This window comes from Olea europaea, chromosome 18 (assembly GCF_002742605.1).
Source record: "Olea europaea var. sylvestris chromosome 18, O_europaea_v1, whole genome shotgun sequence".
Lineage (NCBI taxonomy): Eukaryota > Viridiplantae > Streptophyta > Magnoliopsida > Lamiales > Oleaceae > Olea > Olea europaea.
The window spans coordinates 29055345-29127433 of NC_036254.1; positions in this window are offsets into that span (position 1 = coordinate 29055345).

Below are 72089 nucleotides of genomic sequence, written 5' to 3' on the forward strand. Positions count from 1 at the left end.
GATGTCAAGTGTTAATTGGATGGTAAAACTATTTGAAATTTATATTGTCCAACAAGTTAATGTCACGTGCCAAAGTGTAAACTAAGGTGTACACCATAGTATACATGTAACAAGGTCCTTACCGATTGAACTTTGCTATTTGTAAACTGATTTTTGACATACTATTTGACACTCACATTGATGTCAAGTGTTAATTGGATGGTAAAACTATTTGAAATTTATATTGTCCAACAAGTTAATGTCACGTGCCAAAGTGTAAACTAAGGTGTGTACACCATAGTGTACATGTAGCAAGGTTCTTACCGATTGAACATTCCTATTTATACATTGATTTTTGACACGTTGTTTGACACTTGCATTGTTGTCAAGTGTGAATTGGATGGGAAAACTATTTGAAATTTAAACGGTCCAGCAAGGTAATGTCACGTGGTAAAGTGTGAACTGAAGTGTGTACGGCATAGAGTACATGTCGCAAGGTTCTTACCGATTGAACTTAGCAATTTGTACGTTGATTTTCGACAAGTTGTTTGATACTTGAATTATTGACAAGTGTCAATTGGATGGAAAAATTGTTCGAAATTTAAACGGTCCAGCAGGGTGATGTCATGTGGTAAAGTGTAAATTGAAGTGTGTACAGTATAGTGTTCATGTGGCAAGTTTCTTACCGAATGAACTTTGCTATTTGTACATTGATCTTGGACACATTGTTTGACACTTGCATCATTTCAAGTGTCAATTGGATAGGAAAACTATTTAAAATTTAAACTGTCCACCAGGGTAATGTCACGTGGCAAAGTGTAAACTAAAGCATGTACACCATTGTGTACATGTAGCAAGGTTCTTACCGATTGAACGTTGCTATTTATACACTAATTTTCGACACGTTGTTTGACACTTGCATTGTTGTCAAGTGTCAATTGGATGGAAAAACGGTTTGAAATTTAAATTGTCCAACAGGGTAATGTCACGTGGTAAAGTGTAAACTAAAGCGTACATGTTGCAAGGTTTATACCGATTAAACTTTGCTATATGTACACTGATTTTCGAAACGTTTGACACTTGCATTATTGTCAAGTATCAACTGGATAGGAAAACTATTTAAAATTTATACTATCCAATAGGATAATGTCACGAGGCAAAGTGTAAACTAAAGTGTGTACATCATAGTGCACATGTAGCTAGGTTCTTACCGATTGAACTTTGCTATTTGTACACTGATTTTTGACACGTTGTTTCACACTCGAATTGTTGTTAAGTGTCAATTCGATGGGAAAATTGTTTGAAATTTATACTATCCAATAGGGTAATGTCACGTGACAAATTGTAAACTAAAGTGTATACACCATAGTGTACATGTAGCAAGGTTTTTACCAATTGAACTTTGCTATTTGTACACTGATTTTTGACATAATGTTTGACACTTGCATTGTTGTCAAGTATCAATTGGATGAGAAAACTGTTTGAAATTTAAACAGTCCATCAGGGTAATGTCACATGGCAAAGTGTAAACTAAAGTGTGTGCACCATATTGTACATGTCGCAAGGTTCTTACCAATTAAACTTTGCTATTTGTACAACGATTTTGGACACGTTGTTTGACACTTGCATCATTATCAAGTGTCAATTGGATGGGAAAACTATTTGAAATTTATACTCTCCATCTGGTAATATCACATGGTAGAGTGTAAACTAAACTGTACACCATAGTGTACATGTTGCAAGGTTCTTACCGATTGAACTTTGCTATTTGTACACGAATTCTTGACACATTGTTTGACACTCACATTGTGGTTAAGTGTCAATTGGATGGGAAACGATTTGAAATTTATACTGTCCAATAGGGTAATGTCACATGGCAAAGTGTAAACTAAAGTGTGTACACCAAAGTGTACATGTCGCAAGGTTTTTACCAATTGAACATTGCTGTTGGTACACCGATTTTGGACACGTTGTTTGACACTTGCATTGTTGTCAAGTGTCAATTGGATGGAAAAACTATTTAAAATTTAAATTGTCCGTCAGGATAATGTCACGTGGAAAAGTGTAAACTAAAGTGTACATGTTACGAGGTTCATGCCGATTGAACATTGCTATTTGCACACTAATTTTTGACACGTTGTTTGACACTTGCATTGTTGTCCAGTATCAATTGGATTGGAAAACTGTTTGAAATTTATACTGTCCAATAGGGTAATGTCACGTGGTAAAGTGTAAACTAAAATGTACACCATAGTGTACATGTAGCAAGGTTCTTACCGATTGAACATTTCTATTTGTACACTGATTTTGAACACGTTGATTGACACTTCAGCTATTGTTAAGTGTCAATTGGTTGGGAAAACTGTTTAAAATTTATACTATCCAATAGAGTAATGTCACATGGCAAAGTGTAAACTAACATGTGTACATTATAGTGTACATGTAGCGAGGTTCTTACAGATTGAACTTTGCTATTTGTACACTGATTTTTGACACATTGTTTGATACTTGCATTATTGTCAAGTGTCAATTAGGTGGGAGAACTATTTGAAATATAAATTGTTCAATAGGGTAATGACACGTGCCAAAGTGTAAAATAAAGTGTACACCATAGTGTACATGTTGCAAGGTTCTTACCAATTAAACTTTGCTATTTGTACGCTGATTTTTAATATGTTGTTCGACACTTACATTGTTGTCAAGCGTCAATTGGACGAAAAAATTGCTTGAAATTTAAACTCTCCAACAGGGTAATGTCATGTGGCAAAGAGTAAACTAAATTGTACACCATAGTGTACACGTAGCAAGGTTCTTACCAACTGAAATTTGCTGTCTGTACACTGATTTTTGACACGTTGTTTGACACTTGCATTGTTGTCAAGTATCAATTGGATTGGAAAACTGTTTGAAATTTATACTATCTAATAGGGTGATGTCACGTGGCAAAGTGTAAACTAAAGTGTACACCATAGTATACATGTAGCAAGGTTCTTACCGATTGAAATTTTCTATCTGTACACTGATTTTGAACACGTTGTTTGACACTTCAGCTGTTGTCAAGTGTCAATTGGTTGGGAAAATTGTTTAAAAGTTATGCTGTCCAATAGGGTAATGTCACATGGCAAAATGTAAACTAATGCGTGTACACCATAGTGTACATGTAGCGAGGTTCTTACAGGTTGAACTTTGCTATTTGTACACTGATTTTTGACACGTTGTTTGTACTTGTATTATTGTCAAGTGTCAATTGGGTGGGAGAACTATTTGAAATTTAAATTGTCCAATAGGGTAATGACAGGTGCCAAAGTGTAAACTAAAGTGTACATCATAGTGTACATGTTGCAAGGTTCTTACCGATTGAACTTTGCTGTTTGTACGCTGATTTTTTACACGTTGCTTGACACTTACATTGTTGTCAAATGTCAATTGGATGAAAAAACTGTTTGGAATTTAAACTTTTCAACAGGGTAATGTCACGTGAAAAAGAGTAAACTAAATTGTACACCATAGTGTACATGCAGCAAGGTTCTTACCGACTGAAATTTACTGTCTGTACACTGATTTTTGGCATGCTGGTTGACAGTTCAATTATTGTCAAGTGTCATTGGATGGGAAAACTATTTGAAATTTAAACTGTCCAACAGGATAATGTCACGTGGCAAAGAGGAAACTAAGGTATACACCATAGTATACATGTAGCAAGGTCCTTATCGATTGAACTTTGCTATTTGTAAACTGATTTTTGACACGCTATTTGACACTCGCATTGATGTCAAGTGTTAATTGGATGGCAAAACTATTTGAGTTTTATACTGTCCGACAGGGTAATGTCACATGCCAAAGTGTAAACTAAAGTTTGTACACCATAGTGTACTTGTAGCAAGGTTCTTATCGATTAAACTTTGCTATTTGTACGTTGATTTTTGACACGTTGTTTGACACTTGCATTGTTGTCAAGTGTTAATTGGATTGGAAAAATTTTTGAAATTTAAACGGTCCAGCAGGGTAATGTCACGTGGTAAAGTGTAAACTGAAGTGTGTACAGCATAGTGTACAAGTTGCAAGGTTCTTACCGATTGAACTTTGCTATTTGTAAACCGATTTTGGACACGCTGTTTGACACTTGCATTGTTGTCAAGTGTCAATTGGATGGAAAAATTGTTTCAAATTTAAACTTTATAACAGGCTAATGTCACGTGGTAAAGAGTAAACTAAGGTGTACACCATAGTGTACATGTAGCTAGATCCTTACCGATTGAACTTTGCTATTTGTAAACTAATTTTTAACACGTTGTTTGACACTCGTATTGTTGTCAAGTGTCAATTGGATGGCAAAACTATTTGAAATTTATACTTTCCAACACGGTAATGTAACGTGCCAAAGTGTAAACTAAAGTGTGTAGACCATAGTGTACATGTAGCAAGGTTCTTACCGATTGAACTTTGCTATTTGTACGCTGATTTTTGACACGTTATTTGACACTTGTATTGTTGTCAAGTGTCAATTGGATAGGTAAACTATTTGAAATTTAAACGGCCCAGCAGGGTGATGTCACATAGTAAAGTGTAAACTGAAGTGTGTATAGCATAGTGTTCAGGTCGCAAGTTTCTTACCGAATGAACTTTGCTATTTGTACACTGATTTTTGACACATTGTTTGACACTTGCATTGTTGTCAAGTGTCAATTGGATGGAAAAATTGTTTGAAATTTAAACTGTCCAACAGGGTAATGTCACATGGTAAAGAGTAAATTAAGGTGTACACCATCGTGTACATGTAGCAAGGTCCTTACCGATTGAACTTTGCCATTTGTAAACTGATTTTTTGACACATTGTTCGACACTCGTAGTGTTGTCAAGTGTCAATTAGATGGTAAAACTATTTGAAATTTATACTGTCCAACGGGGTAATGTCACGTGCCAAAGTGGAAACTAAATTGTGTACACCATAATGTACATGTAGCAAGGTTCTTGCTGATTGAACGTTGCTATTTGTATGCTGATTCTTGAAATGTTGTTTAACACTTGCTTTGTTGTCAAGTGTCAATTGGATGGGAAAACTGTTTGAAATTTAAACGGTCCAGCAGGGTAATGTCACGTGGTAAAGTGTAAACTGAAATGCGTACAACATAGTGTACATTTCCCAAGCTTTTTATCGATTGAACTTTGCTACTTGTACACCGATTTTGGACAAGCTATTGGCACTTGCATTGTTGTTAAGTGTCAATTGGATGGGAAAGCTGTTTGAAATTTAAACTGTCCATCAGGCTAATGTCACGTGAAAAAGTGTAAACAAAAGTGTACATGTAGCGAGGTTCACACCGATTGAACATCGCTATTTGTACACTGATTTTTGACACGTTATTTGACACTTGAATTGTTGTCAAGTATCAATTGAATGGAAAAACTGTTTGAAATTTATATTGTCCAACAGGGTAATACCACGTGGCAAAGTATGTACCATAGTGTACATGTGGCACAGTTCTTACCGATTGAACTTTGCTATTTGCACATCAATTTTTGACACGTTGTTTAACACATTTATTGTTATCAAGTGTCAATTGGACGAAAAAATTGTTTGAAATTTAAACTGTCCCGCAGGGTAATGTCACCTGGCAAAGTGTAAGCCATAGTTTACATGTAGCAAGGTTCTTACCTATTGAACGTTGTTGTTTGTACACTAATTTTTGACACGGTGTTTGACACTTGCATTGTTGTCAACTGTCAATTGGAGGGTAAAACTATTTGAAATTTAAACTATCCAAAAAGCTAATGTCTCGTGGTAAAATGTAAACAAATGTGTACACCATAGTGTACATGTAGCAAGGTTCTTACCGATTGAACTTTGCTATTTGTAAACTGATTTTTGACACGTTGTTTGACACTCGCATTGTTGTCAAGTGTCAATTGGATGGAAATCTGTTTGAAATTTATACTGTCCAATAGAGTAATATCACGTGGCCAAGTGTAAATTAAAGTGTGCACAACATAGTGTACATGCAGCAAGGTTCTTACCGATTGAACTTTGCTATTTATACGAAGATTTTGGACACGTTGTTTGACACTAGCATTGTTGTGAAGTGTAAATTGGATGGGAAAATTGTTTGAAGTTTATACTGTCCAATAGGGTAATGTACGTGGCAAAGTGTAAACTAAAGTGTACACCATAATGTACATATAGTAAGGTCCTTACAGATTGAACTTTGCTATTTCTGCACTGATTTTTGACACGTTGTTTGAAACTTACATTGTTGTCATGTGTCAATTGTATCAGGAAATTGTTTGAAATTTAAACTGTCCAACAGGGTAATGTCACGTGGCAAAGTGTAAACTAAAGTGTACACCATAGTGTACAAGTAGCAAGGTCCTTACCGAATGAACTTTGCTATTTGTAAACTGATTTTTGACACATTGTTGGTCACTCGTATGGTTGTCAAGTGCCAATTGGGTGAGAAAACTATTTGAAAGTTATACTGTCCAGCAAGGTAGTATCACGTGGTAAATTGTAAACTAAAGTGTCTACACCATAATGTACATGTAGCAATATTTTTACCGATTGAACTTTGCTATTTGTACACTAATTTTTGACACGTTGTTGGACACTTGCATTATTGTCAAGTGTCAATTGGATGGCAAAACTGTTTGAAATTTAAATTGTCCAGCAAGGTAATGTCTCGTGGCAAAGTTTAAACTAAAATGTGTACACCATTGTGTACATGTAGCATGGTTCTTATCGATTGAACTTTGCTATTTGTACACTAATTTTCGACACGATGCTTAACACTTGCATTGTTGTCAAGTGTCAATTGGATGGGAAAACTATTTGAAATTTAAATTGTCCAATAGGGGAATGGCACGTGACCAAGTGTAAACAAAAGTATACACTATAATGTACATGTAGCTAGGTTTTTACTGATTGAACTTTGCTATTTATACGCAAATTCTGGGCACGTTGTTTGACACTCGCATTGTTGTGAAGGGTAAATTGGATGGAAAAACTATTTGAAATTTATACTGTCCAATAGGGTAATGTCACGTGACAAAGTGTAAACTAAAGTGTACACCATAATGTACATATAGCAAGGTTCTTACAGATTGAACTTTGCTATTTGTATACTGATTTTTGACATATTGTTTGAAACTTCCATTGTTGTCAAGTGTCAATTGTGTGAAAAAATTGTTTGAAATTTAAACTGTTCAACAGAGTAATGTCACGTGGTAAAGTATAAATTAAAGTGCACACCATAGTGTATATGTAGCAAGGTCCTTACAGATTGAACTTTGCTATTTGTAAACTGATTTTTGACACGTTGTTTGACTCTCATATTGCTGTCAACTACCAATTGGATGAGAAAACTATTTGAAATTTGTACTGTCCAACAGGGTAATGTCACTTGGCAAAGTGTAAACTAAAGTGTTTACACCACAGTGTACATGTAGCAAGGTTCTTACTGATTGAACTTTGTTATTTGTACACTGATTTTTAACACAGTGTTTGACACTTGACAATAGACATTTGTACTATTGTCAAGTGTCAATTGGATGGGAAAACTATTTAAAATTTAAATTGTCTGTCGGGGTAATGTCTCGTGGCAAAGTTTAAACTAAAGTGTGTACATCATTGTGTACATGTAGCAAGGTTCTTACCGATTGAAATTTACTAATTGTACACTGATTTTCGACACGCTGTTTGACACTTGCATTATTGTCAAGTGTCAATTGGATGGGAAAATTGTTTGAAATTTAAACTGTCCAACTGGGTAATGTCATGTGGCAAAGCGTAAATTAAACTGTGTGCACCATTGTGTACATGGAGCAAGTTTCATACCGTTTGAACTTTGCTATTTGTACACTGATTTTTGACACATTGTTTGATACTTGCATTGTTGTCAAGTATTATTAGATGGTAAAACTGTTTGAAATTTATATTGTCCAATAGGGTAATGTCACGTGGCAGAGTGTACACCAAAGTGTGTAAACCATAATATACATGTGGCAAGATTCTTACCGATATAACTTTGCTATTTGTACACTGATTTTTGACACGTTGTTTGACAATCGCATTGTTGTCAAGTGTCAATTGGATGGGAACACTATTTGAAATTTAAACTGTCCAGCAGGGTAATATCACGTGGCGAAGTGTAAACTAAAGTGTCTACACCATTGTGTACATGTAGCAAAGTTCTTACCGATTGAACTTTGCTAATTGTACACTGATTTTCGACACGTTGTTTGACACTTGTATTGTTGTCAAGTGTCAATTGGATGGGAAAATTGTTTGAAATTTAAACTGTCCAACAGGATAATGCCACGTGGCAAGGTGTAAATTAAACTGTGTACACCATTGTGTACATGTAGCAAGTTTCATACCGTTTGAACTTTGCTAGTTGTACACTGATTTTTGACACATTGTTTGATATTTGCATTGTTGTCAAGTATTAATTAGATGGTAAAACTGTTTGAAATTTATATTGTCCAAAAGGGTAATGTCACGTGGCAGAGTGTACAGCAAAGTGTGTAAACCATAATATACATGTGGCAAGATTCTTACCGATAGAACTTTGCTATTTGTACACTGATTTTTGACATGTTGTTTGACACTCGCATTGTTGTCAAATGTCAATTGGATGGGAACACTATTTGAAATTTACACTGTCTAGCAGGGTAATGTCACGTGGCGAAGTGTAAACCAAAGTGTCTACACCATTGTGTACATGTAACAAGGTTCTTACCGATTGAATTTTGTTATTTGTACACTGATTTTTGACACGTTGTTTGACACTTGCATTGTTGTGAAGTGTAAATTGGATGGAAAAATTGTTTAAAATTTATACTGTCCAACAGGATAATGTCACCTGGCAAAGTGTAAACTAAAGTGTACACCATAATGCACATATACCAAGGTCCTTACAGATTGAATTTTGCTATTTGTACACTGATTTTTGACACGTTGTTTGAAACTTTCATTGTTGTCAAGTGTCAATCAGATGGTAAAACTGTTTGAAATTTAAACTGTCAAACGGGGCAATGTCATGTGGCAAAGTGTAAACTAAAGTGTACACCGTAGTGTACATGTAGCAAGGGTTTTACCATTTGAACTTTGCTATTTGTACACTGATCTTGGCACGTTGTTTGACGCTTGCATTGTTGTGAAGTGTCAATTAGATGGGAAAACTATTTGAAATTTAAATTGTGTGATAGGGTATTGTCACGTGGCAAAGTATAAACTAAAGTGTACACCAAAGTGTACATGTGGCAAGATCCTTACTGATTGAACTTTGCTATTTGTACACTAATTTTCAACACAATGTTTAACACTTGCATTTTTGTTAAGTGTCAATTGGATGGGAAAACTGTTTGAAATTTAAACTGTCCAATAGGGGAATGGCACGTGACCAAATGTAGACAAAAGTGTACACCATAATGTACAAGTGGCAAGGTTCTTACCGATTGAACTTTGCTATTTATACGCAAATTTTGGACACGTTGTTTGACACTCGCATTGTTGTGAAGGGTAAATTGGATGGGAAAACTGTTTGAAATTTATATTGTCCAACAGTGTAATATCACATAGCAAAGTGTAAACTAAAGTGTACACCATAATTTACATATAGCAAGGTCCTTATAGATTGAAATTTGCTATTTGTACACTAATTTTTGACACGTTGCTTGAAACTTCCATTGTTGTCATGTGTCAATTAATGGGGAAACTGTTTGAAATTTAAACTGTTCAATGGGGTAATGTCACGTGGTAAAGTGTAAACTAAAGTGTACATGTAGTAAGGTCCTTACCGATTGAACTTTGCCATTTGTAAACTGATTTTTGGGACATTGTCTGACACTTTTATTATTGTCAAGTGCCAATTGGATGAGAAAACTGTTTGAAATTTATACTGTCCAATAGGGTAATGTCACGTGGCAAACTATAAACTAAAGTGTGTACACCATAGTTTACATATAGCAAGGTTCTTACCGATTGAACTTAGCTATTTATACACTGATTTTTAACATATTTGACACTTGCATTATTGTCAAGTGTCAATTGAATGGGAAAACTGTTCAAAATTTAAATTGTCCACTAGGGTAATGTCTCGTGGCAAAGTTTAACCTAAAGTGTGTACACCATTGTGTACATGCAGCAAGGTTCTTACCGATTGAACTTTGCTATTTGTACACCGATTTTTGACTCGTTGTTTGATATTTGCATTTTTGTCAAGTGTCAATTGGATGGGAAAACTATTCGAAATTTAAATTGTCCAGTAGGGTAATGTCTCGTGGCAAAGTTTAAACTAAAGTGTGTACACCATTGTGTACATGCAACAAGGTTCTTACCGATTGAACTTTGTTATTTGTACATCGACTTTTGACTCGTTGTTTGACACTTGCATTATTGTCAAGTGTCAATTAAATAGGAAAAATGTTTGAAATTTAAACTGTCCAGAAGGTTAACATCATGTGGCAAAGTGTAAACTAAAGTGTACACCATAGTGTAAATGTTGCAAGGTTCTTACCGATTGAACTTTGCTATTTGTACACTGATTTTTGACACCTGCGTTGTTGTCAAGTGTCAATTGAACGAAAATACTATTTGAAATTTAAACTATCCCACAGGGTAATGTCATGTGGCAAAGTGTAAACTAAAGTGCACGCCATAGTTTACATGTAGCAAGGTTCTTATCTATTGAACTTTGCTATTTGTACACTGATTTTTGACACGTTGTTTGACACTTGCATTATTGTCAAGTGTCAATTGGATGGGAAAACTGTTTAAAATTTAAATTGTCCAGTAGGGTAATGTCTCGTGGCAAAGTTTAAACTAAAGTGTGTACACCATTGTGTACATGCAACAAGGTTCTTACAGATTGAACTTTGTTATTTGTAAACCAACTTTTAACTCATTGTTTGATACTTGCATTGTTGTCAAGTGTCAATTGGATAGGAAAACTGTTTGAAATTTAAATTGTCCAAAAGGTTAATAGCACGTGGCAAAGTATAAACTAAAGTGTACACCATAGTGTACATGTGGCAAGGTTTTTACCGATTGAACTTTGCTATTTGTACCTTGATTTTTGACACTTGCATTGTTGTCAAGTGTCAATTGAACGAAAATACTATTTGAAATTTAAACTATCCCACAGGGTAATGTCATGTGGTAAAGTGTAAACTAAAGTGCACGCCATAGTTTACATGTAGCAAGGTTCTTATCTATTGAACTTTGCTATTTGTACATTGATTTTTGACAGGCTGTTTGACTCTTGCATTGTTCTCAAGTGTCAACTGGATGGGAAAACTATTTGAAATTTAAACTGTCCAACACGGTAATGTCGTATGGTAAAGTGTGAAGTAATGTGTACACCATAGTGTACATGCAGCAAGGTCCTTACCGATTGAACTTTGCTATTTGTAAATGATTTTTGGCACGTTGTATGACTCTCACGTTGTTGTCAAGTGTCAATTGGTTGGGAAAATTGTTTGAAATTTATACTGTCCAACAGGGTAATGTCACATGGCAAAGTGTAAACTAAAGTACGCACTGCATTGTGTACATGTAGCAAGGTTTTTATCGATTGAACTTTGCTATGTATACGCTGATTTTTGACACGTTGTTTGACACTTGCATTGTTGTGAAGTGTAAATTGGATGGGAAAGCAATTTGAAATTTATACTGTCCAACAGGGTAACGTCACGTGACAAAGTGTAAACTAAAGTGTACATATAGCAGGGTTCTTACAGATTGAACTTTGCTATTTGTACACTGATTTTTAATACGTTGTTTGAAATTTCCATTGTTGTCAACTGTCAATTGTGTGGGAAAACTGTTTGAAATTTAAACTGTTAAACAGGGTAATGTCATGTGGCAAAGTATAAACTAAAGTGTAAACCATAGTGTACATGTTCAAGGTCCTTACCGATTGAACTCTATTATTTGTAAACTGATTTTTGACACGTTGTTTGACTCTCATATTGCTGTCAAGTGCCAATTGGATGAGAAAATAGCTTGAAATTTTTACTGTCCAACAAGGTAATGTCACTTGGCAATGTGTAAACTAAAGTGTGTACACCATAGTGTACATGTAGCAAGGTTCTTACCGATTGAACTTTGCTATTTGTACACTGATTTTTGACACGTTGCTTGAAACTTCCATTGTTGTCACGTGTTAATTGTATGGGGAAACTATTGGAAATTTAAATTGTCCAACAGGGTAATGTCGCGTGGCGTGGTAAAGTGTAAACTAAAGTGTACACCAAAGTGTACATGTAGCAAGGTCCTTACAGATTGAACTTTGCTATTTGTAAACTTATTTTTGAGACGTTGTTTGACACTCATATTATTGTCAAGTGCCAATTGGATGAGAAAATTGTTTGAAATTTATACTGTCCAACAGGGTAATGTCACGTGGCAAAGTGTAAACTAAAGTGTGTACACCATAGTCTACATGTAGCAAGGTTCTTACCGATTGAACATTGCTACTTTTACACTGATTTTTAACACATTGTTTAACACTTGCATTATTGTCAAGTGTTAATTGGATGGGAAAACTGTTCGAAATTTAAATTGTCCAGCAGGGTAATGTCTCGTGGCAAAGTTTAAACTAAAGTGTGTACACCATTGTGTACATGTAGCAAGGTTTTTATCGGTTGAACTTTGCTATTTGTTCACCGATTTTTGACTCGTTGTTTGACACTCGCATTGTTCTCAAGTGTCAATTGGATAGGACAACTGTTTGAAATTTAAACTGTCCAGAAGGTTAATATCACGTGGCAAAGTGTAAACTAAAGTGTACACCATAGTGTACATGTAGCAAGGTTCTTACTGATTGAACTTTGCTATTTGTACACCGATTTTTGACTCATTTTTTGACACTTGCATTGTTCTCAAGTGTCAATTGGACAAGACAATTATTTGAAATTTAAACTGTCCAGAAGGTTAATATCACGTGGAAAAGTATAAACTAAAGTGTACACCATAATGTACATGTAGCAAGGTTCTTACCGATTGAACTTTGCTATTTAAACAATGATTTTTGACACTTGTGTTGTTGTCAAGTGTCAATTGAATGAGAATACTATTTGAAATTTAAACTATCCAACAGGGTAATGTCACGTGGCAAAGTGTAAACAAAAGTGTACACCAAAGTGTGCATGTAGCAAGGTCCTTACTGATTGAACTTTGCTATTTGTAAACTGATTTTTGACACGTTGTTTGACGCTCGTATTGTTGTCAAGTGCCAATTGGATGAGAAAATTGTTTGAAATTTATACTGTCCAACAGAGTAATATCACGTGGCAAAGTGTAAACTAATGTGTGTACACCATAGTCTACATGTAGCAAGGTTCTTACCAATTGAACTTTGCTATTTGTAAACTAATTTTTGACACGGTGTTTGACACTTGTATTATTGTCAAGTGTCAATTGGATTGGAAAGCTGTTTGAAATTTAAATTGTCCAACAAGGTAATGTCACTTGGCAAAGTGTAAACTAAAGTGCGTACACCATAGTATACATGTAGCGAGGTTCTTACCAATTGGAATTTGCTATTTGTAAACTGATTTTTGACATGGTGTTTGTAGACCATAATCTACATATAGCAAGGTTCTTACAGATTGAACTTTGCTATTTAAACTTTGATTTTTAATACATTGTTTGAAACTTCTATTGTTGTCAAGTGTCGATTGTGTGGGAAAACTGTTTGAAATTTGAACTTGTCAACAGGGTAATGTCACGTGACAAAGTGTAAACTAAAGCGTACACCATAGTATACATGTACAAGGTCCTTACCGATTGAACTTTGCTATTTGTAAACTGATTTTTGACACGTTGTTTGACTCTCGTATTGTTGTCAAGTGCCAATTGGATGAGAAAACTGTTTGAAATTTTTACTGTCCAACAGGGTAATGTCACTTGGCAAAGTGTAAACTAAAGTGCGTACACCATAGTGTACATGTAGCAAGGTTCTTACCAATTGAACTTTGCTATTTGTAAACTGATTTTTGACACGGTGTTTGACACTTGTATTATTGTCAAGTGTCAATTGGATTGGAAAGCTGTTTGAAATTTAAATTGTCCAACAAGATAATGTCTTGTGGCAAAGTTTAAACTAAAGTGTGTACACCATTGTGTACATATAGCAAGATTCTTACCGATTGAACATTGCTATTTGAGCACCGATTTTTGACCCGTTGTTTGACACTTGCATTGTTGTCAAGTGTCACTTGGATGGAAAAACTATTTGAAATTTAAACTGTCCAAAAGGTTAATGTCACGTGGCAAAGTGTACACTAAAGTGTACACCATAGTATATATGTAGCAACGTTCTTACCGATTCAACTTTGCTATTTGTACACTAATTTTTGACACGTTGTTTGACACTTGCATTGTTGTCAAGTGTCAATTGGACAGAAAAAGGGTTTGAAATTTAAACTGTCCCACAGGGTAATGTCACGTGGCAAAGGGTAAACTATAGTGTACGCCACAGTTTACATGTAGAAAAGGTTCTTATCTATTGAACTTTGCTATTTGTACACTGATTTTTGGCACGGTGTTTGACACTTGCATTGTTCTAAAGTGCCAATTGGATGTGAAAACTTTTTGAAATTTAAATTGTCCAACAAGGTAATATCACATGGTAAAGCGTAAACTAATGTGTGTACACCATAGTGTACACACATTGTTGTCAAGTGTCAATTGAATGAGAAAACTATTTGAAATTTATACTGTCCAATCGGGTAATATCACGTGGCAAAGTGTAAATTAAAGTGTGCACAGGATAATGTATATGTAGTAAGGTTCTTACCGATTGAACTTTGCTATTTATACGCAGATTTTGGACACGTTGTTTGACACTATCATTTTTGTGAAGGGTAAATTGGATGGGAAAACTGTTTGAAATTTATACTGTCTAATAGAGTAATGTCGTGTGGCAAAGGGTAAATTAAAGTGTACACCCTAATTTACGTATAGCAAGGTCCTTACAGATTGTACTTTGCTATTTGTACACTAATTTTTAACACGTTGTTTGAAACTTCCATTGTTGTCATGTGTCAATTGTATAGGGAAACTGTTTGAAATTTAAACTGTCCAACAGGGTAATATCACGTGGTAAAGTGTACACCAAAGTGTACATGTAGCAAGGTCCTTACCGATTGAACTTTGCTATTTGTAAATTTATTTTAGCCACGTTGTTCGACACTCGTATTGTTGTCAAGTGCCAATTAGACGAGAAAACTGTTTGAAATTTATACTCTCCAATAGGGTAACGTCACGTGGCAAAGTGTAAACTAAAGTGTATACACCATAGTCTACATGTAGCAAGGTTCTTACCGATTGAACTTTGCTATTTGTACACTGATTTTTGACACGTTGTTTGACACTTGCATTATTTTCAAGTGCCAATTGGATGGGAAAACTGTTTGAAATTTAAATTGTCCAACAGGGTAATGTCTCGTGACAAAGTTTAAACTAAAGTGTGTACACCATTGTGTACATGTAGCAAGGTTCTTACCGATTGAACTTTGCTATTTGTATACCGATTTTTTATTCGTTGTTTGACACTTGCATTATTGTCAAGTGTCAATCGGATAGGAAAACAGTTTGAAATTTAAACTGTCCAAAAGGTTAATATCACGTGGCAAAGTGTAAACTAAAGTGTACACCATAGTGTACATGTAGCAAGGTTCTTACCGATTGAACTTTCCTATTTGTACACTGATTTTTGACACGTTGTTTGACACTTGCATTGTTGTCAAGTGTCAATTAGATGGAAAAACTGTTTGAAATTTATACTGTCCAACAGGGTAATGTCACGTGACAAAGTGTAAATTAAACTGTGTACACCATAATGTACATATAGCAAGGTCCTTACAGACTGAACTTTGCTATTTGTACACTGATTTTTGACACGTTGTTTGAAACTTCCATTGTTGTCAAGTGTCAATTGTGTTAGAAAACTATTTGAAATTTAAACTGTTCAATAGGGTAATGTCACGTGGCAAAGTGTAAACTAAAGTGTGTACCATAGTGTACATGTAGTAAGGTCCTTACCGATTGAACTTTGCTATTTGTAAACTAATTTTTAACACGTTGTTTGAAACTCGTTTTGTTGTTAAGTGCCAATTAGATGAGAAAACTGTTTAAAATTTTTACTGTCCAACAGGGTAATGTCACTTGGAAAAGTGTAAACTAAAGTGTTTAAACCATAGTGTACATGTAGCAAGGTTCTTACCGATTGAACTTTGCTATTTGTACATTGATTTTTGACACGGTGTTTGACACTTGGATTATTGTCAAGTGTCAATTGGATGGGAAAACTATTTGAAATTTAAATTGTCCAGCAGGGTAATGTCTCGTGGCAAAGTTTAAACTAAAGTGTGTACACCATTGTGTACATGTGGCAAGGTTCTTACCGATTGAACTTTGCTAATTATACACTGATTTTTGACATATTGTTTAACACTTACATTGTTGTCAAGTGTTAATTGGATGGGAAAACTGTTTGAAATTTAAACTGTCCAACAAAGTAATGTCACATGGCAAAGTGTAAATTAAACTATGTACACCATTGTGTACATGTAGCAAGTTTCATACTGTTTGAACTTTGCTATTTGTATACTAATTTTTGACACATTGTTTGATACTTGCATTGTGGTCAAGTATTAATTAGATGGGATAACTATTTGAAATTTATATTGTCCAACAGGTCAATGTTACCTGGCAGAGCATAAACCAAAGTGTATAAACTATAATATACATGTAACAAGGTTCTTACCAATAGAACTTTGCTATTTGTACACTGATTTTTAACACGTTGTTTGACACTCGTATTGTTGTCAAGTATCAATTGGATGGGAAAACTATTTGAAATTTAAACTGTCCAGTAGGGTAATGTCACGTGGCGAAGTGTAAACTAAAGTGTGTTCACCATTGTGTACATGTAGCAAGGTTCTTACTGATTGAACTTTGCTATTTGTACACTGATTTTTGACACGTTGTTTGACACTTGCATTGTTGTGAAGTGTAAATTGGATATGAAAACTGTTTGAAATTTAAACTGTCTAATAGGGTAATGTCACCTGGCAAAGTGTAAACTAAAGTATACCCCATAGTGTACATATAGCAAGGTCCTACAGATTGAATATTGCTATTTGTACACTGATTTTTGACACGTTGTTTGAAACTTCCATTGTTGTCAAGTGTCAATTGGATGGTAATATTGTTTAAAATTAAAACTGTCAAACGGGGCAATGTGACGTGGCAATGTGTAAACTAAAGTGTACACCGTAGTGTACATGTAGCAAGGTTTTTACCAATTGAACTTTGCTATTTGTACACTGATTCTTGGCACGTTGTTTGATGCATGCATTGTTGTGAAGTGTCAATTGGATGGGAAAACTGTTTGAAATTTAAATTGTGCAACAGGGTATTGTCACGTGGTAAAGTGTAAACTAAAGTGTATATCATAGTGTACATATGGCAAGGTCCTTACTGATTGAACTTTGCAATTTGTACAATGATTTTCGACACAATGTTTAACACTTGCATTATTGTCAAGTGTCAATTGGATGTGAAAACTGTTTGAAATTTAAACTGTCCAACAGGATAATGACACATGACAAAGTGTAAATTAAACTGTGTACACCATAATGTACATATAGCAAGGTTCTTACCGATTGAACATTGCTTTTTGTACACTGATTTTTGTCACGTAGTTTGGCACTTGCATTATTGTCAAGTGACAATTGGATGGGAAAACTATTTGAAATTTTAAGTGTCCAACAAGGTAATGTCACATGGTAAAGTGTAAACTAAAGTGTACACCATAGTGTACATGTAGCAAGGTTCTTACCGATTAAACTTTACTACCTGTACACCGATTTTTGATACGTTGTTTGACACTTGCATTGTTGTCAAGTGTCAATTGAATGGGAAAACTGCTTGAAATTTAAGCTATCTAACAGTGTAATGTCATGTGGCAAAGTGTAGATTAAAGTGTACACCATAGTGTACACGTGACAAGGTTCTTACTGATTGAACTTTGCTATTTGTACGCTGATTTTTGACACGTTTTTTGACACTTGCATTGTTTACCAGTGTCAATTGGATGGGAAAACTGTTTGAAATTTAAACTGTCCAGTAGGGTAATGTCATGTGGCAAAGGGTAAACGAAAGTGTGTACACCATTGTGTATATGTTGCAAGGTTCTTACTGATTGAACTTTGTTATTTGTACACTAATTTTTGACGTGATGTTTGACAGTTGCATTGTTGTGAAGTGTCAATTGGATGAGAAAACTATTTGAAATTTAAACTGTCAAATAGGAAAATGTCACATGGTAAAGTGCAAACTAAAGTATACATATTCCGAGGTTCATACCAGTTGAACATTGCTATTTGTACACTGATTTTTGACACGTTGTTTGACACTTGTATTATTGTCAAGTCTCAATTGGATGGGAAATTTTTTTGAAATTTATACTGTCCAACAGGGTAATATCACGTGGCAAAGTGCAAACTAAAGTGTACACTATAATATATATGTAGCACGGTTCTTACCGATCGAACTTTGATATTTGTAAACTGATTTTTGACATGTTGTTTTACACGCGCATTATTGTCAAGTTTCAATTGGATGGCAAAACTATTTGAAATTTATATTGTCCAACAGGGTAATGTCACGTGTCAAAGTGTAAACTAAAGTATGTACACCATAGTGTACATGTAGCAAGGTTCTTACCGATTGAACTTTGCTATTTGTACGCTGATTTTTGACACGTTGTGTGACACTTGCATTGTTGTCAAGTGTCAATTGGATGGGAAAACTATTTGAAATTTAAACTGTCGAGCAGGGTAATGTCACGTGCTAAAGTGTGTACACCATTCTGTACATGTAGCAAAGTTCTTACTTATTGAACTTTGCTATTTGTACACTGATTTTAGACTCCTTGTTTGATACTTGTATTATTGTGAAGTGTCAATTGGATGTGAAAACTGTTTGAAATTTAAATTTTTCAACAGGGTAATATTACGTGGTAAAGTATAAACTAAAGTGTACATGCTGTGAGGTTCATACCGATTGAACATCGTTATTTGTGAACTGATTTTTTACACGCTGTTTGACACATGTATTGTTGTCAAGTATCAATTGGATGGGAAAACTATTTGAAATTTATACTGTCCAACAGAGTCATGTCTCGGGCCAATGTGTAAACTAAAGTGTGTAAACCATGGTGTACATGTAGCAAGGTTCTTACCGATTGAACTTTGTTATTTGTATACTGATTTTTGACACGTTGTTTGACATTTGCATTGTTGTCAAGTGTCAATTGGTTGGGAAAATTGTTTAAAATTTAAATTGTCCAGCAAGGTAATGTCACGTGGCAAAGTGTAAACTAAAATGTGTACACCGTTGTGTACATGTAGCAAGGTTCTTACCGATTGAACCTTGTTATTTGTACACAGATTTTCGACACGTTGTTTGACACTTGCATTGTTTTGAAGTGTCAATTGGATGGGAAAACTATTTGAAATTTAAACTGTCCAATAGGGTAATGTCACGTGGTAAAGTGTAAACTAAAGCGTACATGTTGCGTGGTTCATACCGATTGAACTTTGTTATTTGTACATTGATTTTTCACACGTTGTTTGATGCGAACCCCGTAGCAATGGAAACTACGAAACCCACAACGAGATTGATGCGGAACCCAAGAACACCAATACTAACTCGATTTTGGATCTTGAACCCCAAGAATTGAACCAAGAAATCCTAGATTAGCGAAGAACCTAAAACCCCTTGATTACAATTAAAAGAACCCACAATCCGATTGTTTAGAACGCCGCAAGAAATTACATCTTGATAAGTTCCAAGATTGTTCAAGAAGAACAAGAAATTGAAAGAACAAATTCTCTCTCTATAATATTATTCAAGCAAAAGTCAAAAGTCTTTACAATGAAAATTATTCTCCTATTTATACTAATGAGTAAAAATGTCCAAAACCCATCAAATTATGGTAATAATTTGATTTCATAAGAATTCTATCGAAACTAGGAAATTCGGCCAAAATTAGAAAATTCGCCAGATTTTTTGGCTTGTGCGGTCGCATGGTTCAACAAGAAATGCCATATTTATTTTCGGTATGCCACCATGCTGCCACATGGTGTTTTGCTTGGAAACTATGAAACCCACAACGAGATTGATGCGGAACCCAAGAACGTCAATACTAACCCGGTTTTAGATCTTGAACCCCAAGAATTGAACCAAGAAACCCTAGATTAGCAAAGAACCTAAAACCCCTTGATTACAATTAAAAGAACCCACAATCCGATTGTTTAGAACGCCACAAGAAATTGAATCTTGATAAGTTCCAAGATTGTTCAAGAAGAACAAGAAATTGAAAGAACAAATTCTCTCTCTATAATATTATTCAAGCAAAATTCAAGTGTCTTTACAATGAAAAGCATTCTCCTATTTATACTAATGAGTAAAAACGTCCAAAACCCATCAAATTATGGTAATAATTTGATTTCATAAGAATTCTATCGAAACTAAGAAATTCGGCCAAAATTAGAAAATTCGCCAATTTTTTTGGCTTGTGCGGCCACATGGTGTATTTCCATGCGGTCGCATGGTTCAACAAGAAATGCCATATTTATGTTCGGTATACCACCGTACGGTCACATGGTGTTTTGCCTGTGCGGCTACACAGGCTTGTTTTCAGCCTCCGATTTCGTCGTTCGATAACAAATTGATCCAAGTTGATTCGACCTTCGACCCGAACATGAAAGTTGCTCCATTTTGAGTCCCGAACATGGTTCCATCAATGATTTCTTGAACGAGCAATCCCATCGCTTGTTTCACTTGCTTTGCCCTTGATCACTTCATTGGTCCGCCATCGACTATCAATGGGTCTCATCTCGCACTTGTCTTTGTCGGGCTCGACTCCTGGATCATATCATCCCCTCCCTCTTCAAAGGGATTCGTCCTCAAATCTGAACCTACATCAAATAGAGAGAGATAGGATATATTAAAAGTAGCTGAAACATTGTACTTACCAGGTAAATCCACTTTGTATGCGTTATCATTGATCCTCTCGATGATTTGAAACGGTCCATCGCCTCGTGGTTGCAATTTTGACTTCCTCTGTTCTGGAAAATGCTCTTTTTTGAAATGCACCCAGACCCAATCTCCAGGCTCAAATGTAATTCGTCTTCTTCCTTTATTTGCTTTTGATGTAATCAGCTTTTCTTTCTCTTCGATTTGCATCCTGACCTTTTCATGGAGTGTTTTCACCATCTTGACTTTTCATTTCCCATCCAAGCTACCTCGTTCATGCACAAGCAAAGGTATTAAATCCATAGGTGTTAGAGGATTAAAACCATAAACAATTTCAAAAGGAGGAAACGAAGTAGTAGAATGTGTAGCTCGATTATAAGCAAACTCTATAAACGGTAAACACTCTTCCCATGATTTCAAATTTTTATTGATCACTGTCCTAAGTAGTTGAGTCATAGTTCGATTAACTACCTCAGTTTGTCCATCTGTTTGTGAGTGACAAGTTGTAGAAAATAATAACTTAGTTGCTAACTTACTCCAAAGAACACGCCAAAAATGACTCAAACACTTCACATCCCTATCAGACACTATACTTTTAGGTACTCCATGTAAACGTACTATTTTCCTAAAGAATAAGTCTGCAATATTAGTAGCATCGTCAATTTTATGACATGGTATGAAGTGCACCATCTTACTAAACCTATCAACCAATACAAATATTGAATCTCGACCCCTTTTTATCCTAGGCAAACCTAACACAAAGTCCATAGATATGTCTACCCAAGGTTCACTAGGTACAGGCAATGGAGTATACAAACCATGAGGTTGAACCTTAGACTTAGCCTTTTTACAAGTTATGCACTTTCCACATATTTGTTCTACATCATGTCGCATTTTAAGCCAATAAAAATGTTCCCCTAACATGTCTAAAGTCCTTTGAACCCCGAAGTGTCCCATTAAACCACCCCCATGTGCTTTCCTTACCAATAATTCACGCAAAGAACAATTAGGAATGCACAACTTATCTTCCCTAAACAAATATCCTTCATGCCTATAGAATTTATCAAATGCACCTTTGTTACATGAAGCATAAATACTAGAAAAATCACAATCAGATTCATACATGCCCTTAATATGTTCGAAACCAAGTAATTTAGTACTTAATGAATTTAAAAGCACGTACCTTCGAGACAACGCATCAGCAACTATATTTTCATTACCTTATTTGTACTTGATTATGTAGGGAAATGTCTCGATAAACTCCATCCATCTCGCATGTCTTTTGTTCAACTTACCTTGACCTCACAAATGCTTTAAAGATTCATGATCGGTGTGTATCACGAATTCCTTTGGCCATAAGTAGTGCTACCAAGTCTCCAATGCTCAAACAAGTGAGTACAGCTCCTTGTCATATGTCGGATAATTCAATGCTGCCCCACTCAACTTTTCGCTAAAGTAAGCAATAGGTCTCCTTTCCTGCATTAACACTGCTCCTATACCTATTCCTGATGCATCACACTCAACTTCGAATGTTTTATCAAAATTTCGTAATGCCAAAACAGGTGCTTTACATAGCTTATCCTTAATTGTGTTAAATGCAATTTCTTGAGATTCTCCCCAATGGAAACCTACACTCTTCTTTACTATTTCAGTCAACGGTGTGGTGATGGTGCTAAAATCTCTTACAAATCGCCTATAAAAACTAGCCAATCCATGAAAACTCCTAACTTCAGTTATAGTCTTAGGTGTTGGCTATTCTTTTATAGCTTTTATCTTTTCTTCATCGACTTCCACCCCGTTAGCACTAACCATAAATCCTAGGAAAACAACTCTATCCATGCAAAAATGTGCACTTTTTGAAATTAGCATACAGTTGTTCCTTTCGCAACACAACAAGCACACAATATAAATGTTCTAAATGCTCATCTAGGTTTTTGCTATAGATTAAGATGTCATCAAAATAAACTACAACAAATCTCCCAATAAAAGCACGCAAAACATGGTTCATTAAACACATAAAAGTGCTCGGTGCATTAGTGAGTCCAAACGGCATAATTAACCATTCATACAATCCATACTTAGTCTTAAACGCCATTTTCCATTCATCACCCTCCCGCATGCGGATTCGATGATACCCACTCTTAAGATCAATCTTACTAAAAATGCAAGCACCATGTAACTCATCAAGCATATCATCTAGCCTAGGTATTGGGTGACGATACTTTACCGTGATATTGCTGATAGCTCGGCAATCCACACACATTCTCCAAGTCCCATCCTTCTTAGGCACTAGCAAAATAGGTACAGCACATGGACTCATGCTCTCCCTGACATAACCTTTGGTCATCAACTCCTCCACTTGCTTTTGAAGCTCCTTCGTCTCCTCGGGATCGCTTCGATAAGCTGGTCGATTCGGTATGACAGCTCCGGGTACAAAGTCAATCTGGTGCTCAATGCCTCTGATTGGTGGCAATCCACTGGGCATCTCCTCAGGAAACACGTCGTCAAACTCCTGCAATAAAGACTTAACCAAACTAGGGAGGGATGTGTTAGAATCCTCAAAATTGAGGAGGGACTCCTTGTACACTAACAATATCATTTGCCTATTATCGCTCATAGCCTTTTTCAACTCACTCTCTTTTGCATAGAAGTTGATCTATGGCTTTTCTCTCCACTCAGCTGACTCTTTTTCTCTCCTCTCAACTGACTCCTTTTCTCTCCGCTCTTGTGGCTTCTCTCTCTTTTCTCCACTCTCAGCCTCCTCACTATTTTCTCTCTTATTGATGGTTTTACTATTGCCTCTCCTTTTTCTCGACTCTCTTATTCTCTCATCTTCCTCACTTTTCAGCTTGATTTGATCTCCATACACTTGTGCTGGTGTTAATGGCGCAAGAGTAATAGTCTTCCCATCCTTGACAAAGTATAACGATTCCTATATCCATCATGTGTGACCTTTCTATCATATCGCCATGGTCTTCCTAACGAGATATGACCCACATGCATAGGCACCACATCACATACTACTTTGTCACTATAACTCCCATTTGAGAAATTAATTAAAACTCTTTTATTCATCCTAACTTCCCCACTTTCATTCAACCATTGCAACTTATAAGGCCTAGGGTGTCTTAACAATGCTAGTCCTAATTTCTCAACTAAAGTTGTACTAGCTACATTCGTGCAACTCCCACCATCAATAATCATACTACATACCTTATCATTGATGTAACAACGTGTGTGGAATATATTTTCTCGCTGCTGCTCCGGATCATCCACTTTGACTTGAGTGTTAAGAGCTCTCCTTGACACCAACGATTTCCCAACAGCAAACTCCAATTTTTCTTCTTCTTCAACATCCTCCAATGCAGGCATGTCCTCAAACTCTCCTTCACTTTCACTCACCACCTCTCCATTATCCAACAACACCATTACCCGTTTATTTGGGCATTGAGAAGTAATGTGCCCTGACCCCAAGCATCTGAAACACTTGATGTCTTGATTCCTTGATGGTTGTGAATCTGTTTTGGTGCTGTTTTTCTGCCATTCATTCCTACCTTTAGGTACAGCTTTATCACCTTTGTTGTTGTTGTTCCACCCTGGCTTCCAAGATGGTTTAACACTCGAAATTCCTAACGGCTGCTTAGCTGTCCCTTTCCTCTTCAGTTGTCTCTCTACCTTCATAGCCACATGCAACATGTCTTCCAACTCCACATAATGTTGCAACTCCACTACATTGGCAATTTCTCTATTTAACCCATTCAAGAATCGTGCCATGGTAGCCTCCCGATCCTCCACCACATTGGCCCTAATCATGAGTATTTCCATCTCCTTATGATAGTCCTCTACACTTTTCGACCCTTGATATAGACCTTGCAGTTTTTGATGGATCTCTAGGTAATAGTGTCTAGGAACAAACCTCTTTCTCATCAATGACTTCAATTCCTCCTAAGTGCTGATTGGTCTTCCCCCACTCCTATGTTGTGAAGTAATCACTTGATCCCACCATGAAATTGCATAGTCACTGAATTCCAAAACTACTAACTTCACCTTTTTCTCTTCCGACTAGTTATAACACTCAAAGATCATTTCAACCTTCCTTTCCCACTCTAGGTATGCCTCGGGATCACTCCTTCCTTTGAATGAAGGCACTGTCATTTTTATATTTCCCAAGTTTCCATCCAACTCCTCCCCATGATCATTTCGACCCCGTCTGTCAAACCTATTGCCTCTATTCCTCATCCTTCCCATCTCAACACCATGAAATTCATCTTCGTCCATGTCATTCCCATATCCATACTCCTCTCGTCTTTCCCTCCTAGGTTCCCATCTATTCGATCCTCTGGCATTTGATACATCCACTCGATGTCCTTGACTAAGATTAGCCGTCGATGTACCTAATCTATTCATCCAAGCCTCCTGCTTCTCCAACCTATCTCTCACATCTCCAAATGCCCTCTCAAACCTCTGCACTAAATCCTCCGATGCATTGCTATTATTGCCTTGTCGGCTTGAGTTTGATTCTACCCTTTCTAACATCCTAACACTAAAAATGTTATTTTACTACCTCACCAAAAGTCACTCGGAACACACAAGAGCTTTTACTCTCTATTAATCTCACCTCTCTGCCTTTTACCACTCAGTTCTTTCAACAATTTCTTCTAGGAACAATCAATCAATCGAATCGTGTAGAATTCCCCAAACTGGATGTGACTCAATAATTGTAACAAAGGACTCAAAGAGAACTTTTAAAACTTGACTTGAATTGAAGGAATGGATGATTCAATGTGTCCAAGTAATTTAGAAACGATATTTAATAATAAAAGTTGGTATTTGATGGATCAATAATATTTAACAATTTTTTTTACTATACGGATGAACAGTAATTTTTTTAGAACCGAAAATCAATAGCAAAACCAACGAAGAAAACGAAAATTGAGCCCAGAAACGGAATTTGAAGATTTTTGATGAAACTTTTGGATCAAAGGATCAAGAAAAACCTTCTGGACACAAGAACACAAGGAATTGAAAAAAAAATTAGAAAACAAAGGATATAACCTGATTAAATTGGAGCCAAAGCTCTGATACCAACTGATGCAAACCCCGTAGCAATGGAAACTATGAAGCCCACAACGAGATTGATGCGGAACCCAAGAACGCAAATACTAACCCGATTTTGGATCTTGAACCCCAAGAATTGAACCAAGAAACCCTAGATTATCGAAGAACCTAAAACCCCTTGATTACAATTAAAAGAACCCACAATCCAATTGTTTAGAATGCCACAAGAAATTGAATCTTGATAAGTTCCAAGATTGTTCAAGAAGAACAAGAAATTGAAAGAACAAATTCTCTCTCTATAATATTATTCAAGCAAAAGTCAAAAGCCTTTATAGTGAAAAGTATTCTCCTATTTATACTAATGAGTAAAAACGTCCAAAACCCATCAAATTATGGTAATAATTTGATTTCATAAGAATTCTATCGAAACTAGGAAATTCGGCCAAAATTAGAAAATTCGCTAATTTTTTTGGCTTGTGCGGCCGCATGGTGTATTTCCATGCGGTCGCATGGTTCAACAAGAAATGTCATATTTATTTTCGGTATGCCACCATGCAGCTACATGGTATTTTGCCTGTGCGGCCGTACAAGCTTATTTTCAACCTCCGATTTCGTCGCTTGATAACAAATTGATCCAAGTTGATTCGGCCTTCGACCCGAACATGAAAGTTGCTCCATTTTGAGTCCCGAATATGGTTCCAACAATGGTTTCTTGAATGAGCAATCCCATCACTTGTTTCACTTGCTTTGCCCTTGATCGCCTCATTGGTCCGCCATCGACTATCAACGGGTCTTGTCTCGCACTTGCCTTCGTGGGCTCGACTCCTGGATCATATCATTGTTTGACACTTGCATTGTTGTTGAGTATCAATTAGATGGTAAAACTATTTGAAATTTATACTGTCCAGCAGGGTAATGTCACGTGACAAAGTGTAAACTAAAGTGTACACCATAGCATACGTGTATCAAGGTTCTTACCGATTGAACTTTGCTATTTGTTCACTGATTTTTGACACGCTGTTTCTACACTCGCATTGTTGTCAAGTGTCAATTGGATGGAAAAACTGTTTGAAATTTAAGCAGTTCAACAGTGTAATGTCGTGTGGCAAAGTATAAATTAAAGTGTACACCATAGTGCACATGTAGCAAGGTTCTTACCAATTGAACTTTGCTATTTGTACGCTGATTTTTTTACTGATTTGCTATTCTTACTGATTTAAACTATCCATCAGGGTAATGTCACGTGAAAAAGTGTAAACTAAAGTGTGCATGTTGCGAGGTTCATATCGATTGAACATAGTTATTTGTACACTGATTTTTGACAGGTTGTTGACACTTGAATTGTTGCCAAGTATCAATTGGATGGGAAAACCATTTGAAATTTATACTGTCCAACAGGGTAATATCATGTGGCAAAGTGCAAACTAAAGTGTACACCATAGTGTACATGTAGCACGGTTCTTACCGATTGAAATTTGCTATTTGTACACTGATTTTTGACAGGTTGTTTGGCACTCGCATTGTTGTCAAGCGTCAATTAGATGGGAAAAATTCTTGAAATTTAAGCTGTCCAACAATATAATGTCGTGTGGCAATGTAGAGATTAAAGTGTACACCATAGTGTACATGTGGCAAGGTTCTTATCTATTGAACTTTGCTATTTGTACGCTGATTTTTGACACGTTGTTTGACACGTGAATTATTGTCAAGTGTTAAGTGGATGGAAAAACTATTTGAAATTTAAACTGCCCAATAGGATAATGTCACGTCGCAAAGTATAAACAAAGGTGTGTGTGTACATGTAGCAAGGTTCTTACCGATTGAACTTTGCTATTTGTAGACTGATTTTTGACTCGACGTTTGACAGTTGCATTATTGTGAAGTGCCAATTGGATGAGAAAACTATTTGAAGTTTAAGCTATCCAACAAGACAATGTCACGTGGTAAAGTGCAAACTAAAGTGTACATGTTGCGAGGTTCATGCCAATTGAACATTGCTATTTGTACACTGATTTTTGACATGTTGTTTGACACTTGCATTGTTGTCAAGTATCAATTAGATGGTAAAACTATTTGAGATTTATACTGTCCGACAGGGTAATGTCACATGGCAAAGTGTAAACTAAATTGTACACCATAGTGTACATGTAGCAAGGTTCTTACCGATTGAACTTTGCTATTTGTACACTGATTTTTGACACGTTGTTTGGACTCTCACATTGTTGTCAAGTGTCAATTGGATGGGAAAACTGTTTAAAATTTAAATTCTCCTGCAGGATAATGTAACGTCACAAAGTGTAAACTAAAGTGTGTACACCATTGTGTACATGTAGTAAGGTTCTTACCGATTGAACTTTGCTATTTGTACACTAATTTTCGACGCATTGTTTAGCACTTACATTGTTGTGAAGTGTCAATTGGATGAGAAAACTATTAGAAATTTAAACTGTCCAACAGTCTAATGTCACGTGGTAAAGTGTAAACTAAAGCATACATGTTGCGAGGTTCATACCGATTGAACTTTACTATTTGTACACTGATTTTTGACACGTTGTTTGACACTTGCATTGGTGTCAAGTATTAATTGGATGGTAAAACTATTTGAAATTTATACTGTCCAACAGGGTAATGTCACGTGGCAAAGTGTGAACTAAAGTGTACACCATAGTGTACATGCAGTAAGGTTCTTACTGATGGAACTTTGCTATTTGTACACTGATTTTTGACACGTTGTTTCAATGCTCGCATTGTTGTCAAGTGTCAATTGCATGGGAAAATTGTTTTAAATTCAAGCTATCCAACAGTGTAATGTCATGTGGCAAAGTATAGATTAAAGTGTACAACATAGTGCACATGTAGCAAGGTTCTTACTGATTGTACTTTTCTATTTGTACGTTGATTTTTTTTACCAATTTGCTATTCTTATCGATTTAAACTGTCCATCAGGGTAATGTCATGTGGAAAAGTGTAAACTAAAGTGTACATGTTGCGAGGTTCATACTGATTGAATTTCGCTATTTGTACACAGATTTTTGAAACGCTGTTTGACACTTATATTGTTGTCAAGTATCAATTGGATGGGAAAACTGTTTGAAATTTATACTGTCCAGCGGGGTAATGTCACGTGGCAAAGTGTAAACTAAAGTGTACACCATAGTGTACATGTAGCAAGGTTCTTACCAATTGAACTTTGCTATTTGTACACTTATTTTTGACACGTTTTTTTGACACTGGAATTGTTTTTAAGTGTCAATTGGATGGGAAAAATGCTTGAAATTTAAGTTTTCCAATAGTTTAATGTCATGTGGCAAAGTATAGATTAAAGTGTACACCATAGTGTACATGTAGCAAGGTTCTTACCGATTGAACTTTGCTATTTTTACACTGATTTTTTTTTACCGATTTGCTATTCTTACCAATTTAAACTTTCCATAAGGGTAATGTCACGTGGAAAAGTGTAAACTAAAGTGTACATGTTGCGAGGTTCATACCGATTGAACACCACTATTTATACACTGATTTTTGACACGTTGTTTGACACTTGCATTGTTGTCAAGTATCAATTGGATGGGAAAACTGTTTGAAATTTATACTATCTAATAGGGTAATGTTACATGGAAAAGTGTAAACTAAAGTGTACATCATAGTGTACATGTAGCAAGGTTCTTACCGATTGAACTTTGCTATTTGTACACTTATTTTTGACACGTTGTTTTGAAACTGGCATTATTTTCAAGTATCAATTGGATGGGAAAATTATTTGAAATTTAAGCTGTCCAACAGTGTAATGTCATGTGGCAAAGTATAGATTAAAGTGTACACTATAGTGTACATGTAGCAAGGTTCTTACCAATTGAACTTTGCTATTTGTACGCTGATTTTTTTATCGATTTGCTATTCTAACCAATTTAAACTGTCCCACAGGGTAATGTCACGTGGCAAAGGGTAAAATATAGTGTACGCCACAGTTTACATGTAGTAAGGTTCTTACTTATTGAACTTTGTTATTTGTACACTGATTTTTGACACGGTGTCTGACACTTACATTGTTCTCAAGTGTCAATTGGATGTGAAAACTATTTGAAATTTATTGTTCAACAAGGTAATGTCGAGTGGCAAAGTGTAAACTAATGTGTGTACACCATAGTGTACATGTAGCGAGGTTCTTACAGGTTAAACTTTGCTATTTGTACACTGATTTTTGAACGTTGCTTGAGACTCGCATTGTTGTGAAGTGTAAATTAGATGGAAAAACTGTTTGAAATTTATACTGTCCAACAAGGTGATGTCACGTGGTAAAGTACAAAATAAAGTGCACACCATAATGTACATATAGCAAGGTCCTTACCGAATGAACTTTGCTCTTTGTACACTGATTTTTTACACGTTGTTTGACACTTTCATTGTTGTCAAGTGTCAATTGTATGGTAAATTTGTTTGAAACTTAAACTACCCAACAGAATAATGCCACGTGACAAAGTTTAAACTAAAGTGTACACAATAGTTTTCATGTAGCAGGATTCTTGCCGACTGAACTTTGCTATCTGTACACTGATTTTTGACACGTTGTTTGACACTTCTATTGTTGTCGAGTTCTACTGGATGGGAAAACTGTTTGAAATTTAAACTGCCCAACAGAGTAATAAGTAAACTAAGGTGTACACCATAGTGTACATGTAGCAAGGTCCTTGCCGATTGAAGTTGTTTGTAAACTAATTTTTGACATGTTGTTTTACACTCGCATTGTTGTCAAGTATCAATTGGATAGCAAAACTATTTAAAATTTATACTGTCCAATAGGGTAATGTCACGTGACAAAGTGTGTACACCGTAGTGTACATGTAGCAAAGTTTTTACCGATTGAACTTTACTATTTGTACACTGATTTTTGACACGTTGTTTGACACTTACATTGTTGTCAACTGTCAATTGGATAGGAAAATTATTTGAAATTTAAACTGTCAAGCAGGGTAATGTCACGTGGCAAAGTGTAAACTAAAGTGTGTACACTATTCTGTACATGTAGCAAGGTTCTTACTGATTGAACTTTGTTATTTGTACACTGATTTTTAACGCGTTGTTTGACACTTGCATTGTTGTGAGTGTCAAATGGATGAGAAAATTGTTTGAAATTTAAATTGTCTAACAGCATAATATCACATGGTAAAGTATAAACTAAAGTGTACATGCTGCGAGGTTCATACCGATTGAACATCGCTATTTGTACACTAATTTTTGACATGTTATTTGACATCTGCATTGTTGTCAAGTATCAATTGGAATGGAAAACTGTTTGAAATTTATACTATCCAGCAGGGTAATGTCTCGTTCTAAAGTGTAAACTAAAGTGTGTACACCATGGTGTACATGTAGTAAGGTTCTTACCGATTGAACTTTTCTATTTATACGCTGATTTTTGACACGTTGTTTGACACTTGTATTGTTGTCAATTATCAATTGGTTGGGAAAACGATTTAAAATTTAAGTTGTCCACTAGGGTAATGTCACGTAGCAAAGTGTAAACTAAAGTGTGTACACCATTGTGTACATGTAGGAAGGTTCTTACAGATTAAACTTTGCTATCTGTACACTGATTTTTGATGCGTTGTTTGACACTTGTATTGTTGTGACGTGTCAATTGGATGAGAAAATGGTTTGAAATTTAAACTATCCAACAGGCTAATGTTACGTGGTAAAGTGTAAACTAAAGCGTACATGTTGTGAGGTTCATACCGATTGAACTTTGCTATTTGTACACTATTTTTTGACACGTTGTTTGGCACTTGCATTGTTGTCAAGTATCAATTGGATGGTAAAACTATTTGAAATTTATATTGTCCAACAGGGTAATGTCACGTGGCAAAGTGTAAGCTAAAATGTACACCATAGTGTACGTGTAGCAAGGTTCTTATCGATTGAACTTTGCTATTTGTACACTGATTTTTGAAACGTTGTTTTGACACTCGCATTGTTGTCAAGTGTCAATTGTATGGGAAAACTATATAAAATTTAAGTTGTCCAATAGTGTAATGTCATGTGGCAAAGTATAGATTAAAGTGTACACCATAGTGCACATGTAGCAAGGTTCTTACAGATTGAACTTTGCTATTTGTATGCTGATTTGTTTATTGATTTGCTATTCTTACTGATTTAAACTGCCCATTTGGGTAATGTCACGTGGAAAAGTGTAAACTAAATTGATCATGTTGCGAGGTTCATACCGATTGAACTTCACTATTTGTACACTGATTTTTGACACGCTATTTGACACTTGCATTGTTGTCAAGTATCAATTGGATGGGAAAATTGTTTGAAATTTATATTGTCATATAGTGTAATATTACGTGGCAAAGTGTAAACTAAAGTGTACACCATAGAGTACATGTAGCAAGGTTCTTACCGATTGAACTTTGCTATTTGTACACTTATTTTTGACACGTTGTTTTGACATCGGCATTGTTTTCAAGTGTCAATTGGATTGGAAAATTATTTGAAATTTTAGCTGTCCAACAGTGTAATGTCATGTGGTAAATTATAGATTAAAGTGTACACCATAGTGTACATGTAGCAAGGTTCTTACCAATTGAACATTGCTATTTGTACGCTGATATTTTTACTGATTTAAACTATCCATCAGGGTAAAGACACGTGGCAAAGAGTAAACTAAGGTGTACACCATAATGTACATGTAGCAAGGTCCTTACCGATTGAACTTTGGTATTTGTAAACTGATTTTTGACACGGTGTTTGACACTTGCATTGTTGTCAAGTGTCAATTGGATTGAAAAACTGTTTGAAATTTAAACTGTCCAGCAGAGTAATGTCACGTGGCAAAGTGTAAATGAAAGTGTGTACACCATTCTGTACATGTAGCAAGGTTCTTACCGATTGAACTTTGCTATTTATACACTGATTTTAGACGCGAAGTTTGACACTTGCATTGTTGTGAAGTGTCAATTGGATGAGAAAATATTTGAAATTTAAACTGTTCAACAGGGTAATGTCACGTGGTAAAGTGTAAACTAAAGTGTACATGTTGTGAGGTTCGTACCAATTGAACATCGCTATTTGTACATTGATTTGTGACACGTTGTTTGACACTTGCATTATTGTCAAGTATCAATTAGATGGGAAAACTGTTTAAAATTTATACTATCCAACAGGGTAATGTCTCGTGCTAAAGTGTAAACTAAAGTGTGGACACCATGGTGTACATGTAGTAAGGTTCTTACCGATTGAACTTTGCTATTTGTACACTGATTTTTGACACGTTGTTTGACACTTGCGTTGTTGTCAAGTGTCAATTGGTTGTGAAAACTATTTAAAAATTAAATTGTCCAGTAGGGTAATATCACATGGCAAAGTGTAAACTAAAGTGTGTACACCATTGTGTACATGTAGCAAGGTTCTTACCGATTGAACTTTGCTATTTGTACACTGATTTTTGACATGTTATTTGACACTTGCATTGTTGTGAAGCGTCAATTGGATGAGAAAACTGTTTGAAATTTAAACTGTCTAGCAGGTTAATGTCACACGATAAAGTGTAAACTAAAGTGTACATGTTGTAAGGTTCATACCTATTGAAATCTACTATTTGTACACTGATTTTTGACACGTTGTTTGACACTTACATTATTGTCAAGTATCAATTTGATGGTAAAATTATTTGAAATTTATACCATCCAACAGGGTAATGTCACGTGGCAAAATGTAAACTAAAATGTGCACCATAATGTACGTGTAGCAAGGTTCTTACCGATTGAACTTTGATATTTGTATACTGATTTTTGACACGTTGTTTGATACTTGCATTGTTGTGAAGTGTCAATTGGATGAGAAAACTATTTGAAATTTAAACTGTCTTAATGTCACATGACAAAGTGTAAACTAAAGCATACATGTTGCGAGGTTGATACCAATTGAACATCGCTATTTGTACACCAATTTTTGACACGTTGTTTGACACTTACAATGTTGTCAATTATCAATTGGATGGAAAAACTATCTTAAATTTATACTGTCCAACGGGGTAATATCACATGGCAAAGTGTAAACTAAAGTGTACATCATAGTGTACATGTAGCAAGGTTCTTACCGATTGAACTTTGCTATTTGTACACTGATTTTTGACACGTTGTTTGACACTTTCATTGTTGTAAAGTGTCAATTGTATGGTAAAACTGTTTGAAATTTAAACTATCCAACAGGGTAATGACATGTGGGAAAGTGTAAACTAAAGTGTACACTATAATGAACATGTCGCAAGGTTCTTACAGATTGAATTTTGCTATTTATACACTGATTTTTGACACCTTTTTTGACACTTGCACTGTTGTCAAGTGTCAATTAGAGGGTAAAACTATTTGAAATTTAAACTGTCCAACCAGGCAATGTCATGTGGCAAAGTGTAAACTTAAGTGCATACCATAATGTACATGTAGCAAGGTTTTTACCAATTGAACTTTCCTATTTGTACACTGATTCTTGGCATGTTGTTTGACACTTGCATTGTTCTCAAGTGTTAATTGGATGGAAAAACTGTTTGAAATTTAAATTGTCCGACAGGGTAATGTCACGTGGTAAATTGTAAACTAAAGTGTACACCCTAGTGTACATGTGGCAAGATTCTTATCGATTGAACATTGCTATTTGTACACCAATTTTTGGCCCATTGTTTGACACTTGCATTGTTGTCAAGTGTCAATTGGATGGAAAAACTATTTGAAGCTTAAACTGTCCAAAAGGGTAATGTCACGTGGCAAAGTTTAAACTTAAGTGTACACCATAATGTACATGTATCAAGGTTCTTACCGATTGAACTTCGATATTTGTACACTGATTTTGACACGTTGTTTGACACTTGCATTGTTGACAAGTGTCAATTGGATGGAAAAATTGTTTGAAATTCAAACAGTCCCACAGGGTAATGTCACGTGGCAAAGTGTAAACTGAAGTGTACACCATAGTTTACATGTAGCAAGGTTCTTACCAATTTAACTTCGCTATTTGTACACTGATTTTTCACAAGTTGTTTGACACATGCATTGTTGTCAAGTGTCAATTAGATGGGAAAACTATTTGAAATTTAAACTGTCCAACAAGTTAATGTCACGTGGTAAAGTGTATACTAATATGTACACCATAGTGTACATGTAGCAAGGTCCTTACCGATTGAACTTTGTTATATGTAAATTGATTTTTGACATGTTGTTTGACACTCGCATTGTTGTCAAGTGTCAATTGGATGGGAAAACTGTTTGAAATTTAAACTGTCTAGTAGGGTTATATCACATGGCAAAGTGTAAACTAAAATGTGTACACTATAGTGTACATGTAGCAAGATTCTAACCAATTGAACTTTGCTATTTGTATGCTGATTTTGGACACGTTGTTTGACACTCGCATTGTTGTGAAGTGTAAATTGGATGGGAAAACTGTTTGAAATTTATACTGTCCAATAGGGTAATGTCACATGGCAAAGTGAAAACTAAAGTGTACACCATAGTGTACATGCAGCAAAAGTCTTCACTGATTGAACTTTACTATTTGTAAACTGATTTTTGACACGTTGTTTTACACTCGCATTGTTGTCAAGTGCCAATTGGATGGAAAAATAGTTTGAAATTTACACTATCCAGTAGGGTAATGTCACGTGGCAAAGTGTAAACTAAAGTATGTACACCATAGTGTACATGTGGCAAGGTTCTTACCGATTGAACTTGGCTATTTGTACACTGATTTTTAACGTGTTGTTTGACACTTGCATTATTATCAAGTGTCAATTGGAAGGGAAAACTATTTGAAATTTAAATTGTCAGGCAGGGTAGGTCACATGGTAAAGTGTAAACTAAAGTGTGTACACCATTGTGTACATGTTGCAAGGTTCTTACCGATTGAACTTTACTATTTGTACATGGATTTTCGACACGTTGTTTGACACTTGCATTGTTGTCAAGCGTAAATTGGATGGAAAAACTGTTTTGAAATTTAAATTGTCTAGCAGGGTAATGTCACATGGCAAAGTGTAAACTAAACTGTGTACACCATTGTGTACATGTAGCAAGTTTCATACCATTTGAACTTTGCTATATGTACATTGATTTTTGATGCATTGTTTGATACTTACATTGTTGTCAAGTATCAATTAGATCGAAAAATTGTTTGAAATTTATACTGTTAGGGTAATGTCGCATGGCAAAGTGTAAACTAAAGTGCGTACACCATAGTATACATGTAGCAAAGTTCTTGCCGATAGAACTTTGCTATTTCTATGCTGATTTTTGACACGTTGTTTGACACTCGCATTGTTTTCAAGTGTTAATTGGACGGCAAAACTATTTGAAATTTAAACTGTTCGGTAGGGTAATGTCACGTGGCAAAGTGTAAACTAAAATATGTACACCATAGTGTACATGTAGCAAGGTTCTTATCGACTGAACTTTGCTATCTGTACACCGATTTTTGACACGTTGTTTGACACTTCAATTGTTGTCAAGTGTCAATTGGATGGAAAAATTGTTTGAAATTTAAACTATCCAATAGGGTAATGAGACGTGGCAAAGTGTAGACTAAAGTGTACACTATAGTGTACATGTCGCAAGGTCCTTACCGATTGAACTTTGCAATTTGTACACTAATTTTTGACACGTTGTTTAACACTTGCACTGTTGTCAATTGTCAATTTGATGGCAATACTGTTTGAAATTAAAGCTGCCCAACAAGGTAATGTCACGTGGCAAAGTGTAAACTAAAATGTACACCATAGTGTACATATAGCAAGATTTTCACCGATTGAACTTTGCTATCTGTACACTAACTTTTGACATGTTGTTTGACACTTCAGTTGTTGTCACGTGTCAATTGGATGGGAAAACTATTTAAAATTAAAACTGTCCAAAAGGGTAATGTCATGTGGCAAAGAGTAAACTAAAGTGTACATCATAGTGTACATGTATCAAGGTCCTTACCAATTGAAACTTTGCTATTTGTAAACTGATTATTGACACATTGTTTGACACTCGTATTGTTGTCAAGTGTCAATTGGATGGCTAAACGACTTGAAATTTATACTGTCCAACAAGGTAATATCACGTACCAAAGTGTAAACTAAAGTGTGTACACCATAGTGTACATGTAGCAAGGTTCTTACCGATTGAACTTTGCTAGTTGCATACTAATTTTTGACACGTTGTTTGACACTTGCTTTGTTGTGAAGTGTCAATTGGATGAGAAAACTGTTTGAAATTTAAACTGTCAGACAGGGTAATGTCATGCGGTAAAGTGTAAACTAAAGTGTACATGTTGCGAGGTTCATACTGATTGAATATTGTTATTTGTACACTGATTTTTGACATGTTGTTTGACACTTGCATTTTTGTCAAGAATCAATTGGGTGGGAAAACTATTTGAAATTTAAAATGTCCAACAAGGTAATGTCACATGGCAAAGTGTAAACTAAGTGTACACCATGGTGAACACGTTGCAAGGTTCTTACCGATTGAACTTCGCTATTTGTACACAGATTTTTAACACATTGTGTGACACTTGCAGTTTTGTCAAGTATCAATTGAATGGGAAAACTGCTTGAAATTTAAACTATCCAATGGGGTAATGCCATGTGGCAAAGTGTAAACTAAAGTTTACACCATAGTGTACATGTTGTAAGGTTCTTACCGATTGAACTTTGCAATTTGGACACTGATTTTTGACGCATTGTTTGACACTTGCACTGTAGTCAAGTGACAGTTGGATGGGAAAACTGTTTGAAATTTAAGCTGTCCAACAGGTAAGGTCATGTGGCAAAGTGTAGACTAAAGTGTACACCATAATGTACATGTGGCAAGGTTCTTACCGATTGAACTTTGCTATTTGTACACTGATTTTTGACACGTCGTTCAACACTTGCGTTGTTGTCAAGTGTCAATTGGATGAAAAAACTGTTTTAAATTTAAACTATCCAACAAGGTAATGTCACGTGGTAGAGTATAAACTAAAGTGTACACTATAGTGTGTATGTCGCAAGGTTTTTACCGATTGAACTTTACTATTTGTACACTGATTTGTGACACGTTGTTTGACACTTGCACTATTGTCAAGTGTCAATTGGATGTCAAAACTGTTTGAAATTTAAACTGTCCAACGGGGCAATGTTACATGGTAATGTCTAGACTAAAGTGTGCGCCGTAGTGTACATGTAGCAAGGTTTTCACCAATTGAACTTTACTATTTGTAAACTGATTCTTGACAAGTTGTTTAACACTTGCATTGTTGCAAAGTGTCAATTGGATGGAAAAATTGTCTGAAATTTAAATTGTCCAACAGGGTAATGTCACGTGGCAATGTATAAACTAAATTGTACACCATAGTGTACTTGTGGCAAGGTCCTTACTGACTGAACTTTGCTATTTGTACACTGATTTTCGACACGATATTTGACATTTACATTATTGTCAAGTGTCAATTGGATGGGAAAACTATTTGAAATTTAAACTGTCCAATAGGTTAATGATACGTGGCAAAGTGTAAACTAAAGTATACAACATAGTGTACATGTAGCAAGGTTCTTACCGATTGAACTTTGCTATTTGTACACTGATTTTTGACACGTTGTTTGACACTTGCATTGTTGTCAAGTGTCAATTGGACAGAAAAACTGTTTGAAATTTAAACTGTCCAACAGGGCAATGTCACGTGGAAAAGTGTAAACTAAATTATATACCATGGTGTACAAGTGGCAAGGTTGTTAACGAATGAACATTGCTATTTGTACACTAATTTTTAACACGTTGTTTGACACTTGCATTGTTGTCAAGTGTCAATTGGATGAAAAATCTATTTGAAATTTAAATTGTCCAACAGGGTAATGTCACGTGGAAAAGTTTAAACTAAAGTGTAAACCATAGTGTGCACGTAGCAAGGTTCTTACATATTGAACTTTGCTATTTGTACACTAATTTTTAACTCGTTGTTTGACACTCGCATTGTTGATAATTGTCAATTGGAGGGGAAAACAGTTTGAAATTTAAGCTGTCCAACAAGGTAATGACACGTGGCAAAGTGTAAACTAAAGTGTGTACACCATAGTGTACATGTAGCAGGGTTCTTACCGATTGAACTTTGCTATTTGTACACTGATTTTCGACACGTTGTTTGACACTTGTATTGTTGTCAAGTGTCAATCGGATGGGAAAACTATTTGAAATTTAAATGTCCAAAAAGGTAATGACATGTGGCAAATTGTAAACTAGAGTGTACACCACAGTGTACACGCCGCAAGGTTCTTACCAATTAACCTTGCTAGTTGTACACTGATTACTGACACATTGTTTGACACTTACATTGTTGTCTAGTGTCAATTGGATGGGAAAACTGTTTGAAATTTAAACTGTCCAACAAGGTTATGACACGTGGCAAAGTGTAAACTAAAGTGTATACTCTTACTGATTGAACATTGCTATTTGTACACTGATTTTTGACACGTTGTTTAACACTTGCGTTATTATCGAGTGTCAATTGGATGGGCCAACTTTTTGAGATTTAAACTATCCAACGTGGTAATGTCACATGGCAAAGTGTAAACTAAAATGTGTTTACCGTAGTGTATATGTAGTAGGTTCTTGCCGATTGAACTTTGCTATTAGTACACTAATTTTTGACACGTTGTTTGAGATTTGCATTGTTGTCAAGTGTTAATTGGATGAAAAAATTGTTTGAAATTTAAACTGTCTGGTAGGGTAATATCACGTGGCATAGTGTAAACTAAAGTGTGTATAACATAGTGTACAACTAGCAAGGTTCTTACTAATTGAACTTTCCTCTTGGTACACTGATTTTTTACACATTGTATGACACTTACATTGTTGTAAAGTGTCAATTGGATGGGAAAATCGTTTGAAATTAAAACTGTCCAACAAGGTAATGACACATGGCAAAGTGTATACTAAAGTGTACAACAAAGTGTACATGTCGCAAGGTTTTTACCAATTGAACTTTGCTATTTGTACACTGATTTTTGACACGTTGTTTGACACTTTGACCGTTGTCAAGTATCAATTGGATGGGAAAACTGTTCGAAATTTAAACTGTCCAACAGTGTAATGTCACGTGGCAAAGTGTAAACTAAGGTGTACACCATAGTGTACATGTTGCTAGACTCGTACCAATTGAACTTTGCTATTTGTACACTGATTTTTGATACGTTGTTTGACACTTGCATTGTTGTCAAGTGTCAATTGGATGGGAAAACTATTTGAAAATTAAATTGTCCAAAAAGGTAAAGACACGTGGCAAATTGTAAACTAAAGTGTACACCATAGTGTACATGTCGCAAGGTTCTTACCAATGGAACTCTAGTTTTGTACACTGATTATTGACACATTGTTTGACACTTGCATTGTTGTCAAGTGTCAATAGGATGGGAAAACTATTTGAAATTTAAACTGTCCAACAAGGTAATGACACGTGGTAAAGTGTAAACTATAGTGTACACCATAGTGTGCAACTCGCAAGGTTCTTGCCAATTGAACTTTGCTATTTGTACACTAATTTTTAACACGTTGTTTAACACTTGCATTGTTGTTGAGTGGCAATTGAATGGAAAAACTATTAGGAATTTAAAATGTCCAACAAGGTAATGTCACGTGGCAAAGTGTAAACTAAAGTATACACCATAGTGTACATTTAGCAAGGTTCTTACCGATTGAACTTTGTTACTTGTACACTAATTTTTGACGCGTTGTTTGACACTTGCATTGTTGTCAAGTGCCAATTGAACGAAAAATATGTTTGAAATATTAATTGTCCAACAAGGTAATGTCACTTGGAAAAGTGTAAACTAAAGTGTACACCACAGTGTACATGTAGCAAGGTTCTTACCGAATGAACTTTGCTATTTGTACACTGATTTTTGGCATGTTGTTTGACACTGGCATTGTTGTGAAGTGTCAATTGGATGGAAAAAATTTTTAAATTTAAACGGTCCAACAGGGTAATGTCACGAGGCAAAGTGTAAAGTAAAGAGTGTACACGATTGTGTATATGCAGCAAAGTCCTTACCGATTGAACTTTGCTATTTGTACACTGATTTTTGACACGTTTTACACTTCCATTGCTATCAAGTGTTAATTGGATTGCAAAATTGTTTGAAATTTAAGTTGTCCAACAGGGTAATGTCACGTGGCAATGTGTAAACTAAAGTGTGCACCATAGTGTACATGTTACAAGGTGTAAGATTGAACTTTGCTATTTGTGGACTGATTTTTGGCACGTTGTTTGACACTTGTATTATTGTCAAGTGTCAATTGGATGGGAAAACTGTTTGAAATTTAAACTGTCCAGCAGGGCGATGTCACGTGGGAAAGTGTAAACTAAAATGTATACTATATTGTATATATAGCAAGGTTCTTACAGATTGAACTTTGCTATTTGTACACTGAATTTTGACATGTTGTTTGACACTTGCATTATTGTCAAGTGTCAATTGGATGAGAAAACTACTTGAAATTTAAACTATCCAGCAGGATAATGTCACGTGGGAAAGTGTAAACAAAAGTGTGTACACCATTGTGTACATGTAGCAAGGTTCTTACCAATTGAAATTTGTTAATTGTAAACTGATTTTGGCACGTTGTTTGACGTTTGCATTGTTGCGAAGTGTCTATTGGATGGGAAAACTGTTTAAAATTTAAACTATCCGACAGAGTAACACGTGGCTAAGTGCAAACTAAAGTGTACACCATAGTGTACATGTAGCAAGGTTCTTACCAATTGAACTTTGTTATTTGTACACTGATTTTTGACACGCTTTTGACACCTACATTGTTGTCAATTGTCAATTGGATGGGAAAATTGTTTGCAATTTAAACTATCCAACAAGGTAATGACATGTAGTAAAGTGTAAACTAAAATGTACACCATAGTGTGCATGTCGCAAGGTTCTTGCCAATTGATCTTTGCTATTCGTACACTAATTTTTGACACGATGTTTGATACTTGCATTGTTCTCGAGTGTTAATTGGATTGAAAAACTCTTAGGAATTTAAAATGTCCAATAGGGTAATGTCACGTGACAAAGTGTAAACTAAATTGCACACCATAGTGTACATGTAGCAAGGTTCTTACCGATTGAACTTTACTATTTGAACACTGATTTTTGACACGTTGTTTGACACTTGCATTGTTGTCAAGTGTCAATTGGATGGGAAAATTGTTAGAAATTTGAATTGTCTGACAGGGTAATGTCACGCGACAAAGTGTAAACTAAAGTGTACACCATAATGTACATGTAGCAAGGTTCTTACTGATTGAATTTTGCTATTTTTACACTAATTTTTGACATGTTGTTTGACACTTACATTGCTGTCAAGTGTCAATTTGATGGAAAAGCTGTTTGAAATTTAAAATGTCCAACAGGGCAACGTCATGTGGAAAATTGTAAATTGAAGTGTACATTATAGTGTACATGTAGCAAGGTTCTTACCGATAGAACTTTGCTATTTGTACACTGATTTTTGACACGCTGTTTGACACTTGCATTATTGTCAAGTGCCAATTGGATGGAAAATATGTTTGAAATATAAATTGTCCAACAGGGTAATGTCACTTGGAAAAGTGTTAACTAAAGTGTACACCAAAGTGTACATGTAGCAAGGTTCTTACCAAATGAACTTTGCAATTTGTATAGTGATTTTTGGCACATTGTTGACACTAACATTGTTGTGAAGTGTCAATTGGATGGGAAAACTATTTAAAATTTAAAATGTCTAACAGGCTAATGTCATTAGGCAATATGTAAAGTAAAGTGTGTACACCATTGTGTATATGTAGCAAAGTCCTTACCGATTGAACTTTGCTATTTGTACACTAATTTTTGACACGTTGTTTTACACTTCCATTGCTGTCAAGTGTTAATTGGATTGTAAAATTATTTGAAATTTAAGCTGTCCAATAGGGTAATGTCACGTGGTAATGTGTAAACTAAAGTGTGCATCATCGTGTACATGTTGCAAGGTTCTAACCGATTGAACTTTACTATTTGTGCATTGATTTTTGGTACGTTATTTGACACTTCCACTGTTGTTAAGTGTCAATTGGATGGAAAAACTATTTGAAATTTAAACTGTCCAACAGGACAATGTCACGTGGAAAAGTGTAAACTAAAGTGTACACCATAGTGTATATGTAGCAAGGTTCTTACCGATTGAATTTTGCTATTTGTACACTGACTTTTGACACTTGCACTGTTTGACACTTGCATTATTGTCAAGTGTCAATTGGATGGGAAAACTACTTGAAATTTAAACTATCTAGCAGGATAATGTCACGTGGCAAAGTATAAACAAAAGTGTGTACACCATTGTATACATGTAGCAAGGTTCATACCGAATGAAATTTGCTATTTGTACACTAATTTTTGGCACGTTGTTTGACATTTGCATTGTTGCAAAGTGTCTATTCGATGGGAAAACTGTTTGAAATTTAAACTGTCGAACAAAGTAATGACACGTGGCTAAGTGCAAATTAAAGTGTACACCATAGTGTACATGTAGCAAGGTTCTTACCGATTGAACTTTGCTATTTGTAAACTGATTTTTGACCCACTGTTTGACACTGGCAGTGTTGTCAAGAGTCAATTGGATGGGAAAACTATTTGAAATTTAAAATGTTCGACAAGAAAATATCACGTGGTAAAGTGTAAACTAAAGTGTACATCATAGCGTACATGTTGCAAGGTTCTTACCGATTGAACGTTGCTATTTGTACAGTAATTTTTGACACACTGTTTGACACTTGCATTATTGTCAAGTGTCAATTGGATGAAAAAATTATTTGAAATTTAAAATGTCTAGTAGGATTACATCACATGGCAAAGTGTAAACAAAAATGTGTACACCATTGTGTACATGTAGCAAGGTTCTTACCGATTGAAATTTGTTATTTGTACACTGATTTTTGGCACGTTGTTTGACACTTGCATTGTTGTCAAGTGTCAATTAGATGGGCAAACTATTTGAAATTTAAATTGTCAGACAGGGTAGTGTCACGTGGCAAAGGGTAAACTAAAATGTACACCATAGTGTACATATAGCAAGGTTCTTCCCGATTGAACGCTGTTTCACACTTGCGTTGTTGTGAAGTGTCAATTGGATGGAAAACTATTTGAAATTTAAACTGTCCAATAGAGTAATGACACGTGGCAAAGTGTAAACTAAAGTGTACACCATAGCGTACATGTAGCAAGGTTCTTACCGATTGAACTTTCCTATTTGTACACTGATTTTGACACGTTGTTTTACACTTCCATTGCTGTCATGTGTTAATAGTATGGGAAAACTATTTGAAATTTAAATTGTTCAAAAGGATAATGTCACCTGGCAAAATGTAAACTAAAGTGTACACCATAGTGTACATGTTGCAAGGTTCTTACCGATTAAACTTTGCTATTTGTGCACTGATTTTTGACACGCTGTTTGACACTTGCATTGTTGTCAAGTGTCAATTGGATGGAAAAACTGTTTGACATTGAAACTGTCCCATAGGGTAATGTGACGTGACATACTGTAAACTAAAGTGCACACCATAGTGTACATGTAGCAAGGTTCTTACCGATTGAACGTTGCTATTTGTACATTAATTTTTGACACGTTGTTTGACACTTGCATTATTGTCTAGTCTCAATTGGATGGGAAAACTGTTTTAAATTTAAATTGTCTTGTAAGATAATTTCATGTGGAAAAGTGTAAATAAAAGTGTGTACACCAATGTGTACATGTAGCAATGTTCTTACCGATTGAAATTTGCTATTTGTACACTGATTTTTGGCACGTTGTTTGACACTTACATTGTTGTGAAGTGTCAATTGGATGAGAAAACTATTTGAAATTTATATTGTCCAACAGAGTATTGACACGTTGCAAAGTGCAAACTAAAGTGTACGCCATAGTGTACATGTAGTAAAGTTCTTACCGATTGAACTTTGCTATTCGTACACTGATTTCTGACACGCTGTTTGACACTTACATTGTTGTCAATTGTCAATTGGATGTGAAAATTGTTTGAAATTTAAACTGTCTGATAGGGTAATGTCCCGTGGCAAAGTGTAAACTAATGTGTACACCATAGTGTACATGTAGCAAGGTTTTTACCGATTGAACGTTGCTATTTGTACCCTGATTTTTGACACGCTCTTTACACTTCCATTGCTGTCAAGTGTATATAGTATGGGAAAACTTTTGAAATTTAAACTGTTCAATAGGGTAATGTCACTTAACGAAGTGTAAACTAAAGCGTACACCATAGTGTATAGGCAGCAAGGTTCTTACTAATTGAACTTTGCTATTTGGACACTAATTTTTGACACGCTGTTTGACACTTATATTGTTGTCAAGTGACAATTAGATGGGAAAATTATTTGAAATTTGAACTGTTTGACAGGGTAATGTCATGTGGCAAAGTGTAAACTAAAGTGTACAACATAGTGTACATGTAGCAAGGTTCTTACGGATTGAACGTTGCTATTTGTACACTGATTTTTAACACGCTGTTTGACACTTGCATTGTTATCAAGTGTCAATTGGATGGAAATATTATTTGAAATTTAAACTGTCCGGCAGGTTAATGTCATGTGGCAAAGTGTAATCTAAAGTGTACACCATAGTGTACATGTAGAAATGTTCTTATCGATTGAGCTTTGCTATTTGTACACGAATTTTTGATACGTTGTTTGACACTTGCATTGTTGTCAAGTATCAATTAGATGGGAAAATTGTCTGAAATTTATACTGTCCAACAGGGTAATGACACGTGGTAAAGTGTAAACAAAAGTGTGTACACCATAGTGTACATGTCACAAGGTTCTTACCGATTGAACTTTGCTATATGTACACTGATTTTTGGCTAGTTATTCGACACCTGAATTGTTGTGAAGTGTCAATTGGATAGGAAAACTGTTTGAAATTTAAACTGTCCAGCAGAGTAATGACACGTGGCAATGTGCAAACTAAAGTGTGCACTATAGTGTACATGTCGCAAGGTTCTTATCGATTGAACTTTGCTGTTTGCACACTGATTTTTGACACGTTGTTTGACACTTGCACTATTGTCAATTGTCAATTGGATGGCAAAATTGTTTGAAATTTAAACTTTCCTACGAGGCAATGCCACGTGGCAAAGTGTAAACTAAAGTTTACACCATAGCGTACATGTAGCAATGTTTTTACCAATTGAACTTTGCTATTTTTACACTGCTTTTTGACACGTTGTTTGAAACTTGCATTGTTGTCAAGTGTCAATTGGATGGAAAAATTGTTTGAAATTTAAACTGTCCAACAGGGTAATGTCACGTGGCAAAGTGTAAACTAAAGTGTACACCATAGTTTACATGAAGCAAGGTTCTTACCGATTGAACTTTGCTATTTGTTCACTCATTTTTTACACATTGTTTGACACTTGCAATGTTGTCAAGTGTCAATTGGACGGTTAAACTATTTGAAATTTAAGCTGTCCAACAAGGTAATGTCATGTAGCAATGTGTAAACTAAAGTGTAACAGGGTAATGTCACGTGGAAAAGTGTAAACTAAAGTGTACACCATGGGGTACATGTAGCAAGGTTTTTACCGATTAAACTTTGCTATTTGTACACTAATTTTTGACACGTTGTTTGACACTTGCATTGTTGTTAAGTGTCAATTGGATGGAAAAATTGTTTGAAATTTAATCTATCCATCAAGGTAATGTCACGTAGCAAAGTGTAAAATAAAGTGTACACCATAGTTTACATGAAGCAAGATTCTTACTAATTGAACTTTGCTATTTGTTCACTCATTTTTGACACATTGTTTGACACTCGCAATGTTGTCAAGTGTCAATTGGACGGTTAAACTATTTGAAATTTAAGCTGTCCAACAAGGTAATGTCATGTAGCAATGTGTAAGTTAAAGTGTACACCATAGTGTACATATAGCAAGGTTCTTTCCAATTGAACTTTGCTATTTGTAAACTGATTTTTGACACGTTGTTTGACACTTGTACTGTTGTTAGGTGTCAATTGGATTGCAAAATTGTTTGAAATTTAAGCTGTCCAACAGGGTAATGTCACGTGGAAAAGTGTAAACTAAAGTGTCCACCATAGTGTACATGTTGCAAGGTTCTTACCGATTCAACTTTGCTATTTGTACACTGATTTTTGTCATGTTGTTTGACACTTGCATTGTTGTCAAGTGTCAATTTGATGGGAAACGTGTTTGAAATTTAAACTGTCCAATAGGACAATGTCACGTTGAAAATTGTAAATTAAAATATACACCTTAGTTTACATGTAGCAAGGTTCTTATCGATTGAACTTTGCTATTTGTACACTGATTTTTGATACGTTGTTTGGCACTTGCATTATTATCAAATGTCAATTGGATGGGAAAAATTGTTTAAAATTTAAACTTTCCAGCAGGGTAATGTCATGTGGAAAAGTTTAAACTAAAATGTACACCATAGTGTACACAGTAATGCTCTTACCGATTGGACTTTGCTAGTAATACACGATTTTTGACACATTGTTTGACACTTGCATGGTTGTCAAATATCAATAGGATGGGAAAACTATTTAAAATTTAAACCGTCCAATAGGGTAATGTCTCGTGGCGAAGTGTAAACTAAAGTGTACACCATAGTGTACACATAGCAAGGTTCTTACCGATTGAACTTTGTTATTTGTACACTGATTTTTGACACGTTGTTTGACACTTGTATTATTGTCAAGTGTCAATTGGACGGAAAAACTATTTGAAATTTAAACTGTCCAATAGGGTAATGTCATGTGGAAAAGTTTAAACTAAAGTGTACTTGTAGCAAGGTTCATACCGATTGAACTTTGCTATTTGTACACTAATCTTTGACACGTTGTTTGACACTTGCATTGTTGTCAAGTGTCAATTGGATGGAAAAACTATTTGAAATTTATATTGTCCAATAGGGCAATGTCACGTGGCAAAGTGTAAACTTAAGTGTGTACACCATAGTGTAAATGTAGCAAGGTTCTTGCCGATAGAACTTTGCTATTTGTACACTGATTTTTGACACGTTGTTTAACAGTTGCATTATTGTCAATCATCAATTGGACAGAAAATCTGTTTGAAATTTAAACTAGCCAACAGGGTAATGTCACGTGTAAAAGTGTAAACTAAAGTGTACACCATAGTGTACATGTAGCAAGGTTCTTATTGATTGAACTTTGCTATTTGTATAATGATTTTTGATACATTGTTTGAACTTGCATTGTTGTCTAGTGTCAATTGGATGGGAAAACTGTTTGAAATTTAAACTATCCAACCAAGTAATGTCTCGTGGTAAAGTGTACTTGTAGCAAGGTTCATACCGATTGAATTTTGCAATTTGTACACTAATCTTTGACACTTTGGTTGACACTTGCATTGTAGTCAAGTGTCAATTGGATGGAAAAACTATTTGAAATTTATACTGTCCAACAGGGTAATGTTACATGGCAAAGTGTAAACTAAAGCGTGTACATGTAGCAAGATTCTTACCGATAGAGCTTTGCTATTTGTACATTGATTTTTGACACGTTGTTCGACACTTGCATTCTTGTCAGGTGTCAATTGGATGAAAAACCTGTTTGAAATTTAAACTGTGCAACAGGGTAATGTCACGTGGAGAAGTGTATACTATAGTGTGCATGTAACAAGGTTCTTACCGATTGAACTTTTCTATTTGGACACTAATTTTTGACACGTTATTTGACACTTGCATTATTGTCAAGTGCCAATTGGATGAAAAAACTGTTTGAAATTTAAACTGTCCATCAGGGTAATGTCACGTGGTAAAGTATTAACTAAAGTGTACACCAAAGTATACATGAAGCAAGGTTCGTACCGATTGAACTTTGCTATTTGTACACTGATTTTTGACACGTTGTTTGACACTTGCAATGTCAATATCGTCAAGTGTCAATTGGAAGGGAAAAATGTTTGAAATTTAAGTTGTCCAACAAGGTAATGTAGCGTGGCAAAGTGTAAATTAATGTGTACACTATAGTGTACATGTAGCAAGGTCCTTACTAATTGAACTTTACTATTTGTACACTGATTTTTGACATGTTGTTTGACACTTGCACTGTTGTCAAGTGTCAATAGGATTGCAAAACTGTTTGAAATTTAAGTTGTCCAACAGGGTAATGTCACGTGGCAAATTATAAACTAAAGTGTGTACCATAGTATACATGTTGCAAGGTTCATAACGATTGAACTTTGCTATTTGTACACTGATCTTTGGCACGTTGTTTGAGACTTGCATTTTTGTCAAGTGTCAATTGGATGGGAAAACTGTTTGAAATTTATATTGTCCAATAGGGTAGTGTCACGTGGTAAAGTATAAACTAAAGTGTGTACACCATTGTGTACATGTAGCAAGGTTCTTACCGATAGAACTTTCCTATTTGCACACTGATTTTTTACACGCTGATTGACACTTGCATTATTGTCAAGAGTCAATTGGACGAAAAATCTGTTTGAAATGTAAACTATCCAACAGGCTAATGTCATGTGGAAAAGTGTAAACGAAAGTGTACTACATACTGTACATGTAGCAAGGTTCTTACCGATTGAACTTTATCATTTGTACACTAATTTTGGACACATTGTTTGACACTTGCATTATTGTCAAGTGTCAATTGGATGAGAAAACTGTTTGAAATTTAAAATGTCCATCAAGGTAATGTCACGTGGCAAAGTGTAAACTAAAGTGTACACCATAGTGTACATATCGCAAGGTTCTAACCGGTTGAACTTTCCTATTTGTACACTTGTTTTCGACGTGTTGCTTAACACTTGCATTATTGTCAAGTGTCAATTGGATGGAAAAACTGTTTGAAATTTAAACTGTGCAAAGGGTAATCTCTCGTGGCAAAGTGTAAACTAAAGTATACACAATAGTGTACATGTAGCAAGGTTCTTATAGATTAAACTTTACTATTTGCACACTGATTTTTGACACGTTGTTTGACACTTGCATTGTTGTCAAGTGTCAATTGGATGGGAAAACTGTTTGAAATTTAAACTGTCCAACAGGGTAATATCACGTGGTAATGTGTAAACTAAAGTGTACTTGTAACAAGGTTCATACCGAATGAACTTTGCTATTTGTACACTGATCTTTGACACGTTGTTTGACACTTACATTGTTTTCAAGTGTCAATTGGATGGGAAAACTATTTGAATTTATACTGTCCAATAGGATAATGACATGTGGTAAAGTGTAAACTAAAGTGTACATTATAGTGTACATGTCGCAAGGTTCTTATCGATTGAACTTTGTTATTTGTACATTGATTTTTGACACTTGCACAGTTGTCAAGTGTCAATTGGATGGTAAAACTATTTGAAATTTAAACTGCCCAACAGGGTATTGTCATGCGACAAAGTGTAAATTAAAGTATACAGCATAGTATACATATAACAAGGTTCTTACCGATTGAACTTTGCTATTAGTACGCTGATTTTTGTCACGTTGTTTGACACTTGCATTGTTTTCAAGTGTCAATTGGATAGGAAAACTATTTGAAATTTAAACTGTCCAATAGGGTAATGTCACGTGGCAAAGTGTAAACGAAAGTGTACACCATTGAGTACATGTAGCAAGGTCCTAACCGATTGAACTTTGGCATTTGTTCACTGATTTTCAACATGTTGTTTGACACTTGCATTGTTGTCAAGTGTCAATTGGATATGAAAACTGTCTAAAATTTAAACTATCCATCAGGGTAATGTCACGTGGCAAAGTGTAAAATAAAGTGTACGGCATAGTGTACATGTAGCAAGGTTCTTACCGATTGACCTTTGCTATTTGTACGCTGATTTTTGGCACATTGTTTGACACTTTCATTGTTGTCAAGTGTCAACTGGATGGGAAAACTATTTGAAATTCAAACTGTCCAATAGTGTAATGTCACAAGGCAAAGTGTAGACTAAAGTGTACACCATTGTGTATATGTAGCCAGGTCCTTATCGATTGATCTTTGCTATTTGCACACTGATTTTCGGCACGTTGTTTGACATTTGCACTGTTGTCAAGTGTCAATTGGATAGAAAAACTGTTTGAAATTTAAACTGCCCAACAAGATAATGTCACGTGGTAAAGTGTAAACTAAAGTCTTCTTGTAGCAAGGTTCCGATTAAACTTTGCTATTTGTACACTGGTCTTTGACACATTGTTTGAAACTTGCATTGTTCTCAAGTGTCAATTGGATGGGAAAATAGTTTGAAATTTATACTATCCAATAGGGTAGTGTCACGTGGCAAAGTGCAAACTAAAGTTTGTACACCATAGTGTACATGTAGCAAGGTTCTTACCGATAGAACTTTGCTATGTGTACACTGATTTTAGACAGGTTGTTTGACACATGCATTATTGTTAAGAGTCAATTGGATGAAAAATCTATTTGAAATTTAAATTATCCAACGGGGTAATATCACATGAAAAAGCATAAACTAAAGTTTACCCCATAGTGTACATGTAGCAAGGTTCTTACCGATTGAACTTTGCTATTCGTACACTAATTTTTGACTCACTGTTTGACACTTGCATTGTTGTCAAGTATCAATTGGATGGGAAAATCGTTTGAAATTTAAACTGTCCATTAGGGTAATGTCACGTGGCGAAGTGTAAACTAAAGTGTACACCATAGTTTACATGAAGCAAGGTTCTGACCAATTGAGCTTTGCTATTTGTACACTAATTTTTGACACGTTGTTTGACACTCGTAATGTTGTCAAGTGTCAATTTGACGGGAAAACTATTTGAAATTTAAGCTGTCCAACGACGTAATGTCACGTGGTAAAGTGAAAATTAAAGTGTACACCATGGTGTACATGAAGCAAGGTCCTTACCGATTGAATTTTGCTATTTGTACACTGATTTTTGACACATTGTTTGACACTTGCACTGTTGTCAAGTGTCAATTGGATTGCAAAACTGTTTGAAACTTAAGCTTTCCAGCAGGGTAATATCACGTGGCAAAGTGTTAACTAAAGTTTGCACCATAGTGTACATGTTGCAAGGCTCTTACCGATTGAACTTTGCTATTTGTACACTGATTTTTGGCACTTTTTTGACACTTGCATTGTTGCAAAGTGTCAATTGGATGGAAAAACTATTTGAAATTTAAACTACCCAACAGGGTAATGACACGTGGTAAAGTGTAAACTAAAGTGTACACCATAGTGTACATGTCGCAAGGTTCTAACCAATTGAACTTTGCTATTTGTACATTTATTTTTGACATGTTGCTTGACACTTGCACTACTGTCAAGTGTCAATTGGATGAAAAAACTGTTTGAAATTTAAACTGCTCAACAGGGTAATGTCATGTGACAAAGTTTAAACTAAAGTGTACATCATAGGGTACATGTATCAAGGTTCTTACTGATTGAACTTTGCTATTTGTACACTGATTTTTGATACGTTGTTGGACACTAGTACTATTGTCAAATGTCAATTGGGTGGGAAAATTATTTGAAATTTAAACTATCCAACAGGGTAATGTCACGTGGAAAAGTGTAAACTAAAGTGTACTTGTAGCAAGGTTCATACCAATTGAACTTTGCTATTTGTACACTGATCTTTGACACATGTTTTGAAACTTGCATTGTTGTCAATTGTTAATTGGATGGGAAAACTGTTTGAAATTTATACCGTCCAATAGGGTAATGTCGCGTGGTAAAGAATAAACTAAAGTGTGTACACCATAGTGTACGTGTAGCAAGGTTCTTACCGATAGAATTTTGTTATTTGTACACTGATTTTTGACACCTTGTTTGACAATTACATTGTTGCCAAGTGTCAATTGGATGGGAAAACTATTTGAAATTTAAGCTTTCCAATAGTGTAATGTCACGTGGCAAAGAGTAAATTAAAGTTGCATCATAGTGTACATGTAGTAAGGTCCTTATCGATTGAACTTTGCTATTTGTACACTGATTTTTGTCACATTGTTTGACACTTGCATTGTTGTCAAGTGTCAATTGAATGGAAAAATTGTTTGAAATTTAAGTTGTTCAAAAGGGAAATGTCACGTGGTAATGTGTAAATTCAGGTGTACACCATAGTTTACATGTAGCAAGGTTCTTATCGATAGAAATTCGCTAATTGTACACTGATTTTTGACACATTGTTTGACACTTGCATTATTGTCAAAAGTCAGTTGGATGGGAAAACTGTTTGAAATTTAGACTGTCCAACAGGGTAATGACATGTGGCAAAGTGTAAACTAAAGTGTACACCATAGTGTATATGTCACAAGGTTCTTACCAATTGAACTTTGCTATTTGTACATTAATTTTTGACATGTTGTTTGACACTTGCATTATTGCCAAGTGTCAGTTGGATGGAAAAACTATTTGAAATTGTCCAACAGGAGAATGTCACGTGGCAAATTATAAACTAAAGTGCATATGTTGTAAGGTTCTTACTGATTGAACTTTGCTATTTGTACACTGATTTTTGACACATTGTTTGACATTTGCATTGTTGTCAAGTGTCAATTGGATGGGAAAACTATTTGAAATTTAAAAAGTCCAATCGGGTAATGTCACGTGGCAAAGTGTAAACTAAAGTGTACTTGTAGCAAGGTTCCGATTGAACTTTGCTATTTGTACACTGATCCTTGACACGTTGTTTGACACTTGCATTGTTGTCAAGTGTCAATTGGATGGGAAAATAGTTTGAAATTTATACTATCCAATAGGGTAGCGAAACGTGGTAAAGTGTAAACTAAAGTGTGTACACCATTGTGTACATGTAGCAAGGTTTTTACCGATAGAACTTTGCTATCTGTACATTGATTTTTGACACGTTGTTTGAAACTTGCATTATTGTCAAGAGTCAATTGGACGGAAAATCTATTTGAAATTTAAATTATCCAACAGGGTAATGTCACATGGAAAAGTGTAAACTAAAATGTACACCATAGTGTACATGTAGCAAGATTCTTACCGATTGAACTTTGCTATTTGTATACTAATTTTTGACATGCTGAATGGGAAAACTGTTTGAAATTTAAACTGTCCATCAAGGTAATGCCACATGGCGAAGTGTAAACTAAAGTGTACACCTAGTGTACATGAAGCAAGGTTTTGACCGATTGAACTTTGCTATTTGTACACTGATTTTCGACACGTTGTTTGACACTCGCAATGTTGTCAAGTGTCAATTAGACGGGAAAACCATTTGAAATTTAAGCTGTCCAACAAGGTAATGTCACGTGGCAAAGTATAAATTAAAGTGTACACTATGGTGTACATGTAACAAAGTCCTTACCGATTGAACTTTGCTATTTGTATACTAATTTTTGACGCATTGTTTGACACTTGCACTGCTGTCAAGTGTCAATTGGATTGCAAAACTGTTTCAAACTTAAGCTACCAAACAGGATAATGTCACGTTGCAAAGTTTAAATTAAAGTTTGCACCATAGTGTACATGTTGCAAGGTTCTTACCGATTGAACTTTGCTATTTGTACACTGATTTTTGGTACTTTTTTAACACTGGCATTGTTGTGAAGTGTTAATTGGATGGAAAAACTGTTTGAAATTTAAACTGTACAACAAGGTAATCACACGTGGCAAAGTGTAAATTAAAGTGTACACCATAGTGTACATGTCGCAAGGTTCTAACCGATTGAACTTTACTATTTGTACACTTATTTTTGACATGTTACTTGACAGTTGGACTGTTGTCAAGTGTCAATTGGATGGAAAAACTATTTGAAATTTAAACTGCACAATAAGGTAATGTCACAGGGCAAAGTGTAAACTAAAGTGTACACCATAGAGTACATGTAGCAAGGTTCTTACCGATTGAACTTTGCTATTTGTATACTGATTTTTGACACGTTGTTTGACACTTTCATTGTTGTCAAATGTCAATTGGATGGGAAAATTGTTTGAAATTTAAACTGGTCAACAAGGTAATGTCACGTGGCAAAGTGTAAACTAAAGTGTACGCCATAGTGTACATGTGGCAAGGTCCTCATGGACTAAACTTTACTATTTGGACACTGATTTTTGACACGATGTTTGATACTTGTACTATTGTCAAGTGTCAATTGAATGGGAAAACTATTTAATATTTAAACTGTCCAATAGAGTAATGTCACGTGGCAAAGTGTAAACTAAAGCATACACCATTGTGTACATGTAACAAGGTTCTTACAGATTGAACATTGCTATTTGTACACTGATTTTTGACACGTTCTTTGACACTTGCATTGCTGTCAAGTGTCAATTGGATGAGAAAAAGGTTTGAAATTTAAATTGTCCAGCAGGGTAATGTCACGTAGTAAAGTGTAAACTAAAGTGTACTTGTAGCAAGGTTCATACCGATTGAACTTTACTATTTGTACACTGATCTTTGACACGTTGTTTGACACTTGCGTTGTTGTCAAGTATCAATTGGATGGGAAAATTGTTTGAAATTTATACTGTCCAATAGGATAATGACACGGGGCAATCTGTAAACTAAGGTGTACACCATAGTGTACATGTCGCAAGGTTCTTACCGATTGAACTTTGCTATTTGTACACTAATTTTTGACATGTTGCTTGACACTTTTATTATTGTCAAGTTTCAATTGGATGGAAAAAATGTTTGAAATTTAATCTGACCAATAGGGTAAAGACACGTGGCAATGTATAAACTAAAGTGTACACCATTGTGTACTTGTCACAAAGTTCTTACCAATTGAACATTGCCATTTGTACGCTAATTTTTGACACGTTGTTTGACACTTGCATTGTTGTCAAGTGTCAATTGGATGGAAAAATTGTTTGAAATATAAACTGTCCAACAGGTTAATGTCACGTGGTAAAGTATAAACAAAAGTGTACACCATAGTGTACATGTAGCAATGTTCTTACCGACTGAACTTTGTCATTTGCACACTGATTTTTGACACGTTGTTTGACACTTACATTGTTTTCAAGTCTCAATTGGATGGGAAAATAGTTTGAAATTTAAACTGTCCAACGGGGTAATGTCACTTGACAAAGTGTAAACTAAAGTGTACACCATAGTGTACATGTCGCAAGGTTCTTACCGATTGAACTTTGCTATTTGTACACTAATTTTTGACACATTGGTTGACAATTGCATTGTTGTCAAGTGTCAATTAGATGGAAAAACTATTTGAAATTTAAACAGTACAGCAGGGTAATGTCATGTGGCAATGTGGGAACTAAAGTGTTCACCATAGTGTACATGTATTAAGATCCTTACCGATTGAGCTTTGCTCCTTGTACATTGATTTTTGACACGTTGTTTGACACATGCATTGTTGCCAAGTGTCAATTGGATTGGAAAACTGATTGAAACTTAAACTGTCCAACATGTTAATGTCATGTAGCAATGTGTAAACTAAAGTGTACACCATAGTGTACACGTAGCAAGGTCCTTATCGGTTAAACTTTGCTATTTGTACACTGATTTTTGACACATTGTTTGACATTTTCATTGTGGTTAACTGTCAATTGGATCGGATAGCTATTTGTAATTTAAACTATCCCAGAGGGTAATGTCTCGTGGTAAAGTGTAAACTAAAGTGTACACCATAGTGTACATGTACCAAGGTTCTTATCGATTGAACTTTGCTATTTTTACACTGATTTTTGACACTTGCATTGTTGTCAAGTTTCAATTGGATGGGAAAGCTGTTTGAAATTTAATTTGTCTAACAGGGTAATGTCACGTGGCAAAGTGTAAACTAAAGTGTACACCATGGTGTACATGTCGCAATGTTCTTACCAATTGAACTTTGCTATTTGTACACTGATTTTTGACACGTTGTTTGACAGTTGCATTATTGTTAAGTGTCAATTAGATGGGAAAACTATTTGTATTTAAACTATCCAACAGGGTAACGTCACGAGGCAAAGTGTAAACTATTGTGTACACCATAATGTACATGTAGCAAGGTCGTTACCGATTGAACTTTCCTATTTGTACACTGAATTCTGACACATTGTTTGTCGCTTGCATTGTTGTCAAGTGTCAATTTGATAGGAAAACTGTTTGAAATTTAAACTGCGTAACAGGGTAATGTCACGTGGCAATGTGGAAACTAAAGTGTACACCATAGTGTACATGTAGCTGTAACGCCCCAACCCCTAGTGGACCAGAATGCTACTTACTTTACTTAGCTTAACCGGTAGTTTAGTAACAAGTGTATACATTTTAGCGGAAGCTTACATCTTCGGATAATAATTTAAATAACAATACTTCAAATACTTTAAACAAAAACATTGAATCATTTTTCAAAACAACAAAATGTAATTTATTTGAAGAAAACATAACTTGTTCTCGCATTCTGAATTATTCAAAACTTTAAAGAAATAACATTGGAAAATATTTCATAAAAATAAATCCAAATCAGTTATTCACCGAATTTCCATGGGCTCGTTGCATCACTCTCCATCTTCTCCTCCATCCATGTTGGAGGTAGAATTTCTTCAATCTGTAGAGATGGGATTAAACTCATGAGTTGAAAAACTCAATAGGTGTCATAGGTGCATTCGTGATCAAGCTATACATTTCAAAACATTAACTTTATAACTTTTCATACATGCTGTACCCGGAGGCACCATTTGACATGAAGGGGTATGCCGTACCCGAGGGCATCATTGACATACGAACATTTTTCAACATAGAGGGGTATGCCGTACTGGAGTACCATTTGGCATACAACCATTAACATAGAGGGATATGCCATACCGGAGTACCATTTGACATACAAACATTAACATGAATCAAAGCTTATAACTTAACACGATTTAACACATTGCACCTCTACCTAACTTGATTGATGCTTTTGAAACTTTGAAAACTTGGATTGAAAACTTCAATGAAACTTGGACGTTGAAAGAAATACACTCCTTGGATGTTTGAAAACCGCTGAGAATTGATACTTGAAAACACTTCTTAAACTTCTATGAAAAATAGTTTTCATCCCTCTCTTTTTCTCTCTTGGAAACTCTTTATTTAGTATGTAAAAGCTCTTGCTTTTGGTGTGAGAAAAAAATGAGTGAAATTTGGTATCTATTTATAGGTAAATATCCCATAACTTAAAGCAAATGAAGGGTCAAATTTCATTTAAGAGAGAAAATATGGGTGACATTTAAGTTTGAGGTTAAATGCTTCAATTTAGTGGGGTTTTTATTGCCAAAAACGTGGGTGGCCCTTTGAGAAAATAATTGATGAAAATAAATATTTAAATTCTAGAGAAAAATGAGAATTTTCATTTTAGGCAGTTTCGGTCGACCGATTGTAGTCCGGTTAACACTGCACAGCTTTCAGTGTTTTTATCATAACTTCTTCTCCCGATATCCAATTGAGGTAATTCAAAGTGTGTTGGTAAGCTAACTCAAAGAGTTACAACTTTTATTTAGATATCATTTTCCAGATAGAATGTTTCCTATGTCAAAAATGGGTCTCAAATGAGACTAAAAATCTGAAGTATACTTTAGTCATCCAATATTCATGTCTTAGTGCCACTAAGTTGTCTAGAATTATTTGGAGTTCTACATTATTATTTGTGCACTAATTTTTGTCACATTATTTGACACTTGCATTGTTGTCAAGTGTCAATTGGATGGCAGAATTGTTTGAAATTTAAGTTGTACAACAGGAAAATGCCACGTGGCAAAGTGTAAATTAAAGCGTACACCATAGCGTACATGTAGCAAGGTTCTTACCGATAGAACTTCACTATTTGTACACTGATTTTTGACACATTGTTTAACACTTGCATTTTTGTCAAAAGTCAATTGGATGGGAAAACTATTTGAAATTTAAAATGTCCAACAGGGTAATGACACGTGGCAAAGTGTAAACTAAAGTGTACATGTAGCAAGGTTCTTACCAATTGAATTTTTCTATTTGTACACTGATTTTTAACATGTCGTTCGATACTTGCATTGTTGTCAAGCGTCAATTGGATGGGAAAAAAGTTTGAAATTTAAATTTTCCAACAGGGTAATGTCACGTGGCAAAGTATAAACTAAAGTGTACACCATGTCATACATGTGGCGAGGTCCTTAGAGATTGAACTATGGTATTTGTACACTGATTTTGACACATAGTTTGACACTTGCATTATTGTCAAAAGTCAATTGGATGGGTAAACTGCTTGAAATTTAAATTGTCCAACAGGGTAATCTCACGTGGCAAAGTGTAAACTAAAGTGTACATGTAGCAAGGTTCATACCGATTAGAGTTTGCTATTTGTAAACTGATTTTTGACACATTGTTTAACACTCACATTCCTGTCAACTGTCAATTGGATGGGAAAACTATTGAAATTTATACTGCCCAATAGGGTAATGTCACGTGGTAAAGTGTAAACTAAAGTGTGTACACCATAGTGTACATGTAGAAAGGTTCTTACCGATTGAACTTTGCTATTTGTACACTGATTTTTGAAATGTTGTTTGACACTTGCATTGTTGGCAAGTGTTAATTGGGTGGGAAAACCATTTGAAATTTATACTGTCGAATAGGGTAATGTCACATGGTAAAGTGTACACTAAAGTGTGTATACCATAGTGTACATGTAGCAAGGTTCTTACCGATAGAACTTTGCTATTTGTACAATGATTTTTGACACATTGTTTGACACTCGCATTGCTGTCAAGTGTCAATTGGATGGAAAAATTGTTTGAAATTTAAACTGTCCAGCAGGGTAATGTCACGTGGCAAAGTATAAACTAAAGTGTACACCATAGTGTACATGTAGCAAGGTTCTTACCGATTGAACTTTGCTATTTGTACACTAATTTTTGACTCGTTGTTTGACGCTTGTATTGTTGTCAAGTGTCAATTTGATGGGAAAACTGTTTGAAATTTATACTGTCCTACAGGGTAATATCACGTGGCAAAGGGTAAACTCAAGTGTACACGTAGCATGGTTCATACCGATTGAACTTTTCTATTTGTGCACTAAGTTTTGGCACGTTGTTTGTCACCTGCATTGCTGTCAAGCGTCAATTAAATGGGAAAACTGTTTGAAATTTATACTATCCAACAGGATTATGTCACGTGGTAAAGTGTAAGCTAAAGTGTGTGCAGCATAGTGTACATGTACAAAGGTTCTTACCGATTGAACTTTGCTATTTGTACACTGATTTTTGAAATGTAGTTTGACACTTGCATTGTTGTCAAGTGTCAATTGGGTGGGAAACCTATTTGAAATTTATACTGTCCAATAGTGTAATGTCCCGTAGCAAAAGTGTAAACTAAAGTGTGTACACCATAGTGTACATGTAGCAAGCTTCCTATCGATAGAACATTGCTATTTGTACACTAAATTTTGACACGTTTGACACTCGCATTGTTGTCAAGTGTCAATTGGATGGAAAAATTATTTGAAATTTAAGTTGTCCAACAGTGTAATGTCTCGTGGCAAAGTGTAAATTAATGTCTGTACCATTGTGTACATGTAGCAAGGTCCTTACCGATTGAACTTTCTTATTCGTACACTGATTTTTGACATGATGTTTGACATTTGCATTGTCATCAAGTGTCAATTGGATGGCAAAACTGTTTGAAATTTAAGCTGTCCAACCGGGAAATGTCACGTGGCAAAGTGTAAACTAAAGTGTACACCATAGTGTACATGTAGCAATGTTCTTACCGATTGAACTTTGCTATTTGTACACTGATTTTTGACACATTGTTTGACATTTACATTGTTGTCAAGTGTCAATTGGATGAAAAAATGGTTTGAAATTTAAATTGTCCAACAGGATAATGTCAGGTGGCAAAGTGTAAACTAAAATGTACACCATAGTGTACGTGTAGCAAGGTTCTTTCCAATTGAACTTTGCTATTTGCACACTAATTTTTGACACGTTGTTTGACACTTGCATTGTTGTCAAGTGTCAATTGGATGGGAAAACTGTTTGAAATTGTCCAACAGAGTAATGTCACGTGGTAAATTGTAAACTAAAGTGTACCCCATAGAGTACATGTAGCAAGGTTCTTACCGATGAATTTTTCCATTTGTACACTGATTTTTGACACGTTGTTTGATACGTGCATTGTTTTCAAGTGTCAATAGGATGGAAAAACTATTTGAAATTTAAATTGTCCAGCAGGGTAATGTCACGTGGCAAAGTGTAAACTAAAGTGTACACCATAGGGTACATGTGGCAAGGTCCCGACCGATTGAACTTTGCTATTCGTATACTGATTTTTGACACGTTGTTTAACACTTGCATTGTTGTCTAATGTCATTCAGATTGGAAAACTGTTTGAAATTTAAGCTATCCATCATGGTAATGTCACGTGGCAAAGTGTAAGCTAAAGTGTACACCGTAGTGTTCATGTAGCAAGGTTCTTACCAATTGAACTATGCTATTTGTACACTGATTTTCGACACGTAGTTTGACACTTGTATTTTTGTCAAGTGTCAATCGGATGTGAAAACTTTTTGAAATTTAAACTGTCCAACAAAGTAATGTCACGTGGCAAAGTGTAAACTAAAGTGTACACCATAGAGTACATGTAGCAAGGTCGTTACCAACAGAACTTTGCTATTTGTTAACTAATAATCTACATGTTGTTTGACACTTGCATTGTTGTCGAGTGTCAATTGGATAGGAAAACTGTTTGAAATTTAAACTATCCATCAGGATAATGTCACGTGGCAAAGTGTAAACCAATGTGTACACCATAGTGTACATGTAGCAAGGTTCTTACCTATTGAACTTTGCCAGTTGTAAACTGAATTTTGACCCGTTGTTTGACACTTGCATTGTTGTCAAATATCAATTGGATAGCAAAACTATTTGAAATTTAAGTTGTCCAAGGGGGTAATGTCACGTGACAAAGTATAAACTAAAGTGTACACCATAGTGTACATGTCGCAAGGTTCTTACTGATTGAATTTTTCTATTTGCACACTGATTTTTAACACATTGTTCGACACTTGCGTTGTTAACAAAAGTCAATTGGATGTGAAAACTGTTTGAAGTTTAAACTGTCCAACAGGATAATGATACGTGGCAAAGGGTAAACTAAAGTATACACCATAGTGTACATGTAGAAAGGTTCTTGCTGATTGAACTTTGTTATTTGTAAAGTGTGCATGTAGCAAGGTTCTTACCGATTGAATTCTGCTATTTGTACACTGATTTTTAATATGTTGTTTGATACTTGCATTGTTGTCAAGCGTCAATTGGATGGGAGGATAGTTTGATATTTAAACTATCCAACAGGGTAATTTCACGTGGCAAAGGGCAAACTAAAAAATACACCATAGCATACCTGTGGCAAGGTCCTTACAGATTAAACATTGCTATTTGTAGACAGATTTATGACACTTTGCTTGACACTCACATTATTGTCAAGTGTCAATTGGATAGGAGAACTGTTGAAATTTATACTGTCCAACAGGGTAATGTCACGTGGTAAAGTGTAAACTAAATTGTGTACACCATAGTGTACGTGTAGAAAGGTTCTTACTGATTGAACTTTGCTATTTACACACTAATTTTTGACACGTTGTTTGACATTTGCATTATTGTCAAGTGTCAATTGGATGGGAAAACTATTTTAAATTTATACTGTCCAATAGGGTAATGTCACGTGGTAAAGTGTAAACTAAAGTGTGTACACCATAGTGTACATGTAGCAAGGTTCTTACCGATAGAACTTTTTTATTTGTACACTGATTTTTGACACTCGCATAGTTGTCAAGTGTCAATTGGATGGGAAAATTGTTTGAAATTTAAACTGTCCTGTAGGGTGATGTCACGTGGCAAAGTGTAAACTAAAGTGTATGCCATAGTGTACATGTAGCAAGGTTCTTATCGATTGAACTTTGTTATATGTATACTAATTTTTGACACGTTGTTTGACTCTTGTATTGTTGTCAAATTTCAATTGGATGGGAAAACTATTTGAAATTTAAACTATCCTACAGGGTAATGTCACGTGGTAAAGTGTAAACTTAAGTTTACATGTATTAAGGTTCATACCGATTAAACTTTACTATTTGTACACTGATTTTTGACACGTTGTTTGACACTCGTACTGTTGTCAAGTATCAATTAGATGGGAAAACTGTTTGAAATTTATATTGTCCAACAGGATAATGTCACGTGGTAAAGTGTAAACTAAAGTGTGTACTCATAGTGTACATGTAGAAAGGTTTGTACCGATTGAACTTTGCTATTTGTACACTGATTTTTGACACGTTGTTTGGAAATTGTATTGTTGTCAAGTGTCAATTGGAGGAAAAAACTATTTGAAATTTATACTATCCAATAGGTTAATGTCACGTTGTGTAAATTAAAATGTGTATACTAGAGTGTATATGTAGCAAGGTTCTTATTGATAGAACTTTTCTATTTGTACACTGATTTCTGATATGTTGTTTGACACTCGTATTGTTGTCAAGTGTCAATTGGATGAAAAAACTGTTTAAAATTTAAGCTGTCCAACAGTGTAATGTCGCGTGGCAAAGTGTAAATTAAAGTGTACACCATAGTGTACATGTAGCAAGGTCATTACCGATTGAACTTTGTTATTTGTACACTGATTTTTGACACGTTGTTTAACATTTGTATTGTTGTCAAGTGTCAATTGACTGGTAAAACTATTTGAAATTTAAGCTGCCCAACAGAAAAAGGTCACGTGGCAAAGCGTAAACAAAAGTGTACACCATAGTGTACATGCAACAAAGTTCTTATCAATTGAACTTTGCTATTTGTACACTGATTTTTGACACATTGTTTGACACTTGCATTGTTGTCAAAAGTCAATTGGATAGAAAAACTGTTCGAAATTTAAACTGTCCAACAACGTAATGATACGTCTTAGATTGTAAACTGAAGTGTACACCATAGAGTACATGTAGCAATGTTCTTACCAATTGAATTTAGCTATTATTACACTGATTTCTGACACGTTGTTTGACACTTGCTTTGTTTTTAAGTGTCAATTGGATGGAAAAACTGTTTGAAATTGCCCAACAGGGTAATGTCACTTCGTAAATTTTAAACTAAAATATACACCATAGAGTACATGTAGCAAGGTTCTTACTGATTGAATTTTGCTATTTGTACACTGATTTTTAACATGTTGTTTGATACTTGCATTGTTGTCAAGCGTCAATTGGATGGGAAAATTGTCTGAAATTTAAACTGTCCAACAGGATAATGTCACGTGGCAAAGTATAAACTAAAGTGTAAACAATAGTGTACATGTAGCAAGGTCCCTACCGATTGAACTTCGCTATTTGTGCAGTGATTTTCGATACGTTGTTTGACACTTGCGTTGTTGTCAAGTATCAATTGGATTAGAAAACTATTTGAAATTTAAATTGTCCAATAGAGTAAAGTCACGTGACAACGTGTAAACTATAGTGTACACCATGGTGTACACGTAGCAACGTTCTTCCCGATTGAACTTTGCTATTTGTACACTAATTTTTGACACATTGTTTGACACTTGCATTGTTGTCAAGTATCAATTGGATGAGAAAACTGTTGGAAATTTATACAATCCAACAGGGTAATGTCATGTGACAAAGTGTGAACTAAAGTATGTACACCATAGTGTACATGTAGCATGGTTCTTACCGATTGAACTTTGTTATTTGTACACTAATTTTTGACACGTTGTTTGACACTTACATTGTTGTCAAGTGTCAATTGGATGGCAAAACTATTTGAAATTTAAATTGTCCAGCAGGGTAATGTCATGTGGAAAATTGTAAACGAAATTGTGTACACCATAGTATACATGTAGTAAGGTTCTTACCGATTGATCTTTGCTAGTTGCACACTGATTTTTGACATGTTGTTTGACACTTGTATTATTGTCAAGTGTCAATTGGATAGGAAAATTGATTGAAATTTAAACTGTGCAACAGGGTAATTATACGAGGCAAAGTGTAAACTAAAGTGTACACCATAGTGTACATGTCGTAATGTTTTTACCCATTGAACTTTGCTATTTGTACACTGAGTTTAGACACGTTGTTTGACACTTGCATCGTCGTCAAGTATCAATTCGATGAGAAAACTATTTGAAATTTAAACTGTCCATCAGGGTAATGTCATGTGGAAAAGTGTAAACTAAAGTGTACACTCGAGTGTACATGTAGCAAGGTTCTTACCGATTGAATTTTGTTATTTGTAAACTGATTTTTGTCACGTTGCTTAACACTAGCATGTTGTCAAGTGTCAATTGGACGGAAAAACTATTTGAAATTTAGACTGTCCAAGTGGATAATGTCACGTGGCAAAGTGTAAACTAAAGTGAACACCATATTATTCATGTAGCAAGGTTCTTACCGATTGAACTTTGTTATTTGTACACTGATTTTTGACACGTAGTTTGACACTTGAATTGTTGTCAAGTGTCAATTAGATGGGAACACTGTTTGAAATTTAAACTGTCCAAGAGGGTAATGTCACTTGGCAAAGTGTAAACTAAAGTGTACGCCATAGAGTACAAGTAGCAAGGTCCTTACCGATTGAACTTTGCTATTTGTTCACTGATTTTTGACACGTTGTTTGACACTTGCATTGATGTCAAGTGTCAATTGGATTGGAAAACAGTTTGAAATTTAAACTATCCATTAGAGTAATGTCACATGGCAAAGTGTAAACTAAAGGGTACACTATAGTGTTCATGTAGCAAGGTTCTTATGGATTGAACTTTGCTATTTGTTCACTGATTTTGGACACATTGTTTGACACAAACATTGTTGTCAAGTGCCAATTGGATAGGAAAACTTTTTGAAATTAAAACTATCCGTCAGGGTAATGTCACGTGGCAATGTGCAAACTAAAGTGTACACCATAGTGTACTTGTAGCAAGGTTCTTACCGATTGAACTTTGCTATTTGTACACTGATTTTTGACATGTTGTTGACATGTGCATTGTTGTCAAATGTCAATTGGATGGCAAAACTATATGAAATTTAAGCTGTCCAACAGGGTAATGTCACATGGCAAAGTGTAAACTAAAGTGTACATCATAGTGTACATGTAACAAGGTTCTTACCGATTGAACTTTGCTATTTGTACACTGATTTTTGACATGCTGTTTGACACTTGGATTGTTGTCAAGTGTCAATTAGATGGCAAAATTGTTTGAAATTTAAGTTGTCCAACAGGATAATGTGACATGGTAAAGTGTAAACTAAAGTGTACACTATAGTTTACATGTAGCAAGGTTCTTACCGATTGAACTTTGCTATTTGTACACTGATTTTTGGCACGTTGTTTGACACTTGCATTGTTGTCAAGTGTTAAATGGATGGGAACACTCTTTGAAATTGAAACTGTCCAACAAGGTAGTGTCACTTGAGAAAGTGTAAACTAAAGTGTACTCCATATAGTACATGTAGCAAGGTCCTTACCGATTGAACTTTACTATTTGTTCACTGATTTTCAACACATTGTTTGACACTTGCATTATTGTCAAGTGTCAATTAGATAGGAAAACTATTTGAAATTTAAACTCTCCATCAGGGTAAACCCACTAGTTCTTTATCCATTTAATTTATATTTCTTTTTACTATATTTTTCACATTTAGAAGAATAAAATTTCTTATTTCTTTCGTATTTCACGTGGCAAAGTGTAAACTAAAGGGTACACCATAGTGTACATGTAGAAATGTTCTTACCGATTGAACTTTACTATTTGTAAACTGATTTTTGACACGTTGTTTAACACATGCATTATTGTCAAGTGTCAATTGGATGGCAAAACTATTTGAAATTTATGCTGTCCAATAGGACAATGTCACGTGGAAAAATGTAAAAAAACGTGTACACCATAGTGTACATATAGCAAAGTTCTTACCGATTGAACTTTGCTACTTGTACACTAATTTTTGACATGTTGTTTGACACTTGAATTGTTTTCAAATGTCAATTGGATGGGAAAACTGTTTGAAATTCAAATTGTCCAATAGGGCAATGTCATGTGGCAAAGTGAAAACTACAGTGTACACCATCGAGTACAAGTAGCAAGGTCCTTACCGATAGAACATTGCTATTTGTTCACTAAATTTCGACATGTTGTTTGACACAAACATTGTTTTCAAGTGCCAATTGCATAAGAAAACTGTTTGAAATTTAAACTATCCATCAGGGTAATGTCACGTGGCAATGTGCAACCTAAAGTATACACCATAGTGTACATGTAGCAAGGTTCTTACCAATTGAACTTTGCTATTTGTACACCATAGTGTACATGTAAGAATGTTGTTTGACACTTGCATTGTTGTCAAGTGTCAATTGGATGGCAAAACTGTTTGAAATTTAAGTTGTCCAACAAGATAATGTCACGTGGTAAAGTGTAAACTAAAATGTACACCATAGTGTACATGTAACAAAGTTCTTACCGATTGAACTTTGCTATTTGTACACTGATTTTCGACACGTTGTTTGACACTTGTATTATTGTCAAGTCTCAATTGGATGGCAAAATTATTTGAAATTTAAGCTGTCCAACATGGTAATGTCACGTAGCAAAGTGTAAACTAAAATGTACACCATAGTGTACATGTAACAAGGTTCTTACCGATTGAACTTTGCTATTTGTACAATGATTTTTGACACGCTGTTTGACACTTGCATTGTTGTCAAGTGTCAATTGGATGGCAAAATTGTTTGAAATTTATGTTGTCCAACAGGGTAATATCACGTGGCAAAGTGTAAACTAAAATGTACACCATAGTGTACAAGTCACAAGGTCCTTACCGATTGAACTTTGCTATTTGTAGTCTGATTTTTGGCACGTCGTTTGACACTTGCATTGTTGTCAAGTGTCAATTAGATGGAAACACTATTTGAAATTTAAACTATCCAACAGGGTAATGTCACTTGGCAAAGTGTAAACCAAAGTGTACACCATAGATTACTAGTACCAAGGTCCTTACGGATTGAACTTTGCTCTTTGTTCACTGATTTTCGACACGTTGTTTGACACTTGCATTGTTGTCAAGTGTCAATTGGATAGGAAAGTTGTTTGAAATTTAAACTATCCATCAGGATAATGTCACGTGGTAAAGTGTAAACTAAAGGGCACACCATACTATACATACAGCAAGGTTCTTATTGATTGAACTTTGCTATTTGTACACTGATTTTTTAGACGTTGTTTGATACTTGCATTGTTGTCAAGTATCAATTGGATTGCAAAACTGTTTGAAATTTAAGCTGTCCAGTAGGGTAATGTCACGTGCCAAAATGTAAACTAAAGTGTACACCATAGTGCACATGTAGCAAGGCTCATATCGATTGAACTTTGCTATTTGTACACTGATTTTCGACCCGTTGTTTGACACCTGCATTGTTGTCAAGTATCAATTGGATGGGAAAACTGTTTCAAATTTAAGATGTCCGACAGGGTAATGTCACGTGGTAAATTGTAAATTAAAGTGTACACCAGAGTGTACATGAATCAAGGTCTCTATCGATTGAACTTTGCTATTTGTACACTGATTTTTGACATGTAGTTCGACACTTGCATTGTTGTCAAGTCTCGATTTGGTGGTAAAACTATTTAAAATTTAAACTGTCCAATTTTGTAATGTCACGTGGCAAAGTGTAAACTAAAGTATACACCATAGTGTACACGTAGCAAAGTTCTTACCAATTGAACTTTTCTATTTGTACACCGATTTTTGACATGTTCGACACTTACATTGTTGTCAAGAGTTAATTGGGTGGGAAAACTACTAAAATTTAAACTATCCAACTACGTAATGTCACGTGGCGAAGCGTAAACTAAAGTGTACACCATAGTGTACATTTGGTAAGGTCCTTACCGATTGAACTTTACTATTTGTATACTTATTTTTGCCACATTATTTGACACTTGCATCGTTGACAAGGGTCAATTGGGTGGGAAAACTATTTAAAATTTAAACTATCCAACAAGGTAATACCACGTGGCAAAGTGTAAACTCAAGTGTACACCATAGTGTACATGTGGCAAGGTCCTTGCCAATTGAGCTTTGCTATTTGTACACTGATTTTTGACACGTTGTTCGACATTTGCATTGTTGTCAAGGGTTAAATGGATGGGAAAACTATTTTAAAATTAAATTATCCAATAGAGTAATGCCACGTTGAAAAGTCTAAACTAAAGTGTACACCATAGTGTACATCTACCAAGGTTCTTACCGATTGACCTTTGCTATTTGTACCTTGATTTTTGACACGTTGTTTGACACTTGCATTGTTGTCAAGTGTGAATTGGATGGAAAAACTGTTTGAAATTTAAATTGTCCAATAGGGCAATGTCACGTGGCGAAGTGTAAACTCAAGTGTACACCATAGTGTACATGTGGCAAGGTCCTTGCCGATTGAGGTTTGCTATTTGTACACTGATTTTCGACACATTGTTTGACACTTGCATTGTTGTCAAGGGTCAAATGGTGCAAAGGTCAAATGGATGGGAAAACTGTTTGAAATTTAAATTGTCCAGCAGAGTAATGTCACGTGGTGAAGTGTTAACAAAAGTGTACACCATAGTGTACACCTAGCAAGGTTCTTACCGATTGAACTTTACTATTTTTACCCTGATTTTTGACACATTGTTTGACACTTGCACTGTTGTCAAGTGTCAATTGGATGGAAAAATTGTCTGAAATTTAAACTGTACAATAGGGTAATGACACTTGGCAAAGTATAAACTAAAGTGTACACTATAATATACATGTCTCAATGTTCTTACCGATTGAACATTGTTATTTGTACACTGATTCTTGACACGTTGTTTGATACTTGCATTGTTGTCAAGTATCAATAGGATGGGAAAACTGTTTGAAAATCAAACTATCTAACAGGGTAGTGCCATATGACAAAGTGTAAACTAAGGTGTACACCATAGTGTACATGTAGCAAGGTGCCAACCGATTAAACTTTGCTATTTGTACACTGATTTTTGACACGTTATTTGAACTTACATTGTTGTTAAGTGTCAATGGAATGGGAAAACTATTTGAAATTTAAACTGTCCAACAGGGTAATGTCACGTGGTAAAGTGTAAACTAAAGTGTACACCATAATGCAGTTGTCGCAAGGTTCTTACCGATTGAACTTTGTCATTTGTACACTGATTTTTCGCATGTTTTCTTACACTTGCATTGTTGTCAAATGTCAATTGGATGGAAAAACAATTTAAAATTTAAACTATCTAACAGGGTAATGTCATGTGGCAAAGTGCGAACTAAAGTGTACACCATAGTGTACATGTTGCAAGGTTCTTACCGATTGAACTTTGCAATTTGTACACTAATTTTTGACACGTTGTTTAACACATGCATTGTTGTCAAGTGTTAACTGGATGAGAAAATTGTTTGAAATTTAAACTATCCAACAGGGTAATGTCATGTGGCAATGTTTAAACTAAAGTGTGGCAAGGTCTTTACAAATTAAATTTTACTACTTGAACACTGATTTTCGACTCGTTGTTTAACACTTGCATTGTTGTCAGGTTTCAATTGGATGGAAAAACAGGTTGAAATTTAAAATGTCCAATAGAGTACATCACGTAGCAAAGTGTAAACTAAAGTGTACACCATAGTGTGCATGTAGCAAGGTCCTCACTGATTGAACTTTGATATTTGTGCATTGATTTTTGACACGTTGTTTGACACTCGCATTGTTGTCAAGTGTCAATTGGATGGAAAAACTATTTGAAATTTAAACTGTCCAACCGGGTAATGACACGAGGTAAAGTGTAAAACCAAAATGTACACCATTGTGTACATGTCACAAAGTTCTTAACGATTGAACTTTGCTATTTGTGCGATGATTTTTGACAGGTTGTTTGACACTTGCATTACTGTCAAGTGTCAAAAACATGGAAAACTGTTTGAAATTTAAGCTATCCAACAGAGTAATGTCACGTGGCAAAGTGTAAACTAAAGTGTACACCATAGTCTGCATGTAGCTAGGTTCTTACCGATTGAATTTTGCAATTTGTGCACAAACTTTTAACACATTGTTTGACACCTGCATTGTTGTCATGTGTCAAGTGGATGGGAAAACTTTTTGAAATTTAAACAGTCCAACTGGATAATGTCACGTAACAAAGTATAAATTAAAGTGTACACCATAGAGTACATGTAACAAGGTTCTTACCGATTGAATTTTGCTATTTGTACCCTGATTTTAGACACGTTGTTTGACACTTGCATTGTTGTCAAGTGTCAATTGGATGGGAAAATTGTTTGAAATTTAAACTATCCAACAGGAAAATGACACGTGGTAAAGTGTAAACTAAAGTGTACACTATAGTGTACATATCGCAAGGTTCTTACCGATTGAACTTTGCTATTTGTACACTGATTTTTGACACGTTTGACACTTGCATTGTTGTCAAGTGGCAATTGGATGAAAAAACTGTTTGAAATTCAAACTGTCTAATAGGGTAATGTCACGTGGCAACGTGTAAACTAAAGTGTACACCATAGTGCACATATCGCAAGGTTCTTATCGATTGAACTTTTCTATTTGTACACTGATTTTTGGCACGTTTTCTGACACTTGCATTGTTGTTAAGAGTCAATTGGATGGAAAAACTATTTAAAATTTAAATGTCCAACAGGTAATGTCACGTGACAAAGTGTAAACTGAAGTGTACACCATAATGTACATGTAGCAAGGTTCTTACCGATTGAACTTTGCTATTTGTAGACTGATTTTTGACACGTTGTTTGGCACTCGTATTGTTGTCAAGTGTTAATTGGATAGGAAAACTATTTGAAATCTATACAGTTTAACGGGGTTTTGCCACGTGACAAAGTGTAAACTAAAGTGTGTACGCCATAGTGTACATGTAGCAAAGTTCTTACCGATTGAACTTTGTTGTTTGTAAACTGATTTTTGACACGTTGTTTGACACTTGCATTTTTGTCATGTGTTAATTGGATGGGAAAACTATTTGAAATTTAAGCTGTCCAACAGGATAATATCA